Raw genomic sequence first — 72,089 nt, forward strand, 5'->3', positions numbered from 1 at the left:
AAGGAGGTAAGAAAATCTTTAAATGTTGGACTTGTGATGAATATGGTCATTATGCATATGTGTCCTAAAAGAGAGAAAAGGTATAAGGAAAATTACAAGCCTCAAAAAGATAGAGAGTGTTTTTATGCAAATGAAGATAATGATTCAGATGAACAAGCATTAAGTGCTAGTGATGATGAAATTGGATTTATGGCAATTAAAGAAGGAAGTTCAGAAATGGTAGCTTTGGTGTCATAGGTTGAGAAAAAATCTAATTGGATAACTGAAAGTGGTTGTTCACATTATATGAATGGTGACATGAACAAGTTTGTTGACTTCAAAAGTTAGGATGGAGGAATTGTCAGAGTTGGAAACAATGCAACATGACAAGTTAAAGGTATTGGATCTATAACTCTTGATGGTAAAAATAAAGCTGAGCAAGTATACTTTGTTAATGGTTTAAAGCATAATCTTTTGAGTGTCTGACAACTAGTAGAAAAAGTTTATTAGTTGTAGTTCACAGAAATGACATGTATGATCAAAGATAAAGATGGAAAGGTAATTGGAATAGTGAAATGTCCCTTTTCTAATTTTACATGATATTTCAAGCCTCTAATCAGATCTTTAAGATCAAACAACCAATCTTTCAAAGATCCACCAATTCCTCAAGAAACCCCAAATCAGGTATGCTGAAAATAGTGCCAAAAGCTTCACAACTTCACAAATTATTAATAAATCTGAAAATGGACATTTTTACAGAAATTTTAGCAGCATAACAGCCTAAAAAATGACATTTCTAGATCCATATAGCCTTTACACAACATTTCACAAATGTAGGACAAAAATTATGCTCATCGGGCTCCCGAAATTAACAAAAAAATGCTCGAAAACACCACAAAAACACTAATAATCTATCTCATAAGTTTAATCGCGTCCCAATACATATATTCAGCTCTATTTTAACACCTTAAAGTCTGAAATACAGCAGCAACCAAAAATGATATGAAATACTCAACTGAAAACACCAAACTCATACAAAAAAACACACCCAAAAACCCACAAATCTGCACTGTTCAGCACAAAGGCAAACTCTGTATGAGCATGCACATGGAATGGCTTCAAACTCCCATCCTTAGCCTTCCTGGAAACCTGCAAAATCCCATTCTTGGGTCTCCCTAGAAACTTGCAAACTCCCGTTCTTGGGTCTCCTTCTGCATAGGTTTGGCAGCCTCTGAAAAATAACAAAGAATGAGCAAAAATCAAGTTCTAGAATCAGCCCAAAATGCCTCCAAACCCCTTAAAAGAGGGCATAACCATAACTCACATCCAAGAGAGGTTAATGAAACATATTTTAATAATAATTTTCATTTATTAGTCCAACGGTTTCCAAAGATTAACCCCCTTTTTCCGAAACTTCACTTTCTTGGGCCTGCCTGCCTTAGCAAAGATTATTATTTTTTAATTATTTGAAAAGGGGACATGAAAATTCCTCCCTTCCCAAAAATTTCTTGTCCTCAAGCAATGGGTGAACAATAAACCAATCAATCCACCTGGATCCCAAATGTAGTTATGAACTATACTACTACCAATTAACACAGGCTCCTCCAATATCCTCTGCAATATGACCAAGAGGAATCCATAATCAAACTGACAATTATAGCTCAACCAAACTCCAAAATCACCACTACCATAGTCAAAAACCCATAAGACACAAACTCTTAGAACATCAGAACCCAAGTAAAGTGGACAAATCAAACTACCAACACAGTAATTACCATCAATGCATCCCACTGGCCTATACGAAATGTACAATCCAACTCTGCAACAATGGTGAACGCTCTCGAATGAAACTATACCAAGTATGGAGAACCACACACTGTACAACTCCTACAGTCAACAAAACTCTACAAATCACTAACCACTATCTCATAACCATAACTCCCATGCACTGCTGATGGTGAAAAGACATTACAAGATAAAGAGTAAGAAATGGAATCCAAACCAAATTTTCCTGCCATCAACTCCTCAAAACAAGGATCAAATGCTAACTGATGTACATACCCTGCAATATAATATTGATTAAAAAAACCAACCTCAGTCAACAGCTCACCATGAACAAGTGATACAACCCATTGTGACTGATCACTAGCTAAGTCAGGAGATGTCATAGCCAAAGGAGTAGAATCAATAACAACACCCACTGAAGCATCACTCCCAAACTCTTGCTCTAAGTCACATATTATCAAGCTGTCAACTACAGAACCTATCACCATGTCATGCCCATCACAACTCTCATCTTGAGGCATCAAACTGTCCCATAACTGATGATAAGCACTAGGAACCAAAGTACATCTCTGTATCATCATCTCATCAACATGGTCATCAAAGGTAAATTGATGAGCGTACCTAGATGAAACTAACTGCAATTGATCATTAACCATGTTGGAACTGACTATTGCCTCCGAAGATATCACGAAGGGAGTAGTATTACTAGCAGGAACCATGCCAACTGTCGACTCACCAACATCACACATGATCTTTGATACATCTCTAGTCTCCGTGCCATCATTACTAGAGGCCACCACCATGTCAAGAATACAACAATCTGCTACAACACCCAACTCAACTAAACCTGACTCTAGTGGGAATGAACCTGATATGCCAATGTTAGTATCAAGGATGGATGCATCCCCATCTCCACTGTCTCTGACAATCTCGGCCATGGACATCCTCGGATCACCAAACACCACAGCTTGTGACTGTATAGAATCAGGTAAAGACTATAGTCGCTCTAACTCCATGGTCACCTAAGCCAAATGAAACTGTGACTCCTTGAAAGCCAACTGTGTACTCTCAAGAATCTCAGAAGTCACCTCAAGCTGCTCAGTAAGCTCACTCACCTCATCTTCCTTGGCCAACAATGCATCATATGCTGTACTGCCCCACTCCATAAGATAATCTCTGTCGGCTACCAACTGCATATAATTCTGTCTCAAAATTCGAATAGCATCCCATAAAGAGTGGAACTCTGTCAAGGAAAGATAATTGCCTCCCTGCTCATCACTAGTAGGAGAACCCCATCCATAAACTGCTAACAACTAATGAGCAGCATTGAAATGCTGGCAAGGGATAGCAATGTCTCGGTCACTAACTCTCAACTGATTAGACACATGATGGCACTGGCTTGACTGTCTCCTACAAACCTCCTCTGATGCACTATCTAAAGGAGTATCCTCAAAGTTACTAGTCTCTAGAGTATTACCATCCATATCCTGTGAATCAAATCTAAAGCTCATATCAACATACGGAGTATCAAAAAAATTAGCATTGCTGTCCAAATCCTCTATACCCAAGGAAGCTAAGTCTTCAAAATTGCCCACTACATCCTCCTGGATGTCATCAATGCCAATATGATCCTGGGACTCATCTATACACACTGCCAAATATGAAATATCATCAACACATTCTAGCAAGTATGGTCGACTGGATATATGAACAAAGCCCAACATCGGTGTATAAAAACTAATACCAACATTAGACAAGATACTAGCACAAGAAAAGACAACATCGTGTAATATGCTAATCAAATCCATGATAGCACCCAAACAAACACTGCTACCAAAAAGTGTTAAAGATCTCCAATCAACTGAATCCCAAATGCCAATATAACAATCTCGAGTCCATATCCGTAAACTAGAATCAACTGGTAACTCAAGCAAACTCCTCACCTGAGTAATATGACCAATACCAACTAACTCCACATACCTGTCATGATGAGATAATGAAGTCACAATACTATCTTTGTTCACCTTCAGCTGGCTGGACAAATCATGTGAAGTACTACCAGCCTCAACCTCATGTGATGAAGCATCTAACTGTGCCTGGTACTCTTTCTCAGCAAAGTCATGAATGCTCAATGTCTGCTCATCTCTACCAGGTATCTCACCATCCTGCACAACAACATCCTCATAATCATCATCTGAACCCACTACACTGTTGATGGAGGGCCACACCACCCTACCAACTCATAACCAAGAGTGCAACAATATGAAGACAAAGAGAAATAAAAAAAATGCTTCAGAAGCAATTTTATTGTACTTGAAAATTCTTACAACACCCACAAGATGATATCATAGATATGACTTCTTCAAAAAGAAGTTTACAAATTATTCAACATAAGAGAAATCCCAAATAAGAGTCTTCACACCAAGCTTCACCAAGAATTTCTACTTGAAGAGTTATACCTTTAAAGCTTTCACACCTTGAAGTCTTCATGCCTTCTAGCTTCTACTTCTCAAACTTGATTAGAAATGCTCATATCCCTTGCTTAAATAGACACTTACCACCCAATGCATGACTTATCCACAACCTTCTAGAATTCCACCTACACAATATCCACAACCTTCTACAACTTCCATAACCTTCTACAATATCCACAACTTTCTACAATATTCATAACTTTCTAGAATTCTACCCACACTCCTCGATAAATGGAATGACAACCATTTATTTTATTTTATTTTCTATTATGCCACCTATGCACCTCGAAAATAGAAATCACCTTTTCCCTTTTTTCCTGTTTTCTATTTTTAATTATTTTTCTTCCTATTTTCGTCACTTTCTCTCTCCTCCACAAATTTTTTTTTTTTTTTTTAAATTTTTAATTTTTAATTTTACATTCAACATGTCTCCCCTTTAGTTAAGATGCTCTTGCATCAGACTCCCCAGGTCCAAAAAGATGTTCTAATAGCTAGAAGAACATCTTTCAGGATTCAACACATAAATCCCAAACTGGTTCTTCACATATATGTCCTCCAAATCTTCAACTTGCACACTCTTTCCCTTGTTTTTCTTCTTCTCCTTTACATCCACCACAGGTGTTCCATAGGTCTGCTTCCCATGCTGATTTTCAATCTTCTCAAAATTTTCCAACTCAACTCGACTGCCAACACTCAGGTTTCTCCTACCAAGCACTTCATTCTACAAAGGAATCAAGGAAAACTTCCTACCACCTTTCTCAATAGTAAATACATTCCTAACAAAATCATGCATAGCCTTGCAATCATACTGCCAAGGTCTACCAAGTAACACATGACAACTATTCATATCCACAATACCACACAATACTTGATCTTTATACTGCCCAATCCAAAAATCAACAAGACATTGCTCTCTCACTTCCAAAGCATGCTCACCTTACAACCAGCCAATCCTATAAGGACAAGGATGTCTCAATCTCTTCAAACCAAGTTTTTGAACCATCTCCTCAGCAACAAGGTTATCAGTACTACCACCATCTATAATCACCTTGCAAACTTTCCCACCAGACTTGCAACAAGTTTTGAACAAACTAGTCCTCTGACAAGAATCCAATGTCTTCTTACCCATTAGTACTCGCCGAGCCAACAAAATTTCTCCTTCCTTAGGCTAATTTTCTTGGACTTCAACCTCATTCACAATAGTAGTTGTCCTACCAATAGAACATTCAAAAGATCTATGCCCTTCTTGACCACACTTGAAACAATTACCTCTGAATACACCTCCACTTTTCCTTCTTCTTTGTTCCATAGGTTTTGGTTCGCCTTCTACTTTTGGTTTAGCTTGTACCGAACTATCCTGCTTCTCCTTCCCTCAGGAACTACCTTGATTCTTCCTCTTTAGCTTCTCCTCTGCTCTCAAAGCATACTGATAAGCATCCTCAACTTTGGAAATATTAAGCATACCAACCTCATCTTGAATATTGAATCTCAAACCATTAATGTACCGTGCTACCTTCTCCTTTGACAATTCTCTATGCCTAGACCGAATAGTCAACTTGTAGAACTCCTCAGTGTAATCCTTCATAGTCATATCCTTTTGTTTCAAATTCTGCAACCTCTTAAACAATTCAAGCTCATAATCAGCAGGAATGAACTTTGCCTTTAACTTAGTCACCATCAATTTCCATCTAGTGATCTTCATTTCACCTTCCTCTTCTCTGTCTCTTTGTAGTTCCTTCCACCAAAGAGCAGCATGTCCCTTCAACTTAGTTTGTGCCAACCTTACTCTCAGTGGATCTTCAATACCCTCAAGCTCAAAGTAGTCCTCTAATTCACCAATCCAATAAATTAGGTCTTTAGGATTCAAAGTACCTGAAAAATTAGAAACCTCCATCTTATGCTTCAGCTTCAACTGAGATCTAGGTCGAGAAAACTGACTAGCCCTAATTCCAATAGGTCTCTCCTCATGATCACTTCTATCCTCACTAGCAGCTTCAAAGTCTTCGACAAATTTGTCATATCTATCTTCTGTATCCACATGCCTAGGTACACCACCCAAAGCACTCACAATTTCAGCAATCATGTCACTCTTCATCAATGCAATCTCTGATTTGACCTCTGCTCTTATCTTCTCTAAGATTCTTTCTTCCATCGCTTCACTAAGGTCATCATTTTCCTAAGGGTCCAATCTTCTTGGAGGCATCTTCCAAAAATTTAGCAAACCCTAAACAAATCCACCAATCTAAAAGATCAATCAGCCACAAGATCAATGTTCTTTGCAAATCTTGGTGTAAACTGCCTCACGTTCGGCGATCTGTCCACACACTCAGGAACTCCTGCTCTGATACCACTTGATGGAGGGCCACACCACCCTACCAACTCATAACCAAGAGTGCAACAATATGGAGACGAAGAGAAATAAAAAAAATGCTTTAGAAGCAATTTTATTGTACTTGAAAATTCTTACAACACCCACAAGATGATATCATAGATATGACTTCTTCAAAAAGAAGTTTACAAATTCTTCAACATAAGAGAAATCCCAAATAAGAGTCTTCACACCAAGCTTCACCAAGAATTTCTACTTGGAGAGTTATACCTTTAAAGCTTTCACACCTTGAAGTCTTCATGCCTTCTAGCTTCTACTTCTCAAACTTGATTAGAAATGCTCATATCCCTTGCTTAAATAGACACTTACCACCCAATGCATGACTTATCCACAACCTTCTAGAATTCCACCTACACAATATCCACAACCTTCTACAACTTCCATAACCTTCTACAATATCCACAACTTTCTACAATATTCATAACTTTCTAGAATTCTACCCACACTCCTCGATAAATGGAATGACAACCATTTATTTTATTTTATTTTCTATTATGCCACCTATGCACCTCGAAAATAGAAATCACCTTTTCCCTTTTTTCCTGTTTTCTATTTTTAATTATTTTTCTTCCTATTTTCGTCACTTTCTCTCTCCTCCACAATTTTTTTTTTTAAATTTAAAATTTTAATTTTTAAGTTTACATTCAACATGTCTCCCCTTTATTTAAGATGCTCCTGCATCAACTGTAGTCACTGCCTGTTGTAACTATACCATCTTGAATACCTGTGGCATCACCCTTTGACGACCTGTAAACAATTGTCTCAATTTGAGTATCAAGTTGACCGTTACTATCAATCTGTGTAATATCCTTTCCCACCACCTCCTGTGGCAGAGTAGAATCTGAGACCTCTGCCTGGCTATAAGCTAGTTTCTCAAACTCCTCATGAAAGTTCTTGGTAATTGTGTCACCTGCCCTATGAGAAAATCTGCCAAATAGAAATCCAGTCAACTTATCCACCTTAACTGGGTCGGACAACATGTCATTCATTATACGGTGGTGCTCAACCAACTGTTCAGACATGTCATGGCTTATTTTTATAAGTTTATCTCGAATGTCTAAATAACCATCCTTTCTACTGTTTTGACTCTAGATATCAATTGTCCAAGATCGTGTCCTCTGAGACTCTGTACTATACATGTCCATTCTAGATAAATTAGAGTGTAACCCCAATAGGATATAACTTCTTCAAACACCAAGAAATAACATGAAAATTATTAGAAGTAGCATGCAACCATAAAATTTGACATGCAGCTGATTAGAAGCAACATGAAATCATAAATTATGACATGCAAGATCTGGGTAGTTGTCAAAACTGACATGCAAGATCTGGGTAGTTGTCAAAACTGACATGCAAACTTCTACAACCACCAAATTCACCAAGAAATAACATGCAAATGATTAGAAGTAGCATGCAACCATAAATTTTGACATGCAGCTGATTAGAAGCAACATGCAACCATAAATTATGACATGCAAGATTTGGGTAGTTCTCAAAACTGACATGCAAACTTCTACAAACCCTCAGTCTGGCAAGATCATGGCTCTGATACCACTAGAATGTCCCTTTTTTGATTTTACATGATATTTCAAGCCTCTAATAAGATCTTTAAGATCAAACAACCAATCTTTCAAAGATCCACCAATTTCTCAAGAAACCCCAAATCGGGTATGCTGAAAATAGTGCCAAAAGCTTCACAACTTCACAAATTATTAATAAATCTGAAAATGGAAATTTTTATAGAAATTTTAGTAGCATAACAGCCTACAAAATGACATTTCCAGATCCGTATAGCCTTTACACAACAGTTCACAAATGTAAGACAAAAACTATGCTCATCGGGCTCCCAAAATTAACAAAAAAATGCCCAGAAACACCACAAAAACACTAATAATCTATCTCAAAAGTTTAATCACATCCCAATACATATATTCAGATTTATTTTAACACCTTAAATTTTGAAATACAGCAGCAAACCAAACTGATATGAAATACTCAACTGAAAACACCAAACTCATACAAAAAAACACACTCGAAAACCCACAAATCTGCACTATTCAGCACAAAGGCAAACTCTGTATGAGCATGCACATGAAATGGATTCAAACTCCCATCCTTAGCCTTCCTAGAAACTTTCAAAATCCCATTCTTGGGTCTCCCTGAAAACTTGCAAACTCCCGTTCTTGGGTCTCCTTCTCCACAGGTTTGGCAACCTCTGAAGAATAACAAAGAATGAGTAAAAATCAAGTTTTGGAATCAGCCCAAAATGCCTCCAAACCCCTTAAAAGAGGGCATAACCATAACTCAAATCCAAGAGAGGTTAATGAAGCATATTTTAATAATAATTTTCATTTATTAGTCCAACGGTTTCCAAAGATTAACCCCCTTTTTCCGAAACTTCACTTTCTTGGGCTTGCCTGCCTTAGCAAAGATTATTATTTTTTAATTATTTGAAAAGGGGACATGAAAAATAGGAATCAAATCTAGAGGTAATGTATTTCAATTGAAACCTACTAAAATGAAATGTTTGTTTGCAAAGGTAGATGACAGTTGGTTATATCATAAGAGATTTTTTCATATAAAGATTGATAGTATTGTGAGCACTAGTAGAGTGTTTGCAGTTTGAGATTTGTCAAAGATTGTAAAACCTACTAACATAATTTGCAAGGAGTGTGTTTTGGTCAAGCATAACATAACTTCTTTTCCTAGAAAGAAGTTTACCACTATAGAAAAGTTAGATATTGTACACACAGATCTTAGCAGTCCTACAAAGACTAAAGGATTCTATGGTGAAAGGTACTTTATGATTCTAGTTGATGATTTTTCTAGAATGATGTAGGTTGTATTTCTTAAAGAGAAATCTGAGGCATTTGATAAGTTCAAGATATTCAAGAATAGGGTTGAGAATGAATCTAGTATGAAGATTAAATGTTTAAGATTAGATAGAGGAGGAGAATTTACTTCGAATGAGTTTAACATGTTTTGTGAAGAAAAAGGAATTAAAAGACAATTATCAGCTTTGAGAACCCTTGAACATAATGGCATTGTAGAGAGAAGGAACAAGTCAGTCACAAAAGTTGCAAGAGCTATGTTAGCAGAGAATGATGTATCCAAAACATTTTGGAGAGAAGTTGCGAATACAATAGTTTACACTATGAATAGAGTGCAAGTAAGGAAAGACACAAACATGACCCCTTATGAAATCTAGTTTGGTCACTCACCTACAGTTAAGTATTTTAGAATTTTTGGGAGTAAGTGCTATATCAAAAGAGAAGATGATATTGGTAAGTTTGATGCTAGAAGTGATGAAGGTATGTTTCTTGGTTATTCATTGAAAATAATAGATGTTATAATTAGAGAACTAAGACTATTATGGAAAGTGAAAATGTGAGAATTGATGAGAAATTCAGGATACGAGAGAGAATAGTTGATTATAATTTAGATGATGATGCTGTTACTAATCTAAGGAATGATGAGGTATTTCTTGAGAGTAACAATGATTTGTAGAATGAAGGAGAGCTAAGGTAGGAACAAAGCTCAGAACCTTTAGTGGAGCTAAGAGTTGAGATAAGAACCCCTACTTTAGGAAAGAATATAATAAATAATCACCATTTGAGCAGATCATTAGAAGCAAAGGAAAAGGTGTGATGACAAGAAGCAAAATAAATGAAGAACTATGCTTGATATCTCAAGTTGAGCCTAAGAATGCAAATGAAGCATGTAAAGATGATTATTGGAAACAAGCCATGAAAGAGGAATTGGATTAGATAGTAAAAAATGAGACATGGGAATTGGTCCCTAGACCAACAGACAAGAATGTGATAGGAACTAAATGGGTATTCAAAAACAAGATGAATGAACAAGGCGAAGTTGTGAGAAACAAAGCAAGATTGGTATGTAAAGGTTACTCACAACAAGAAGGGATAGATTATGAGGAGACTTATGCTTCACTGGCTACAATAGAATCAGTAAGATTATTATTAACCTATGCAAGACATAAGAAATTCAAAATATATCAGATGAATATCAAGTAAGCATTTTTGAATGAAGAACTTGAAGAAGAGGTATACATGGAGCAGCTTGAAGGATGTCCTTTGACAGATGACAAGGACATAGTATGCAGACTAAGGAAAGCATTGTATGGATTGAAGCAAGCACCCAAAACCTAGTATGCAAGGTTGGACAAACATTTGATAGAACTTGGATATAGCAAAGGTATGGCAGATAATAATTTATATTGGAAAGAAATTGATGATGGTCTGATGATTTTGGTAATATGTGTTAATGATATCATATTTGGAGGAAATGATGAAGAAAGTGAAAATTTTGTAGAGGAGATGAAGAAAGAATTTGAAATGAGTATGATAGGGGAGACAAAATATTTCCTAGGATTGCAAATTGTACAGAATAAAGAAGGAATCTTTATTTCTCAGACTAAGTACTTGAAGGATTTGCTAAAAAGGTTTGGTTTGAAAACATGTAAACCTATTGGAACACCTATGGTAACTGGACACAAGTTATCTAAAAAGGATGATACATCTACTATTGAAGGATTGCAATATCTGACTCACACAAGGCTAGATATAGAAAATACAGTTGGAATTGTTGCAAGATTCCAAGCTGATCCTAGAGAAGCATAGTATGCAACAGTCAAAAGAATATTTAGATACCTAAAAGGAACATATGAGTTTGGATTCTGGTATGACAGATCTAATAATTTCACTCTAAATGCTTATACTGATGTTTATTGGGCAAGCAGTATGGATGACAGAAAGAGCACCAGTGGTGAAGCCTTCTTTCTTAGAAGCATGATTGCACATCACAAAGTACAACAGAAGTAGAATATGTTACAATAGCAAACAATTGTAATGTTTGGATGAAGCAAATGCTGAAGGATATAAGGATAGAAATTAGTGAACTTGTTGTCATACATTGTGACAACACAAGCATAGTAAATATGTTGAATAATCTAATGTTGCATTCAAAAACTAAGCATATTTCTATTAAGTATAACATGCTGAGAGAGAAAGTTGTAGGAAAGGAAATCAAATTGGAGTATTTGAGCACTAAAGAGTAGATTGTAGATATATTCACTAAGCCTCTTACCAAAGAAACTTTTGAGTATTTGCGAGGTATGCTTGGGGTTATGCCCCATCCTATATCAAAGTAGAAGATACAAAAGTGCATCAGTCTAGTGTAACAGAGCACCATTATAGTTTGGACTGAATGTTGTTGCTTCATGTATGGCGGAGCATCTATAATGGATAGAGTCATCTAGGACTCTTGTTGGATATTGTTTTGAACAATGTCTTTTGACACAAGTTAAGAAAGAATTAGTTGTTGCAGAGTTTGATGCAGTAAAGTTGGTTGCTGAAACCTTTGACATTGGTTTCAATGGGGGAAAATATTGTTAGGATAAACCATGGACTTGCTGTTTGGTGGACGTAGCCCATGGATTGGGTGAACCACATTAAATCTTGGTGCCTTGTGTTCACTTCTATGTGATCTATTATTTTTTTGTTATTGGTTATATTTGCATGTAGTTTTTATTTCTGTCCGTGGTTTATCCTAACAAGTGATATCAGAGTGAGGTTGTCTTTCAGTTATCCTTTGCAGGAAAGTCTCACGATTAAGTGGGAGTCTCATGGTTGAGTGGGAGCGATGGCAAATGAGGGTAAGCTAAGGGTTGACATGTTTAATGGGCAGAACTTCCCGTTATGGAAGATGCAAATAAAAGACTATCTATATCAGAAGGATTTATGGAAGCTATTGGAAGGCAAAGCCAAGAATCAGAGAACTATGTCAGAGGCTGAATGGGATCTTTTGGATAGAAAGGCACTCAGAAGCATTCGGTTATGCTTGGCACCATCTGTGGCATTTAATATTACAAAAGCAAAGACAACAAAAGATTTGATGAAAACCCTAGCGATACTATATGAAAAGCCCTCCGCTTCAAACAAGGTATTTCTCATGAAGCATTTATTTAATATGAAAATGATAGGAGGTGGATCTGTTGCAGATCATTTAAATGAGTTTAATACTATTACTAGTCAGTTATCTTCTGTGGGTATCAATTTTGATGAAGAAATTAGGGCTCTCTTGATTTTGTGTTCTTTTCCTGAAAGCTGGAATGGCTTGGTAATGACGGTGAGTAATTCTATTCCTAGATCTAGTACCCTAAAATATGATGATGTGATCGGTGTTGTTTTGAGTGAGGAAACTTGTAAGAAATCCTCAAGTGGATCTACATCAGGAAGTTCTTTGAATGCATAAAGTAGGGGTAGAACGACTGAGAGAGGAAGTAACTCTAGAAATCGTGGGAAATCAAGAGGAAATTCAAAGGGGAGGAGGTCTCAATCGAGAGGACCAAATGATTGTTGGTACTGTGGGAAACCAAGGCACAAAAAGAAAGATTGTTGGAATCGAAAGAAAAATGAAGGAGATAAATTAGATGGAGACAAGGAGGCAAATGTGATAAGTAACGAATCCGAAGAGGATGCTTTGCTTCTATCTTTAGAAAGTGTAGATGATTCATGGGTTTTAGATTCTGGTGCTTCATTTCATGCTACACCTCATAGAGGTTATTTCATTGATTATATCCAAGGGGATTTTGGGCTTGTTTAATTGGGGGATAATGAACCCTGTCAGATTGTTGGAAAGGGAATAATTAAGATTAAGTTGCATAATGGGAATCATTGGCTACTACATGAGGTAAGACATGTTCCAAGGCTGAGTAGGAATTTAATTTCAGTAGGGCAACTCAGTGATGAGGGTTTTGTAGTTACTTTTAATGATAAAAATTGGAAGGTTTCAAAAGGTTCCCTTGTAGTAGCAAAAGGTGTGAAAGTAGGCACCCTATATCTTTGTACAGGTCATATTGTTCCTTCTACTTTGATTATTTCAGAGAAAAATGAATGTTCAAGAACAATTGCTGCAGTTGAGCAGGGAGAACAAATAGCTGCTGTAGATTTTGATACAGTGCTATGGCACAACAAACTTGGGCACATAAGTGAGAAAGGTATGAAAGTACTTCATTCAAAGAAAGTTTTACCAGGTCTGATATGTTTTAATATGGATTTTTGTGAAAGTTGTGTGTATGGAAAACAAAAGAGAGTGAGTTTTGTAAAGACTGGGAAGGAAATAAAAAAGGAGAAATTAGAGCTTGTGTATACAGATGTATGGGGACCAGCTCATGTATCTTCCCTTGGTGGCTCTCATTATTATTTTACATTTATTGATGATGCAACTAGAAAAGTATGGGTTTATTTCCTTAGACATAAATATGATGTATTTCAAACTTTTAAGAAATGGAAATGCTTGGTTGAAAATGAGACTGGTAAGAAATTAAAATATCTTAGATTTGACAATGGTGGTGAATATTGTAATCATGAATTTGAATATTATTGATCCTTTAATGGTATTCATAGACAGAAAATTGTTCCAAGGACTCCACAGGAAAATGGCGTGGCTGAATGCATGAACAGGACTATAATGGAGCACGCAAGGAGCATGAGGTTGCATGTTGGGTTGCCCTTTACACATGTGGGCAGAGGCTGTCAATACTGCATTATATTTGATTAATAGAGATCCCTCTACTCCTTTGGGCTGTGGTATTCTAGAGGAGGCATGGACTGGTAAGAAGGTGAGTTATTCTTTTCTCAAGACCTTCGGTTGTGAAGCTTTTGCTCATATAGACTCTGAAAATAGAACCAAGCTAGAAGAAAAATCAAAGAAATGTGTCTTTTTTGGATATGGCATTAATGAATTTGGTTATAGGCTTTGGAATTTTAAAAATCATAAAATTATTAGAAGTCGAGATGTCATATTCAATGAGAAAGTGTTGTACAAAGATTTGTTGCAGCAACATGAGAAGAAAGAAGATGATTATGTAGTGCTGGATGATATTCCAAAAGCTATTGTTCCAACCATTCCTCATGATGTGCAACAAATGCAACAAAAAATACCACATACACTAGTGAATGTTAGATGGTCAATGAGGAAAATTAGACCTCCAAAAAGATTTTCTCCCTCTTTGTATTCTATTTTACTTACTGATGCTGGTGAACCTGAAAGTTATGATGAAGCTATGCAGGTGAATACTAAGATTCAGTGGGAGTCTGCAATGAAAGATGAAATGGACTCTTTGCTGAAGAATAAGACATGGGATCTATGTAAGTTGCCTGCAGGTAAAACGGCTTTACATAATAAGTGGGTTTATAGGTTGAAAGAAGAGGAAGGAGGTCAAAAAAGATTCAAGGCCAGGTTAGTTGTAAAAGGATTTGCATAGAAAAAGGGAATTGATTTTGATGAGATATTTTCTCCTGTTGTTAAAATGACTTCTATTCGTACTATTTTAAGTCTTGTGGCTACTGAAGATTTGTATTTAGAGCAGTTGGATGTTAAAACAACCTTTCTTCATGGTGATTTAGATGAAGAAATATATATGGCTCAGCCACAAGGTTTTAAGGTCAAATGTAAGGAGAACTTAGTGTGCAAATTGAAGAAAAGTTTATATGGCTTGAAGCAAGCACCTAGAAAATGGTATCTAAAATTTGATATTTTTATGCATGAGCATGGATATAATAGGTGTCATTCAGATTACTGTGTTTATTTTAAGAGGTTGGATGATGATAGCTACATTATTTTATGTTTATATGTTCATGATATGCTTGTAGCTAGGTATAACATGGATCATATTAAGGGGACAAAATGCCAATTAGCACATGCATTTTCTAGGAAGGATTTGGGGGCAGCAAAACAAATCCTTGGTATGAAGATTTGTAGAGATAGGAAGAATAGAATATTAATGTTATCTTAGGCTGATTATGTTGAGAAGGTGTTGCAACATTTCTCTATGGAGAATGCTAAAGCTGTCAGCACACATTTACCTGGTCATTTGAAGTTGACTAAGGAGATGTGTCCTAAGACACAAGAAGAGGAGGATAAGATCTCCAAGGTAACCTATGCTTCAGCTATAGGAAGCTTGATGTATGCTATGGTATGCACTAGGCCATATATTGCACATGCAGTGGGAGTCGTTAGCAGGTATATGAGTCATCCAGGATTTGAGTATTGGAATGCTGTCAAGTGGATTCTCAGATATTTGAGAGGAACATCCAATAAGTGTTTACACTTTGGGGGCTCTACTACTAATTTACAGGGCTATGTTGACTCTGATTTGGCAGGGGATATTGATACATTGTAGCTGACATATTATGGCCGACATATGGACGACATGTTGTAACCCTAAAATGGATAAAATACTTGTATAAAAGGTTTTAGGGTTAGGTATTTTCATTATGTTGTGATGCAAAATTGCTTCTTGAGGCGGTATTGAGCTGTAAGGGATTACAGACTATAATCAGGTTGTAATCAATGGATTGTAATAAGATTGGACTTGATGTTTGGTGGACGTAGCCTAGGGATTGGGTGAACCATGTTAAATCTTGGTGCCTTGTGTTCATTTCTGTGTGATCTATTATTTTTCTGTTATTGGTTATATTTGCATGTAGTTTTTATTTCTATCCGTGGTTTATCCTAACAAATATTGCATGAAAAACATTGTGCTGACAAAGAAGTTTGGTATGAAAAATAGTATGGAAATGTTTGACATAAGTTCAACATGGAATGATAGTTTGGCAAAAATCACATCGAGGGGGTATATCAATGGGGGAGAATGATTGATGAAGAAAATTTGAAAATATGAACAATATTTTGTTGGTATTCTTGGAAATATATATATTTATCTATGTTGCCATCAATGCCAAAGGGGGAGATTATTGCAAGCATGAATGTTGATGATATTCCTATGGGGGATTATTGTAGATATGTTACTAAGATGATATGTTACATTCATGATTGATTTTGTCATTGATGTCAACATAGCAATTTTTGGTGGTATCAGACAAAAGAACAATGGAAAGATCAAGTTGGTACAGATGATTAGTTGAGTATTCTAACTATCTAATGTTATGAGAGATACTTCTAAGTATCTGGTATATGCAATTAACATCAAAGGTCAAAAGGATAAGTCTAGAAGAAATTATGTAAGTTTTGGTGATGTTTGTTCTGAGATAGAGTTTATAGAGGCATATTCTGGTAAACTTGTTATATCTCTTAGCAGAGATGTTATTACAAGAATTGAGGTTGAAGATGTAAAGAAGACATGTTGGTGATGATGAAGCTAAGTTCGCTCATCATAATATTGTGTGTATGAAAAGTTATTCAAGTTGCAAGGTAGAAGATTTATGTTATCACTAAGTGTAATGTGTTCTTAATGTGGTCCTTTAATAATTAATTGAGAAGGTCTAACAACTGACTCAAGGAATTATTTTGAGGACTCGGTATAAAGGAAGGAAATTTTTCATTATCATGGTAATTGAATAATATGGTTTTTTGAATTGATGATAACCAACAAAGAGTGCAGAATGAAAAGTTGAGCAGAGCAGTGTAGAAGTGAAGGAAACTTCATTGCCAAGGTTTTGATGAGTGATCTGAGGTTTAATATATGGATCCAAGGTTTGTGACCTGGTCTACAAGGTCTGAAAATGATTGATTTAGTTGACAAAATAAAGGAAAGAAGAATATAACAGTAAATTACATGTTTGGACATTGAGCTCTTCTTGTAGTTGAAAATGCATGTTTGGGTAGTGGGCCCATCTTGCATACATTGTACTACAACTCCTAATAGGGTTGGAATCTCCTAATAGGGATTCCATGTACTAAATGTTGTAATAGATTCCTAACAGGGTCTATCCTCTAACAAGGAATATTTATATTAGTAGATCATCTTGTGGGCATCATTCCCACCAGGGTTTTCCCTCTAGTCAAGGGTTTCCCTAGTCAACATATCTGGTGTAATTGTCTATGTGTATTTTATTATGGTTGCTTTTTACTTTTGTTGAATGGTTAAGTTAGTTTAAATAAGATAAATTTTTTAATTATCAGATAACTGATTCACCCCCCACCCCCACTCAGTTATCTTGGTGGACTATTGTTTCTAAAAATTTCAACTTAAGATTCATCCTTATCACCAAAATATCATAATTCAATCTGTAAGTCAACTAAAAAACACTTTATCTAGTAGTTTGTGCCAATACAAATTACTATGAAAAACTATGTTACTCAGCAACTAAAGTCCCTGGTGCTCGACACATATTGACTTCAATACTATCACTCGGCATATAAATGACTCAACATGCACTGCTTGCTTGACTCTCAAATCACTCAACACATACTGTCTACTTGGCACTTGAGTGACTCAGCAAATGAGTGGCTTGAAACTCACTATTTACTCGACATTCTCTAACTTATATGTTGTGCTCAACATATGTTACTTTTTTGACATGAACTAAGTAAATGACTTTAGTGTATAGACACTCACTAGTCAAAACCATTTTGAGATCAACAATCTCCCTCTTTGACATGAGTATCAAAAACACTTGGTCATTTATTAATACTCTTATTCTTATGAGCATAACATAACCGACTATTTGGCTTCTATACAAAATATCAAAATATCAAAATTTTGCAACAACTTATACCTAAAAAATCTCATAACTCCCCCTGAGTTGTTTGATTTGTTCTATTTTGTATTATATATCAAAATCTCTCTTGCTGAGTATATTTGCCTCAATTGATACTCTTTCACTTTCTTTCTACTCTTACTCTCTTTCTACTCTTACTCCCCATTTTCTCTTACTCTCTCATTTTCTTTCTCTCTCTGCTCCCCCATAGCTCTTACTCCCCCTTTTGACACTGATGTCAATGGGTCATACATTGATATTGTATTTTCCCAAAAAGGATTGATGGATCTCAAGAATAATCTTAAGAGTGACATCCCAATTGTCACAAGCTACCTACAAAGACTTAATTTGGATGGCCAGCTCAACAACAAGGTGTACTAGGCCATATAATGTAGAAAGATTGGGGTCTTTCTTCATAAATGTTTTGGCATAACCTAGCTCCTTGTGTAAAATATCAATGTGAGGAGTCAATGTAGTCTGGATGCTGATCAGTTTAGCCCTTATGTTGGCTTCATTTTCTTGTAGTGTTGCTAACTAACTTTGGGTTTGCAATAGGGTCCTGAAGTGTTTCTCACTTTGAGTTGGAGTCATGGGAAATTTTGCACTTGATGAGTTCATTTGACTTTCTAAGCTCAAAATGTGATTCCTTGTCTCTTGTGTGAAGAGTATAGGATTACACAATTTGGTATACAGAAAGGAAATATTCTCTAGTGTCTTCTTCACACTATCTATCTTAGTTGCTAATCAAACTTGTGTAAGTGCTATTTCACTAGATATCTTTTCATTTACTTTGAAATTTCTTCTCAAAAATTTGGCATTGGTATCTAGGTCTGTATCACTTATTCTTTCCACTATGTTGGTGAATTGTTCAATGATTAACTTTGTTTCATCTGGAGTAGGCAGACTGAATGCATCTAAGAAGACACCTTTGATATCAAGCAAATTTTTCTTCTGCCCATGCTCCCCTATGCTCCCTTTTGAGTAATTCTTGATGTTTCTTTCTTGCTAGGGCTTCTTGAAGTATACCCATCTACTCAATTGTTATTGCTGCAAGATCAAACTTGGGCAATATAATTTCTTCATCTAGGATAACATCTCCATAGGTTAATACCTCTTCTACCTTGGATGAACTAGGACTCGAAATTGAGAATTGCAAAGGTGTTACATCTGTGCTTGGCCTCTGAAGAGTTTGACTGGAAGGAGTGGTAGATTTTGGTAAAGTTACTAGTGCTTGAATTGATACCAACTCCTTCAACTTGGGTATCAAATCAATCTCTTCAGGCTTGTCCTTTTCTACCTCATTGATTTGAATTACACCTTGTTCTTGTACTAGAGGTGCAGGTGAATCTACTTGACCTGTTTAACTCTGTGTCTCATTAGTAACTGGTGTTTCCACCTTATCCTCTCCAATTATCTCAACCTTATCTATTTCAACTTCTGGTACATTTTTTGAGATTGGAGTGCCATCTGTGTGTGTATTGACAGTGCATTCTGCTATCTCCTTCCTCTGATATACAACCAAGGGTTGTGAAGGTTGTACACTAGTGACTTGAGGAGTGATTATAGGTAGGTCTTGTGTTTTCACCTCCTCCCTTGTAGTTATAGTCATTGATTTCTAAATTTTATCTACACTAACCAATATAGGGTTGTCACATAATTTGGCTTGTAGTGTAGATTGGACAATTATCCTTTTCAAATATTCCTCTGTTAGAGGATTAATTTTCTAAGCATTAGGATCAGAAACATCCTTTACTGTAACAATTTTAGTAATTACACTTATTATCTATGGAGGGTTGACACTCAACATTTGTGTTACTTGTGCACTCTGGTCTTGTTGCTTCTCTTCCTTAGCTATTGCCTTCTTATCAACATCCGAATTAGTTCCTCCCTCAACTGTGCCTTCTTCATTGTTATCTTCTTCATCATCTTTGACCTCAATAGGTTCTTGCTCATCATATTTGGCTATGGCTAGTCCATATGTGATTTTCCACATTTGTTTAGACTTGTGAACAACATCCTCAATGTTGTTTTGCAATATGCTAAATGCCCTATACTTAGGAACAAATCTAACATCATATTTCTTTATGGCTTTAGATATTTGTACCTTACTAAGTTTTGGCATAACTTGAGTGAGGGATGTCTCCCTAATTTTCCTCTCTATATCTAAACAATAGTGCCATTTTTTCTCAACTCTTTCATATAGACTTTTGGGTATGGAGTTGGCAATTTCTAGAGGAGCCTTCTTAAAAGTAGCCATCATGGCATATATTGCCTCCTCCACTTGATTCTTCTCAACTTTTCCAAGATTTTCAAAATCAATGTGAGAGAAACTTGATAAATAAACATTGTTTCTAACATTCTCACATAAGTTATCCAGATTTGAAGATGGATTATGACTCACCACTTGGAATTGGCTGTTGTCATCAGATTCAATCCTTTCCTCATTAGATTAGGCCTGAGAAACATATTTTCTTCTAGGTATTTTCTGTGCTTCACCTTCCTACTCTCTAGGCTTGGCTTTCTCTTTAGCCTTCTATGCAATGAGTCATGTACTGGCCCTTGTGGTAGGTGCCATTGGTTTGGATTGGCTCGGTTTAGAAATTTTTTTTAGGTCTTGTCACTACTTGTGCCTTGGCCTTTCTCTTCTTTTGATTAGTAGTAATAGGTGCTTCCTCGACTTCTTCTTCCTTGACACCTTCTATAGTCTCTGTTTGTTCCTCTTGCTGATCCTCACCCTGACCTTGTGTTAATGCCAATGGTGCTTGAATTTGAGTGTTTTCTTCCTCTTCATCCTCTTCCTCTTCTTCTTCCTCCTCGACACCTTCACCAAATTTTTCTTTTAGTTTCTTCACCAGCTAATCCTTCTTCCTAATCACTGAAGTAGTCTTAAACTCCATAGTAATCTTTGATTTTGCCAACTCATAGTTACCAAAAGCTTTGGCATCTTTGTCCACATATTCTGCAAGTAATGCTATGATTGCTGCAGAGGCCTCATCAACATTAATTTCATAACCTAATGGCCTTAGCTATCTCACTCTAGGATTTGCTGCTTGAACAAATGTGTGATAAAGATCAACTAGGAAAAACACATCATCATAATGTTTTTCCACTAATGACACTGGAATCCTTAATCTCTTCTTCATGGATTGTTTGAAATACTCAAAATAACTAGTCATTACTAACTCAAAGTTATCACCTAACTTTTCAATGAAATTTCCTATTTGAATTTCAAACCTATTTGTCTTCCATGCAACATTACCAAATGTAGGAAATGTGTTCTATATATAAAAGAAGATACATACCAAAATAGATCTGAATTTACATTGGGCACTCTTTGATTTCCTTATTGCTCCTAGATTTTCAATCAATTGTTGTAGCTGTAGCTCAACAAGATCATATGCATGATCCTTCTTCACAATCGTGTAACCTATATCCACCATAATGTAGGGTACACTATTCAATATACTTGATTGATAAAACTCATGTGCAATTACCGTCATTGGAAAAGCTATTAGGGGATCTATGATTGTGTCTATAGTAATTCCCGTCTTGTTCCACACCCCCTGTGTTCTTTTCGATAACTCACTTCTCATAATCTTTGGCCAATCTAGGGTTGGATGCCTTGTTACCCTATGAATTATCCTCTTTGTGATTTTTATTGGTCCATTATCTAACCACACTGAGCTATCATGAATTCTACTCAAAAAAATCTTGATCCACTCAATTTTGAAAATGTTATGGAAATCTAGGGTACAAGTTAACCCTTTCTTTTCTACAATCTTGAATTCTTCCCTCAACACACCATTTTCACATAATCTTCCATACTTCTTTCTGATTTCCATGTCACCAATACTCCCAATCTTATAGTTATAACACTTTCTGACATCTTGAATCATTAAAACTTGTAGTGGTATCATAGATAACACACCAGAGGGATCTTGTTTGTATGCTATGTCTGGAATAGCCTTGAAAATAGGTGATTGTATCTCATTTCTAACTAACTAAACATTTAAAACTTCTTTTCCCTCTAGACCTTTCATTTTGGATGAACTAGACACCATTATATAAATCTAGGGTTTACAAAATTAAAAAATGTAGCTTGGTACACGATGCATACCTTGTAAATCCTAATAAAATGATGTTGAACAACTGCTCAAATCTTTTACATACGCTTCAAATGAAATTTCCAGATCACCTTTAGCTCTTCTTGCTCTCTCTCAAATTTGAATGATGTTAAATGAGCAAAAATCAATCAAATAGCCCTTTAAACCACTGCAATTAATGCTAAGTGCTTACACAACTATAAGCTCAACATCAACTGATTTTTGGCTTGTCTTTCCATTTGCTTGACAACCATTATGAGATCAACATCAACTAGCCAATCTATTAGCTCAACATCCACTAGCATTTCACTCGACAACCATATGAAACTTTTCATGTTTGATAGTAACATGAAAAACTGACAAAACTTATAGATTTTTATTTGATTCCTAATAACACTTTGCATATTTATTCATGATTATGTAATCTTTTTAGAACTAAATTCTTGGAATTGATATATGATCCATCATTTTTAAAAATCAGTCCCACACACCTCTTGATTTCTTAGTTTGATGAGGTGTGATCACTTGACCTATTGGGTGAAGTGCTCCCTTCTCCACTTGATGTGTTGTAATCCTCCTTTCTCTTCCATGTCTTGTTCATTTCATATTTGACATTTTCAATATCTACCTTTCCTTTTCCCTTATTGAACTCATAGCTTGGTGCCTTTGACCTTGTTGGGCAATATCAACTAATGTGACTAGTCTTCAAATAGCTAAAACATGTGGTTTGACTCAACCACCTTTTGTAGTCACTCCTAAAGTGTGTTCTAATATAGTTCTCAGGAACATGTCCTTACTCTTGATAGTAGTGACAACTATACCTTGTATTATAATCCCAATAATAAAAGTTGCCATTGTTCTTTGCCTTTATTTGCTTGGTTGATGACCACATTGGGTTGGATTTGCACTCAAAAGCTCTATGTCCATACTTCTGATAGTTATAACAATATCCTTCAAATCTTTGAGTGTGCATGGTCTTGGTTTTTCATTCATGTGCCTGATGACCTTGTTTGTTGCACATATGGTAGTGACCCATACTCTTCTACTTAACATTCTAATTTACAGTCTTGCTCCTGCATTTGTTAGCAGTATATCCTTTATTATTACAATTATAACAAGTAGGTTTGGAATTCTTACCTTTGTTACTCCATTCTTCAACACTTTTGGATGATTCTCCTTCTTCAGTACTTGTGTATCCTAGTCCAAATGTATCATTGTTAGATCTAGGGGATCTCATCAATTGTTTAAAGTACTTGATGACTTCACTAGGTTTATTGAAACTTTCAGTAAACTCATTTTCCCTTCTCAGATCATTGCTCAACTTTTCATTCTACAACTTCAGTTTTGTTATCTCAATGTCCTTGGTATTTAGTTTATGGTTGGCAATCATCATTTGATCCAAAGTTTCCAATTGCATTTTAGCAATCCTAGTTACCTATGATGATCTCTCTTCTAATTTGTTGGTCAAAACTCTTTTTTCATCTTCAATCATGGCTTTTCCTTCCACTACTTTCTTTTTCTATTTGGTCACCTCACATAGTAATATGGCTTGTGATTCTTGCTCTAACTTAAGATTTCTAATTTCTTTAGCTTGAGTTATGTTCTTTTCCATTAAATTTTCAACTATTGCGGCAAATTCATTGGAGTCTCCATTTGCAAATAGCTTAGTAATGTCCATCTCTTTGTATTGTATGTCATTTTTCTCAATAGAAATTTCCTTCCTTCTTCTCAATGATTTCTTTAGATCTTCTCTTGCTTTATTCAAATAATGTAGAATGAGTTGTATTTCAATTTCCTAGTTCTCAATAATCTTTCCCAACTTGTAGACATCAATTTCCAAGATTTTTCCTCAAAGTTGCAAAGCTTCTCTTTCACAGAACAAGGCTCTGATACCAATTGTTGGAATTATAGTAGGAAAGGTTAACTTTTGAAGGGGGGGGGGGGGGTGGGGAGGCATGAATTAGTGCTTTAAAATTTGACCCATAAAATATTCACCACACATCCATCTCATACATTCAACAAATAAACTGAAATACCATGTAAATCATATACATCTAAAGCATGTAAGTAAGTAAGTATTCACACATATATGACACAAGATATGATTACGTAGAAACCCTCCAATGAGAAGGTAAAATTGAGCTGGGGATGACACCCACAAATCTTCACTGCTATAGTAATAAAGTGTATCCAATGAAGATTACAATGTTTGACCATGAAATATGATCTACCCTGTGAAAGGTCTACCTTGTCAAAGGCTTACAAAGACTGTTGAGTCTTACCCTGTTATAGGATTTCAACACCCTATTAGAAGTGTGCCTTGTTAAAGAACTTCAACTCACAATTAAGCACCTTGTTAGAGGATTTCAATACAACCTGTTAGGACATGTTTGACCATGAAATATGATCTACCCTGTGAAAGGTCTACCTTGTCAAAGGCTTACAAAGACTGTTAGGTCTTACCCTGTTATAGGATTTCAACACCCTATTAGAAGTGTGCCTTGTTAAAGGACTTCAACTCACAATTAAGCATCTTGTTAGAGGATTTCAATACAACTTGTTAGGACTACTCTGTTAAGAGATTTAATTGATTCACCTATTAGAAGGTTTCAACATTGATCCTGCAATTAACACTTTGTGGCTTGATGTCAGGTCACCTCTAAACTGATGTATACTTGATCTTTCTTTTATTATATGTCTTTCTACTATTCACTCTTTCCTTCCTCTATTCTCCTTTAACTGATTCTACAATATAATTCAGATCATAATTCCTTGGTCAACATGAATGTCCTAGTTTGTGCATGCAAAACTTTCCTTGATCATTCATTCATTCCCTTTCATGCTCATAGAAAGTTTAGGATTTTTCTTCCTTAAGTATGCCTCAGTGATGTAGGGTTAGGTACAAATCAATAGTTGTGATTCACCCATATTTCCACTCAAACCTTCCTTTTACCTGATTGGGTGCATGTAATGCATAGGAATTCCAACTTAAGATTCATCCTTATCACCAAAATATCATAATTCAATCTGTAAGTCAGCTCAAAAAAAATTACTTAGTTGTTTGTGCCAATACAAATAACTATGACAAAACTGTGTTACTTAGCAACTAAAGTCCCGCTCAACACATACTGACTTCAATACTGTCACTCAACATCTGAATGACTCGGCATGCACTACTTGCTTGACTCCTAAATCATTTGACACATGAGTGACTCGGCACTCATTGTTTACTCAACATGCTCTAATTTGTATGTTGTGCTCAACATATGTTACTTGTTTGGCATGAACTAAGTAAATGACTTAAGTATATAAACATTCACTAGTCAAAACCATTCTGAGATCAACAATCTTGTGATTTTCTCCTTTCCTTTTATAGATTTAACTCCAATCAAATCTCTTTCTATTAGAGCTTTGTATGCCCCTTTAGTCTGGCTTTCACAAACTTGACACTATTAGAATCCTCAATACATTCATAATCAAATTATTCTTTTAACTCATTGATCCAATTGATCAATTTAGATATCATCCAATCTTATCTTGTGATTTTCTGCTTCCCTCTTCTATATTTTACTCCAATTGAATCTCTTTCCATCAGATCTTTGTATGCCCCTTTAGTTTGGCTTTTACAAACTTGACCCTATTAGGATCCTCAATAAATTCACACTCAAATTATTCTTCTAAATCATTGATCCAATCAATCAATTCCTTCGGGTTAAGATTTCTAAATTTTTTGAGAACCTCAACTTTAAGTATTTTCCCAATCTTGGAAATGGCCCTGAAAAGCCTTTCTTCCTCTAAGTTCAAAACTTCCTCTTCTCCTTCCTAATCAACATTTCCTTCTCCTTCTATTTTATCTTCACTATCATCTCTTATGGGAAGATTCATCCCTCTAAAAATTTGTTCTTCCAATGCTCTCATTTGTATCTAGAGGACTCTAACCTCAAGTGCTACAAATTTGACTCTTCTGCCATGTTCCCTTTGTAGAGGCATTTTCACTCTTATTGCGAAAACCCTAGTGAAAACTACCTCACAATTGGTTATCTTTCTACACTCTTAGCTCAAACCATAGTCCAAGTGTAAACTACCTCACAGTTGATGATCTTTCTACACACTCAGGAATGCTTTCTCTAATACTACTTGATGAAAGGTGATCCCCTTGATATCACAAGAACACAACAAAATTAGATAAATAACCAAATTTTTGCAAGAATAGAAAATGGGCTTCTTATTATCTCCACAAGTACGGAATTGCATATTTTCAAAAATACAATATGCAAGGCCACATGGGCACTTTATTTATAGTATTCTTCAAGACACAGCTGCAAACCACTACCCAAAACTAGTTTAGATAACACTAAGGGCCTTCTTTATATAGATATTTTTCCATCACTCGGGAAGGTTATAGACCTTTATCCCTAACCCTTGAGGTGACCGATCACCAAATAAATATTATGTTCATATTTATTACATAAGGCTAGCTCAAAACAATTACAAATCATACTTTTAGGTAGCCCAACTTTCGAAGGCCATAAGTTTCAAATTAGAGCTTTGACTGGAAACTATATCAATTTTTCAAAAATGATAGCTCCTAATCTATATTGTACAAGTGTCCAACACTTAAGGTTTGACATCATCTCAGATCCATTTTGGCCTTTGAATTTATGCTCAAATATTTTACACCCAAAAAATTTAACAACTTATATACGGATGGTATGACAATGAAGCTCCACTGGCAAAATAATATAACTAAGATGAACCTCCACCTAGAAAATTAGAGCATTTTGAGATTGTATGACAAACTTACTAAACATAGTAAGTTTCCACAAATAGTAACTCTACACTGAAATAGCCCTTTTTGAAAAGATAGAAACATAAATATTTTTGGATGATGCAAGATTACCCTTACACCTAGGATACTCCTGCACTACAAACAACTTAAAGAAACCTTATAGTTGAAACATATTATTATGTACTAGTTCTTAAATCTTGTATTTCAAATCAATATCAATTAACTATATGGAATGTGCATTTTATTAAAATATAAGAACTTAATTGATGTATGCATCTTTGGGATGTATAAGGTGAAATATAATCATATTTTATTTCATAGTAGTCTATGATACATCACACAACTTACTACACATTTTTTTAGAAATTTGGGCTTGATAGAAATATCATTTAAATTTATATATAATGTAGATACATTATTAATGGATGGATTCACATAATCATTAGATTTCTTTAAAAAAAAAATTTTTAGTGGAAGCTTATAAGAGTATGATGGTAGTGTAGGACTATCCAAATTTAGGTAAATTAACTTCAAGAAATTAAAATTATTTTCTACTCACATCCATACATAACTCCATAAGAGGAGCATAGATATTTATACACAAAAATATCATGATAAATATTATTTAGACTCATTTGATCTTTACTTGATATTTTGATAAATTTGATACTATCAACTTTCATCAATGTTAAAAGTTACTTACAAAAGTCTACTTAATTGACTATTGTAAGTAGTTTGATTAAAAATATTTTTATCTAGACATCATCCAAACAAATTACATGAAATGCTCTTAAAAAATTATTATAATTTGTTTATCATTACACATAAAAAAGAAAAGATATACAATACATTATAAATGGAGGACATGTCTAATATCAAGTACATTATGGTTGATATGATTTGTGTGTCCTTTTTTTTACTAAGGTGTAAGTAGAATTCTTTCAAATCATCAGGTCTCTTAAAGATGGTATTCAAGGTTGAAAATTATGAGCAATGATGCGAATGAGAGTGGAGGTGACAATATTAGAAATAACTGCAATAATTTAAGTTTGCTCAAGGATGATATACGAAGGTGGAATAACAATACTAGAGGTAAACAAATGGTGGTAACTAGAAGGCTTGTGCCTTTGGTGAAATGGTGGGGCTTCTTTCCTATAGGGCCTACAACTAGGGTTCAAGTCTCCATAGGGTTGCTCTCTACTATGGTTCTTAATTGAGAGTTGTTTACTTTGACCCTTGGTGAAATAGTGGGGCTTCTTGCTTGTAGTGCTTGCAACCAAGAGTCAATAAAATTTAAGGCTTGTGCCTTTGGTGAAATGGTGGGGCTTCTTTCCTATAGGGCCTACAGTAGGGTTCAAGTCTCCATAGGGTCACTCTCTACTGTGGTTCTTAATTGAGAGTTGTTTACTTTGACCCTTGGTGAAATAGTGGGGCTTCTTGCCTGTAGTGCTTACAATCAAGAGTCAATAAAATTTTACCACAAGTTTAGTGATTTCCTCTTTCATACCTTTGAGCAACTATTTAATCCATAGTCTACTTGATGGATGGTGCTCTAAGTGTTTTTGAATTGGCTAGTTCTCTATTAGGCGGTAAATTGGAAGGGGAAAATCTTGCTGGAGGTACTAATCCTAGTGGGATAGAAGATTGAAATGTGGAAAATATGGCAAACTTTGTAGGATTTACAGATGGTGGTTCCAATAGATGTGGGGTCCAAAAATTCTCTTTGGATTCTTTTCTTGCAAATCACGTGCCTAGACAGGAACTCAAAAATGAGAAGATTCCTTTGGAGAATGTGGAGGAGACTAAAGAGAGGAAAGCAGAAAGCTCATGTAAAGGATTAGGAGATCAAAGGGCATGGTCTTCCCTATTTGGTAGGAAACCTGGTGGAAAATGATCTTTCCCTCCAGTTACATTGAAATCTTGCTGGGAGAAAGGTGAGTTTCAAATCTTTATTCCAGACCCAATTGTTGATTTCTTTGTCTCTTCTATGGAATTTACTCTTGTTGGAAAATTCATGGGGGCTAGACTAGATATAGACACGTTGAAAAATATGATAAAATGGAAATGGGTTATCCATGGTCAAGTTGATATAGCTCCTATGTTGAATGGATTGCTTTCATTTGTTTTTAACTACAAGGAAGATATGAATATGGTCCTTTGTGGAGGACCATGGTCGTTTGGAAAAAGTACTCTCACTATTAAAAATGGGAGCCAAACATGAACTTATCTGATGCCTTCTTCTTAACTATTCTGATCTGGGTTAGACTTCCTGGCCTTCCTTTGGAATTTTGGCATGAGGATATCTTTAAGGGAATAGTTGGTTCCTTTGGAGAACTAATTGCAGTGGATCATGCTACGGCTTTGAAGTCTAAACTTCAGAGTGCAAGATTATATGTGAAAGTGGAAAACTTGAATCACCTCCCTGAAAAGGTGGAACTAATTTCAAAACTTGGAAAAAGAATACAAGAAATTATATATGAAGATCTTCCAAATACCTATTTTTCTTGTAAAAAATAGGGTCATAGGGTGAAAAAATATCCTAACAAAAGCAAGAACTATCCTAAGACTAATAAGGAAGATAAAAAGAAAGAAGAAAAAACCCAGAAGAAAGTTTGGAAACCTAAAGTTACTCTTGAGAAGGGTCTGAAGGATAATTTGAATCTAGAAAATTAGGAAATTGGCATGCTGCCAAATTTTGCTTTGAAGGAAAACTTGAGCAGTGAAAATTAGGAGATTGGGGTGTTGTTAGATTCTGCCTCATGTGAGAAAAATAAAATGAATATGGTTGACATGATGAAACAAGTAGTCATCTACCAGAAGAATGATACAAACTGGGAAGATCTAGTAGAAATGGAGGAAATAGAGGAGGGTGAAATTCTAGTGGATAGAAGTAGATCTATGGTGTTGGAGGAATCCCAGAATTTCAAGTCTATTGAAATCCATAATGTTGTTTCTAAGCCTCTTGAGACACCTTTGTGCAAAGAAATTGTTCCCTTTCAGAATGATTTCAAAGTTGAGGAGAGGAACTTGGAAGGGAAGGATCTGAAATAGAAACAAAGTCAAAGGAAAAAAATGGAAAAGAAAAGTAATACAACTCCTAAAGCAGTAGAGACTAGCAGTAGTAAACTGGAGCAGCAATCTAAGGTGAAACTAAATGTTGGAACTCTAGAGAAACCTAGAAGGAAATCTTCTAGGAAAAATAGAGAAATAGAAAGTTTACAGAATATTGCTGATGGAAGACAAGCAAGTATTTTGGATTTTACCCCCCCAAAAAAAATATGAAAATTATTACTTGGAATATTAGGGGATTGAATAGTAGTCATAAACTTGATGTTATTAGGAATTTTGTTAGGGAGCATAAGACAAATTTTCTTTTGCTACAAGAAATGAAAATGGAGAACGAGAGAGCTGAAAAAATTAAGTCTTTTAAAGATTATTGTTTAAAGGCAAGTAGTTTAGAAGGAGCTTCAGGAGGTACTCTGATGTTATGGAAGAAATCCTACTTCTCAGGAACTGTTTTGAATGCTAGTAAACATTTCATGGTGGTTAGAATTACTAGCATTGACCAAAATAATGAATGGTATATTGTCAACATGTATGCACCTAATATTAAGAATTCTAGAAAAAGGGTATGGGAAACTCTATCTAATATAAAGAGTAAAAACTACTTTGGCAGATGGATCTTCATGGGGGATTTTAATGTTCCTCTTTATGACCATGAAAGAAAGGGGGGTAATGTGAGTCATCTGGATGGAAGAGTGTATCTTATGGATTTCATTAATAAAGAGGGTTTAATGGATCTAGATCTTCATGGTATAGATTTTACTTGGAGTAATAAGAGACCAAGCAATGATTGTATTTAGGCTTGATTGGATAGAGCTCTTATTTGTCTAGATTGGACTAAAGATTTGGTATGCAAGTTAGAGGCATTACAAAAAATTGGGTCCGATCATTTCCCTTTAATTTTTACTACTGAAAAGGTTAATTTCAAAAAAAAACTTTCCTTTTACATTTGAAAAAATGTGGATGCAACACCCATAGTTTGAGTATAGATTGGTTGAATGGTGGAATATAGATGTTGATGGAACTGCTCTTTTTAGAGTGGCTTCAAAATTAAGAAATGTCAAAAAGGAGGTAAAAATCTAGAATAAAAGATGTTTTAGTAATATTTTGAGAGTAAATCAAGTATTAAGGAAGAGCTACAAAATATCCAAGGCAAGATTCAGAAGGAAGGATACACTCTTGACCTTGTTAGAGAAGAAAATGAAAAATTGGTGAAGTATCATGACATTGTTACTAAAGAAGAAATTTATTGGAGGCAAAGCTCTAGATTAGTTTGGCTAAATGAAAGAGATAAAAATACCAAGTTTTTTCATCTCTCTACTTTGAAGCATAGAGCTAAAACTCATATCTAATATCTTAAGAAGGGTAATATGAAGATTACAGAGAAAAAAGACATCTCAGAAGAGATGGTCTACTTTTTTTTCACTCTGATGACATCTAACTCTAATATTGATTCCATTCACCTAGCAAAAATTTTAAAGGTTATTCCATCTCTAATTACTAGAAAAATAAATTGTTAGGTGCTATTTCTAATGAAGAGAAAATTTTAAAGTCAGTTTGTTCCTTAGGAGGGGATAAGTCTCTAGGACTAGATGGTTTTCCTATGTTCTTTTTCTAGAGGGAACGAAAACTGGTTGGAAAAGATGTATAAGATGCTGTTAAAGAATTATTTGGAGCAAAATGTATGCTATAGGATATCAATTCCACTTTCCTCTGCCTTATTCCTAAAAAGATTGGGGCTGATTCTCTAGACCAATTCAAGCCTATTCATTTGTGTAATTCTTTCTATAAGATTATCTCAAAAGTCCTCACTTCTAGGCTGCTTTTGGTGCTTCTGTCTCTTATTGCTATTCAACAAAATGGTTTTGTCCCAGGTAGGAAAATTCTTAACTCTATTATTACTGCTCATAAGAATATTCATTCTTTATCTTGTTCCAATAATCAGGGTTTTATCATGAAAATTGATATTGCAAAAGCCTATGATAGAATGGAATGGGATTTTCCTAAAAAGATTTTATCGGCCTTTGGCTTTAGTCATAGGATAGTGAGGGCAATTATTTAGTTGATTTCTACTACTTCAATTTCTGTTCTGGTGAATGGGTGTACCCTTTGAATTCTTTAGCCCTTCTAGGGGATTGAGACAGGGAGACCCTTTATCCCCTATTCTATTCACTATAATGGTTGATTGTTTGGGGAGGTATATTGGGAAACTAGTTTTGCAAGGGGATATTAGAAGTCTACAACCTTCTTCTCAGCCTCTTACTTGCTCTCATCATCAATTTGCTGATGACACCATTTTCATGGGGAAAGCTGAAGTCAGGGAAGCCAGAAATATTAAAAAAACTCTTAGCTTGTACTCTTCTACTTCAAGCCAGTTGATTAACTGGAATAAGAGCTCTTTGTTTTTTTATTAATACCCTAGTTTTAAGATAGAACAAAATTGCCAAAATTCTAGGGTGCTCAATAGGATCTTTTCCTTGTATTTTCTTGGGTCTCCCTTTGGGACCTAATGCTCGAAATTCTTTTTGGGAGGATCTCATTAAGAAGTTTAATAAGAAGCTTGCTGGCTGGAAGGGTAACCTTTTGAGTCAAGTTGGAAAAATCACCCTCCTTAAAGCTTGTCTCCAAAGCATCCCTACTTATGCTTTGAGTTTCTTTAGAATTCCAACAAAATTTGTAGATACTATTGATAAAATCCAAAGGAATTTTCTCTAGTCTCGCATTGAGGAAAGGAAGAGAATGGCTCTAATAGCTTGGGATCAAATTTGTAAGCCTATCAGGGAAGGTGGTTTGGGAATTAGGTCAGTGCGAAGTATGAATAGAGCTCTTCTAGCCAAACAGGGATGGAGAGTGTATCATGATGATAAAGAATAAAGCACTATATGGAAATATAAATATATTTTTAATGCCCCTTTATCTAATTTTCTATCATCTCCTGATGTTCTATCCCCTTCTGCTATTTGGGGGGCTATGTAGGGAGCTAAGAACATCTTAAGTGAAGGATATTCATGGAAAGTTGGAATAGGCAGAAGGTCAAATTCTGGGAAGATGTTTAGATCCTGGATCATCCTTTGATTGAGGAATTTGAGGATAGAACTCAGATTGATAAATGTAAGCAATTTTATGGAACTCTTGTGGGACATTACTAGTCTAATAACAAGTGGGTTAGCCTTGTTGATGTTAATTAGGATTTTCATAATATCGAGATTATGTTTAATGCCTTTTCTTTGTATCCCTACAAGGAAGATAAAATGATATGGAGTGTTGATGTAAGTGGCCATTTCAAAGTTTCCTCTGTATTCAAATATGAGGAGAAATGTAATTTCCTTTTGTAGACTAGAGCTTGGATAAAAGGTCTTACTCCAAAAATAAATATCTTTTATTGGATCTTGCTTCAGAATAAAATTCTTACTCAAGACAACTTGCAAAAGAGAGGCATTAATGTAGTTAATAGGTGTAGCCTATGTAAAGAAGGTTATGAAGATAGAGATCACTTGTCCTTAAACTATACTTATAGTCAAAAAGTATGGAGTTCTATTCTCAAGTTTTGGAATATTACTTGGCTCCACCAAAGTAATATAGAACACTATTTTAAGAGCTAGACTTGTCCATCTAAGGATAATGATGTTGGTTTCCTGTGAAAAATTACTCTTCCCCATCTCTGGTGGAGAATTTGGAAAGAAAGAAATAACATAATCTTTAGAAACAAAGAAATGCCTGAGTGGGTGCTTGGCCAAAACATTGTCAGAGCAATAAAGGAAAACTTCAATTCCCAAAGAAAGTGAAATGAAGATTTCCAATTGGCAATCCAATGAATTCTAAACGTTCTAATATGAAGAAATAAGATCAAAGACTAAATAATAAGGGGAAGGCTCCTCTTATGGGATGGATTAAAGGGAATTTTGATGGTGCTGCTAAAGGAAACCTTGGCAAAGTGGGCTGTGGAGGGGTTTTGAGGGATCACACTGGTAATATTATAGATGCTATTGCTATACCTATTGGTACTTCTAATAGCCATAAAAATGAGGCTACTACAACTCTGTATACAATGAGGTTAGCAGTGGAAACTGGTTTCTGGTACCTTTGGATGGAAGGAGATTCCTTGAACATTATAAATATGCTTAATGAAAAAAGTTTGATCACATGGTCTATTGAAGCTAGTGTAATGGAAATTAAATCCTTAATGAATAAATTTGATAAAGTCTTTATATCTCATTCCATCCATGAAGGAAATGCTGTGGCTGATTGGATTGCTAACCAGGCTGTCCAATAGGAATGTAAGATGACATGGCACGATGACCTAAGCATTAGCATGGATTTGAAAGCTCTAATTAATTATGATAGAACTCATGTAATGGAAGGAAAGAGCTTCTAAGATTAGCAATTTAATGATAAATGGAAGTGGGGTTACAAAGGACTGTGTTATATTCCTGAGAAAGTACATAAATGTGATTATTATCCTGGCTTGGCATGTAAGTGTTTTAATGAGTGCCTTGGTCATTTTAATGAACACCTTAGATTTTTTCAAATCTTTATGTCTACTTGTTTGTTCAACTTTGGCATTTCACAGTGAAACAAAGTTTTAAAAAATGGGTGGGGAACTGAGAAAATAAGAACCAAAGAACTATAAAGCATGGAAGGCCAACACCTCTGTTTGGTAGATTTAGGAGAAGGGTAATGTCACTACTTACTTGGAGTGCCTTCATGGCTACAAACCACATGTCACAGAGGCATTCTTCAAAAATTGGATCGAGGATAGGGTTTCCATGCATGGGGTAATGGTTCATTTGTTTGAGGATTTCATTGTTGAGGTTACGGGGCTACCTAAGGAGGGCATAAAATTCAGCAAAGAAACTAGTATCTCCAATGCTACATTTAGGAAATTTCCAAAGATAGAAGAGGAGGAAAAGAATCTGGAGAAGAATGATGACTTTTACGAGCTAAGTCAAATAAAAGTTATTTGGCAAGACATTCTCTCTTGCATTCGTGAGTACTTCATTTTAGATGGTAGGGCAAAATGAGTTCATAAATTTTATTTTGTGTTCTTGAATCATTTTTGATATAAGGATATGATCTCATTTCCTTTTTATCTAAGATTCTCTTCACTTCAAAGTCTTCAAGCCCATAGGAAAAAAGATTCCTGTTCAATTTTACATGAAGGGATAATCCTTTTAATTGAGAATTACTATAAGAATAAGGCTATTGTATCTTCCCCACCCTCTGAGAAAAAGAGGGGCTCTGTTAGTGAAACCTACTCTAGGAAGAGTAAGGGGTTAGTGTGAGAAAGAGGAGTTTGAAGCAAGACACGCCTCAGAAAAATGTAGAGGAAATTACCGAGTCTTAGAATTCAGACAATAATGATGAAAAGAATATGGAGAATGAGGAGAATACGAATATGGGAGACTTTAGTTCAAATTTGGAGGGTTACCCTGGCAGCAAAGGTGAGAATGGTAAGGATGAGGCTGAGGAAAGTAATGATAAAAATATAGGGTCAAAAAATGTTGGAGAAGAGGATAAAAACCAGAGTGAGCAAACCCAGAAAGTGAGGGAGGAAAATTTGGAGGAAGAAATGGCAAAGGAGAAGGATGACCTCACCAGTAAGGGTGCTATGAATGTAGAGGAAGATACGGGGAAGGAGAAGGATGATTGTACTGGTAAGGAGAAAATACTTTCTTTCCTTCACATTGCTAAGCTCAACACAAACTCCTCTCTCCAAGGTGACTGCTGGATGTACAATGAGTTAATGAATCTGAGAATAAGAATGGGAAAGATGTAGTAGGATCAGGAAGCTGACTGAGCTAAGATCATTTAGCTAGAAGTTTAGGTTAGTAATATTCGAGAGAAGCTAAAGGAATATGAACATAAAATTTGTCTTTTGATCAAAGAGATGTTAGAATTCTTTAGAATAACTGAGAGGGGGGGGGGGGGGGGGGGGTGAATCAGTTATTCAATGTCCAAATGCCCTATTAATACCTTTAATATTTTTTTTTTTGTAAAAATGAATCCATACCCTTTTCATCTGTTCAAACTTAAATTAGTCATATAAGCAAATTACTATAAATCAACATGCAAAGATAAAACATTCAAGATCAACACATGACACAATGATTTACGTAGAAACCCAATTTGGGAAAAACCACCAGTAACATGCTACTTGATTCTCACTCTTCTAAAGTGATGCCCTATTAAAAGCCTGCCCTGTTAAAGGCTTACAACACACTGTTAAATGTGACCTTGTTAGAGGATTTCACCAAACTGTTAGGAATGGGCCTGGTTAAAGGTCTTTTAGAAAATTCACTTGGAATGTCACCCTGTTAAAGGATTTATCTAATGGCTGTTAAACCAACCTAAGTCCATAGGATTTATCTTACTGTTACAATTGCTAGAAAGTAACGATAATGGTCTTTTGATCTGACATAACTTACAACATACTTTGCAGATTTCAGATCACTCTTTCAATTCAATCCTTATGCTTGGCTTCAATCACTTCAGCTCTGACTGCTTGTTTCCCTCTCAAGCTTTGTCTCCTTGAGTCTTCTTACTCATTCTGCCAATGCAATCATCCTTGTGGTTTTCAATCCAAACAGAGTTCCTTTGTTATCTTCTCCTTAGCACATTCTTCAGCATTTCATGCTTTTATGCTTGACCACGACTCTCTCTCTCACTAACCCCTCTATTTCGCTATATTTCTTCATTAACTTATGTCTTCTTATATAGAAGTTTGATTTGCCTTTGCCGCTCAATTCTCCCTCTCCAATTTTGGGTTTCAAAATGGATTAGGCAGGATATAATGTATCTACCCCATATCTTGTTCTCTTCTTGAAACTTCGCCAGTTGTATCTTAAAAATGTTCTACCTAGTGTTCTGTACCACCAACTCATCATTCTTATCTTCCTTTTAATTCACAAATTTCTAGATAACAACTTTGTCGGCTTAGATCTGATGAATCTTCAATTTCCTAAATAATGCAGCAACTCGGCATTATTTATTTACTGGTGCTTGGCACCTTTGTGTTACTCAGCACCTATACCTGCTTGGCACTTGGTTATGCTCGGCACTTGATTCTGCTCGGCACTTGAACTTGCTCAGCACTTGAACTTGCTCGGCACTTGAACTTGCTCGACACTTAACTAGGAATTTTCTCGGCTCTTACTAGCTTGCTCAGCACTTACTAGCTTGCTCGACACTTGAACTTAGTTTGAGCTTTACAAAAGACTTAGCTAAAACCTTAGATCTTTGATATGTTTCAGTGTGCTCATTTTTTGTATCTTTTGGTATGTCATCCAATACACTTTTTCATCAATGGCTTAGCTGATCCTTGTACTTCATTACAACATCATAACTTCAACCTTTCTCTAGGTGTTCTAGTTACATCTTATTGATTGCCTGCACCTTGACAATCAACTAATTGATAGTATTTGGATCACTAAAGCAATTGTCATCCCTACAAGTAGCAAGTTTGACATCAATGACAAAACAATGATTGAGGACATTTTTTACCAGTTCCATATATTATTCTAACAATTGTTCTTATGATCATTTCAATCATTTTCAACAATCTCCCTCTTTGGCATTGATGGCAAACCAAACTGATCAAGTAATCAATTCAGTTACCACCAAGATTGTATACGTTAGCTTACTGCATTTTCACTACTGATCTCATATATCTCCCTCTTTCATATATATCTCCCTCTTTCTTTGAATTGGTCAATTTTTTGCATATTTCTTCCTCTTTGACATAAATGCCAAAGATGTAGCATCTTTATCATGCAAAATATAAGCTTTGGCTTCTTGTTGTTTTTCTCCCTCTGTCACCATGCTTGTGACTCATTTGGAGTTTCTGTTCCTGCTGTCATCCTTTGCATCTACCTGTTAATATTTCAATGATTTATTCTTGTTGATGCAAGGCAACTTCCTTGTCGCTTTAAACTGCTTGACTTAGGGGTATAACCCCCAACTTGCCTCTAAGATATTCATAGGCATCCTTAGGCAATGGTTTGGTGAAGATATCTGCAGTTTGTTCCTTTGTGTGAATGTATTCCAACTTCACTTTTTGTCTTCTACCAATTCTCTGACATAATGATACTTGATTGCAATATGCTTGGTTTTTGCATGCATCACTAGATTTTTGGATATGTTTATAGAACTTGTATTATCACAATACAATATCACCGATTTTGTTACTTCTTCTTTCATTCCATTCAATAGATGTGTGAGCCATACAATGTTTGTACAATTGACTGCAGCTACCACATATTCTGATTCTGCAATGGACTGAGATATACATGTTTGTTTCTTGCTAGTCCAGGTAACCAACCTATTGCCTAGAAATAATGCACCTCCACTTGTGCTTTTTCTGTCATCTATGTTTCCTCTCCAGTCGGCATCTGTATATGCATTGAGTTTAAATTTTCCATTCTTTTTGTAGTATAGACCAAAGTCATCAGTCCCTTTGAGATATCTCATTATTCTTTTTACTGCTATTAGATGATTTTCTTTAAGATTAGTAGAGAATCTAGCCACTATTCCAACTACTAATGCTATGTTTGGTCTACTATGTACAACATATTGTAGTTTTCCAATCATGGATCTGTACATTGTTTGATTGACTTCAGCTGACTCATCATTTTTGGATAGCTTATTTCCTGTGGCCATTGGTGTGCTGACTGGTTTGGATTCCTCCAATCCAAATGTTTTAAGAATTTCTTTGATGTATTTTGATTGTGTAATAAATATTTCATGTTTGAGTTTATGTACTTGCAATCCAACAAAAAATTTGATTTCTCCAAACATAGACATCTCAAATTCATGTTTCATTTTGTCAGCAAAGCCTTTGCAAAGTACTTCCTTACCACCAAACACTATGTCATCCACAAAAATTTTAGATACAATAATGTCTTTACCTTCTTCAGCTTTGATGTACATGTTGCCATTATCATCAGTTCTTTCAAATCCAATTTGCACTAGATACTTGTGAAGTCTCTCATACCATGCTCTAGGTGCTTGTTTCAAACCATAGAGTGCTTTATATAACTTACGCACCATATCCCTGTTGTTTTCATCAACAAATCCTTCTAGTTGTTCAATGTAGACTTCTTCTTCTAGTATACCATTTAAGAAGGTGGATTTTACATCCATCTAATAGACTTTGAAATCTTTGTAGGCAGCATATGCAAGTAAAGTTCTTACTCCTTCCATTCTAGCAACATGAGCGAATGTTTCACCATAGTATATTCCTTCTTCTTGAGCATAACCCTTGCATACTAATCTGGCTTTGTTTCTGGTAATCTCACCATTCTCATCTAGTTTGTTTCTGAATACCCATTTGGTGCCAATCACATTCTTGTCATTTGGTCTGGGAACCAAACTCCAGTTTTTATTTTTTCTTATTTGATCAATTTCTTCTTCCATAGCTTTATACCAGTCATCATCTTGTAATGCACCATGTACTGTCTTGGGTTCAGATTGGCTAATCAGACATGATTCATGTCTTAGTCTATTCCTTGTCATTGGTCTTTCATCTTTGTCACCAATTATTTGTTCAGCAGGGTGATGTCTTTTTACATATTTGGATAATCTTGGCTCTGTTCTTGTTTCCATGTTTGATCTTTCGGATTCAGGATCACTATGCACTTCATTGTCAGGTTGTTCTTCATCATGTATGTTGTCATCAAAATCGGATTGTGCATTTTCTTCATTCTATAATTCGGCTTCTGAATGCAACTCGGCATTCACTGGTTGTGAATCAGTTGAAACTGACACTTGTTGTTGATTTTCAATTTGATTGACATCATCCTCATCAGCAATCATTCCTTCGTAAGAATATACAAAGGTTTTGTATTCTTCCATTTTCTTTGGTATTTCAACTTGGACTTCTGTGTGCTCATCAAAATTTACATTTGCACTTTTCACAATTTTGTTAGTGTTGATATTCAAACACTTATATGCCTTACTTCTAGTGGAGTAACCAAGAAATATACCTTCATCACTTTTTGCATCAAATTTCCCATTTCTAACATCTTTAAGGATAAAACATTTGCAACCAAACACTTTGAAATGTTTTACATTTGGTGAGTAACCATACCATAATTCAAAAGGTGTTGTATTTTTACCTTTCTTGACTTGTACTCGGTTCAGTGTATGAACAGCTATGCTTATAGCTTCTCTCCATTATTTTAGAGCAACATTCTTTTCCATCATTAATGTTCTGGCACAATCAATTATAGATCTGTTTCTTCTTTCAGCAATTCCATTCTGTGGGGGAGTTCTAGGAGCTGACGTTTGTCTTTTGATTCCATTGTTATTACAGAATATCTCGAATTCATTTGATGTAAATTCACCACCTCTATCTGATCTTAGACATTTCAAGCTTTTTCTAGTTTCCTTTTCAACTTTGGCCACATACCACTTAAACATTTGAAAAGCATCAGATTTTTGTTTTAAGAACATAAGAGTCATCATCCTGGAATAGTCATCAACAAATAACATTATTTATTTATCTCTTTTATAGCTTTGTATTTCCATTGGACCACATAAGTCAGTGTGAACTAACTCAAGTATCTCTTTAGATGTATAGTTTTTGCTTTTGAAACTTGACTTTGTCATCTTTCCTAGCTGACATTGTTTACACATGATATTATCAGGTTTCTTCAATTTTGGTAGACCTCTAACTTTCTTCATTTTACTGATTTTGACTAGATTGTCAAAGTTGACATGACATAATCTTCTATGCCATAACCATTCATCATTAAATTTTGCAAGTAGACAAAAAATATCATCCATATCAAGGTAAAACAAATTACTCTTTGTTTGATCTCCTTTTCCTATCAGTTTACCATCATTGTCATAGATTTTTGCAGTTTTGTTTTCAAATTCCACTTTGCAACCTATATTGCCTAATTGTGAGACACTCAGTAAATTGTAGTTTAATCCTTCAACATAGTATGCATTGTCACATGAAATTTGGTCTGTGAGCTTAATGGAACCTTTTCCTTTGATTTGACATGGAGCATCATTACCAAATCTAACATTATTTCCATCATACTAAGTAAGGTTAACAAACTTACTTTTATCTCCTGTCATGTGATGTGAGCATCCACTATCTATGATCCATCTATCATTCTTGTTTATACATGTCACCAGTGCTGTGGCTTCTTCTTCATCAGATTGGTCCTTCATAGCTACATAAACAACTTCATCATCATTGTCATCAGAATTTTCTTCAACAATATAACACTTCTTACCTTTTTCTTTGTAATCTCTCTTGTCATCATCTCTTTTGTTCTTGTATTTGTTGCCTTCCTTGGAATCCTTTTTCTGTGGACATCTTGCAGCAATATGACCTACTTCATTGCAATTTGACCTACTTCATTGCAATTGAAACAAATGATAGGCATCTTACCTTTGAATTTTCCTTTGCCCCTGTGAAATCTTCTAGCGAGCAATGCTTCCAATTGTTCCACATCTTCCTCATCAGTGCTACTGTCACTAGATACATACTTCATTTTTCTTCCTTTCCTTGATTTCACCTGTTCAACATCTTTCAGTGATAACTTGGCCTTAAAAGTAGATTCAACATTTTCAGGTTTGTAGTTGTCAAAGTTAGATAACTCAAATGCAGTGAGTCTACCTATTATACCTTCAAAGATTAGATTATTTTCTGGTATACATCTTAGCTCTTGTATTGCTAATACTCTAATAGCATAGATAGGGAGAAAGGTCCTTAAGAACTTACTATTAATAGTGTCTTCATCCAGTTGATCATTCAAGCATCTTATTGCACTTACCACTTCCTTTATTCTTGCACCATACTGAGCAACATTCTCATTTTCTTCCATTTTCATGTCATCAAATTTTCCTCTGAGACTTTCTCTTTTTTCTCTTTGTACATTCTGATCTCCTCCATAGATGTCTAATAGGGCTTTCCACATTTTGAATGCAGTGTCACATCCTTTGATATCATCAAATTCAACATAGCTGAGTGCAGAGGCATTTTCTAGCATTGTCTGGTTGTGTTCTTGCTTGTTTTTCATGTCTTCGGCAGTAGGGGCACCTGTTGGATCTACATGTTCAGTGACAATTGAATTTTGGGCATAATCTCCTATGGATCCAAGACGTAGCTTCATCAAACTTTTCCATGCAACAAAGTTGTCTTTGTTGAGCTTGGGAACTTCTCTCTTTGGCATTTTGATCTTTTCTGCTAGTAGTCCCTTTAAATTGAATCAACAGTTTGGCTCTGATACCAATTGTTAGAATTCTTTAGAATAACTGAGAGGGGGGGGGGGGGGGGGTGAATCAGTTATTCAAGGTCCAAATGCCCTATTAATACCTTTAATAGTTAAAAAAAAAAAAAAAATGAATCCATACCCTTTTCATCTGTTCAAACTTAATCAGTCATATAAGCAAATTACTATAAATCAACATGCAAAGATAAAACATTCAAGATCAACACATGACACAATGATTTACGTGGAAACCCAATTTGGGAAAAACCACCAATAACATGCTACTTGATTCTCACTCTTTTGAAGTGATGCCTTGTTAAAAACCTTCCTTGTTAAAGGCTTACAACACACTGTTAAATGTGACCTTGTTAGAGGATTTCACCAAACTGTTAGGAATGGGCCTGGTTAAAGGTCTTTTAGAAAATTCACTTGGAATGTCACCCTGTTAAAGGATTTATCTAATGGCTGTTAAACCAACGTAAGTCCATAGGATTTATCTTACTGTTACAATTGTTAGAAAGTAACGATAATGGTCTTTTGATCTGACATAACTTACAACATACTTTGTAGATTTCAGATCACTCTTTCAGTTCAATCCTTATGCTTGGCTTCAATCACTTCAGCTTTGACTACTTGTTTCCCTCTCAAGCTTTGTCTCCTTGAGTCTTCTTACTCATTCTGCCAATGCAATCATCCTTGTGGTTGTCAATCCAAACAGAGTTCCTGTGTTATCTTCTCCTTAGCACATTCTTCAGCATTTCATGCTTTTATGCTTGACCATGGTTCTCTCTCTCACTAACCCCTCTATTTTGCTATATTTCTTCATTAACTTATGTCTTCTTATATAGAAGTCTGATTTGCCTTTGCCGCTCAATTCTCCCTCTCCAATTTTGGGTTTCAAAATGGATTAGGCAGGATACAATGTATCTACCCCATATCTTGTTCTCTTCTTGAAACTTCGCTAGTTGTATCTTAAAAAAGTTCTACGTGGTGTTCAGTGCCACCAACTCATCATTCTTATCTTCCTTTTAATTCACAAATTTCTAGATAACAACTTTGTGGGCTTAGATATGATGAATCTTTGATTTCCTAAATAATGCAGCAACTCGGCATTATTGATTTACTAGTGCTTGGCACCTCTGTGTTAGTCGGCACCTATACCTGCTCGGCACTTGGTTCTGCTTGGCATTTGATTCTGCTCAACACTTGAACTTGCTTGGCACTTGAACTTGCTCGACACTTGAACTTACTCGGCACTTGAACTTGCTCGGCACTTAACTAGGAATTTTCTCGGCTCTTACTAGCTTGCTCGGCACTTACTAGCTTGCTCGACACTTGAACTTAGTTTGAGCTTTACAAAAGACTTAGCTAAAACCTTAGATCTTTGATATGTTTCAGTGTGCTCATTTTTCGTATCTTTTGGTATGTCATCCAATACACTTTTTCATCAATGGCTTAGCTGATCCTTGTACTTCATTACAACATCATAACTTCAACCTTTCTCTAGGTGTTCTACTTACATCTTATTGATTGCCTCCACCTTGACAATCAACTAATTGATAGTATTTGGATCACTAAAGTAATTGTCATCCCTGCAAGTAGCAAGTTTGACATCAATGACAAAACAATGATTGAGGACATTTTTTTTACCAATTCCATATATTATTCTAACAATTGTTCTTATGATCATTTCAATCATTTCCAACAAGAGAGTGGCAACAAGATAGAACAAGTCACTTTAAGCATTTGTGCAACTGGTGCTAGCTTAGGGAAGAGAAATAATGAGGAAATCATGTCTCCTGGCGGACCAAGCAAAAGAACAAGCCAGAGTTCAAGGAAGAAGGTGGCTGAGGTAACTGGGGGATCTGCTACTGACACCATCCAAAACACTGCAGAGGCAGGCAAGGAGGTGGTGAAAATGATCAAGGAGCTGCAATAGTTGCTGGTGGTGGTTTTGGTAACTAGTCTCTGTTCTAGTGGTGGTTCTAGTAACTAGTCTCTGGTCTAGGATTTTTATTTGGTTTTTGTTCCTTTTGTTCAAACATTAGGTTCCAGGTCCTTGTAAAACTTGGTTTTGTTATTTGGTCTTATTTTGTGGTTTTAGGTCCTTGTAAAACCTGATTTTGTAACTATTATACTACAGGTTTTAGGTCCTTGTAAAACTTCGTTGTGCTTACTTGAATTTCTTTTTCTTTTTTGTTAAGGGTTTCGGGTCCCTTCAAAACTTGTTTTTACCTTAATCTAAAACTAGAATATGAGAAGTCAAAACAATAGGAAGCTTAGAAGTGGTGGTAGTTATGGAATATAGATGGGAGGTCAAGATGAAATGGGAAAAGAGGCAACACAATAAGTCTTGTCAAGAAAAAGAGGAGAAATTAATCTTCTAATTAATTTGCAAAGTTCATCCTTCGACATATATTTCTTTTATATATTCATTTCGTAAGACTTAGTCGTTGACAAGTCAATGAACTTTAATTAAACTCTTTTTGTTGAAATAGATAGAATTGGATGTAAATATGACTTTGATAATAATGTTCCTTACTAGTTGATAGCTACTATAATAATGTGAAATGATGAATAAAAGCACATCTTTAAAAAAATCTAATAATATTTAAGAGTTCTAATTCAAATCAGTATTGTAAATACTCATGCCAAAGATTTTATGCTCAAATTTAATACTAATAATAATATTTTAAAATACACAATAATTATTTAAAAATTACAACAATTATGAGATTTAAGATCACATCAAATTCAAAATCATTGGAATAAATAAAATTAATATTAATAATTTCAATCAATTTATATAGTATCCTAATTTAAATTAAATAGTAAGATCACACGATTATCAACTACACTAATATGAGTAGAAGAGGAATTATGAGCTACCAAAAAGCATTAGGAAGTTTTAGTTTTTTCCAAAGGACAACAATGATAGCCGTGCCTCTTTATCTCATCTGCAACTTTAGAATAAAATAGTACATAAAACATTTATTGATTTCACTTACTTTTATGTGAGTGTCCAATTTATTAACATGAAAGGATAACTATTCAAAGAGTTGTGGGGAGCTTCTCCATTGGGTATGTTGTGAAAAGAGAGACAATATTAGAAAGAAAAAGAACAAAAATATTCATATTTTCTTTTGTGTAGTTTTCTTTTTCATGTATGAATTAGTTAGCTTTTCTTCCTTTAGACATGTTGTGGGATAGAATTCATTCAATTGTTCATTTGGAAAAATTGTGAGGTCAGAATCTAGTGAATACAATTGATATGATTATAGTTCAATTTCCATCTTTTCTTTGATTAATTAGAATTAAAGTGTGCAAATTTGGTTTACATTATTTGATACTTTTGTTTTGTAATTTGTAAATCTCATGGACAATAAAGTGACTTTTACAAAGTTGCGTAATTTATGGAGTATAACATTATAAAATTGATGAGATAGATATAAATTTAGATAAATAAATAAATAATTATATGAATTATAAAAATTAAAAATTATTAGAATATTAAATGAGGAGAAAAATAATTGTGTAATAAATTATGACTCTTATATTTTATTATAAAAAATATAATATAGAGGAGAAGAATGTAGTCAAACTTTTTTCCCCTATAAATATGAATAAAAATGATAATGATTTTTTGTTTGGATTGATAAAAAGGTCCAAGGTCAAGATCTATAGTTATTGATTATAATTCTCAGCTCACAACTAGCATTGATAGGAAAGAGCTAAGAGAAGAAAACCTCCAACCTTACTCTAAGAATATAAGATTCACCATTTAGAGTTCATTATACAAAGGGATCATAGATCCTTGAATTAATTAACAAATCTTTGTTCATCTTTATCCTTATGGCCTTCTATGATCCTTCAGAGCTTTTTAATTGTTTATGACAATATCTTGATAAAATCCATTTTTAGTATTATCAAAGAAGAATAACAGATTGCATGTTTATTTAATCTATTTATATTGATTACTTAGCCTTTTTTGACATGATATGTCCAATTTTAAAGTTATCTCAAACATTTTGTATGAGTTATAATTATTATCGGTAGATGAATCATGAAGTAAAATGATAAATTATCAAAATCAATCCTTTATCTCAAAGAGGAGAAGAATTTTACCTCTTCTTTTATAATGAACAACAAAAACTATCATTCAACCCTCCTATATATGTTTCTATGGTAAGGTAGTATAGAGGCATTCTTTTTCTTACTTCGAATCCTTTCTAAATGTTTTGGAAATATATATTCATCTTCTTTGATGTAATCTACTCAAAGATCAAAGGGAATTGAAAAATTATAGACCCATTTTTAGTATTATCAAAGAAGAATAAGAGATTGTATGTTTATTTTAATCCATTTATATTGATTACTTAGCCTTTTTTGACATGGTATGTCGAGTTTTTTTGTTATCTCAAACATTTTGTAGGAATTATAATTATTATCAATAGATGAATCATGAAGTAAAATGATTAATTATAGAAACCGATCCTTTATCTTAAAGCGGAGAAGTGTTTTACCTTTTCTTTTATAATGAATAGTAAAAACTATCATTCAACCCTCCTGTATATGTTTATGTGGTAAGGTAGAATAGAGGCATTATTTTTCTTACTTAGAATCCTTTCTGAATATTTTGAAATACATATTCATCTTATTTGGTGTAATCTACTCAAAGATCAGAGGGACTTGAAATACCAATCCTCTCCAGATAGTCAAGGAAGTCCATATATACTTATATTCCATTTATCAAGACAAGGAGATAGAGGAGAATTGATATTAAGAAAGATGAGCACCAAAAAACCTAAGAAACCAAAAGAAGGGATCAAGAGGGAGATACCAAGTCGGGTATACAAAGGGAGAGATATCAAAAGAAAAAGAAAGAACCAATTAGATTCAGAAGGGTGGGACAAGAAGAACAACGAAGAAGAACAAAGAGAAGAAATCAAAATGCCCAAAAGTGGCCAACATAGAGGAGGAAACTCATGAAAAGAAACCCAAGTAGAAAATAACCCAAACACAACTAAAGGAGAAGAGGGAAATTTGTTTGTTGAAGTCCTCACAAATGTATGGAATTTAAGAGAGGAAACAAAAATCTCAAGGAAACAAGAAGGAAACAAAAAATGGAATATCGTCCACTCAATAAGAGAGGAAACTAGGAAGAACCAAAAAAGAAGAGGGAATCACCTGCAAGAGAAAAAGAAGCAAAGGAGGAAAAAATTAGAGAAATGTCCATGTCCACTCTAATTCTCAAGTTAGGAATTGAATTAACCAAAATAAAGGAAGGAAAAAATGTAATGGAGAATAAGGAGAACAAGGAAAGCTACAAAAAACATAAAAAAAGAAAATAAACAAAATACAAGGCCAAAGACACAAAGACTAAGAAGAGAAGAAGAGAGCTCAACCCAATAACAAAACCAAAGGGACAAAGGAAAAAAGAAAAGAAACAAAACTTATGAATGAGAACAAAGGGACCCAAATACGAGAATAAAAATAGACAAAGAGGAAACATGAAATCTAAAAAGAAAAGGAGCAACCCTAAAAACTTCAACTGAGATCTAGGGAATGGAAGAAATTGATCAAGGCACATAGAGGAACAATAAAGAGACCAAACAATACCATACAAGAGCCAACCACCACCAAAAGAGGGAAACACAAATCTTGAGAATGGACGAATCCCTAATACTATTGTGTCCTTAAAAACTAGTGAACTCTAAGGATACAATAATAAAAGGGGATACTTCCCCAACCCAAGAGGGCCAAGGAGAAAGAAGAAAGCTAAGAAAAGAATCCCAGAGATGCCCTCCTTGAATGGAGGCAACCTTGAACTTTACTTGTTTGAGGTTACCTCAATAAAAGGAGGTCATTGAAAGAAAAAAGATCCAAACATAATTAGAGACTAAAGACAAATGAAACAATAGGAAGGGAACTCAACATAAATAGAAGAGATATTAGTTTGTGGTGACTGATCAGGGAAGTACTATACATACTTCATAAATTCTTTGAATTTTTTTTGGTCTACTATTTGCCAATGGCTAATACTCACCAATTGGCTATTGCTTATATTTGCCAATTTATGGCCAACATGTTGTAACTAGTTTTTACCCTAAAGCAACAAAAATACTTGTATAAAAGGGCTTAGGGTTAGGGATTGTCTCATAAGGTGTGATGCAAAAAATAGTTCTTGTGGTAGTATTGAGCTATAAGGGATTACAGATTGTAATCAGGTTGTAATCACTGGATCGTAATAATATTGGACATGCTATTTGGTGGACGTAGTCTAGGGATTGGGTGAACCACATTAAATCTTGGTGTCTTGTATTCTTTTCTATGTGATCTATTATTTTTTGATATTTTTTATATTTGCATGTAATTGTTATTTTTGTTTGTAGTTAAATCCTAACAAGTGGTATCATAGGGAGGTCATTTTTTCAGTTATCCTCTGTAGGAAAGTCTCACGGTTGAGTAGGAGTCTCATGGTTGAGTGGGAGCAATGAAAGATGAGGGAAAGCTAAGGGTTGACAAGTTTAATGGGCAGAACTTTCAGTTATGGAAGATGCAAATGGAGACTATCTTTATCAGAAGGATTTATGGAAGTTGTTGGAAGGGAAAACCAAGAATCAGGGATCTATGATAAATAACGATTGGGATCTTTTAGACAGAAAGACACTTGGAAGCATTCAATTATGCCTAGCACCATAAATGACATTTAATATTACAAAAGTGAAGATGGTGAAAGAGTTGATGGAAACCCTAAAGAAATTGTATGAAAAGCCCTTTGCTTCAAACAAGGTATTTATCATGAAGTGTTTATTTAATATGAAAATAATAGAAGGTGGATCTATTGCAGATCATTTAAATGAGTTTAATACTATTACTAGTCAGTTATCTTCTATGGGTATAATTTTGAAGAAGAAATTAGGGCTCTCTTGATTTTGTGTTCTTTGCTTGAAAGTTGGAATGACTTGGTAATGGTTGTGAGTAATTCTATTTCTGGATTTAATACTCTAAAATATGATTATGTGATGAGTATAATTTTGAGTGAGGAAACTCATAGGAAAACCTTAGGTGGATCTACATCAGGGAGTGCTTTGAATGCACAAAGTAGAGGCAAAATGACTGAGAGAGAGGAAGTAATTCTAGAAATCTTGGGAAATCAAGAGGAAAGTCAAAGGGGAAGAGGTCTTAATCGAGAGGATCAAATGACTGCTAGTATTGTGGTAAAATAGGGCATAAAAAAAAAATTGTTGGACTCAAAAGAAAAATGAAGGGGAAAAGAAAGATGGAGACAAGGAGGCAAATGTGGTAAGTAACAAATACAAAGAGGATGCTTTGCTTCTATCTTTAGAAAGTGTTGATGATTCATGGGTTTTAGATTTTGGTGCTTCATTTCATGCTACACCTCATAGAGGCTACTATTTGCCAATGGATAATATTCACCAATTTATGGCTGACATTTGTAACTAGTTTTTACCCTAAAGCAACAAAAATACTTGTATAAATGGGCTTAGGGTTAGGGGTTGTCTCATAAGGTGTGATGGGAAAATTGGTTCTTGCGGCCATATTGAGTTGTAAGGGATTGTAGATTGTAATTAGGTTGTAATCACTAGATCATAATAATATTGGACTTTCTGTTTGGTGGACGTAGCCCAGGGATTTGGTGAACCATGTTAAATCGTGGTGTATTGTGTTCTTTTCTGTGTGATCTATTATTTTTTGATATTGTTTATATTTACATGTAATTGTTATTTCTGTCTGTGGTTAAATCCTAACAAGAGACATAATCAACCACATGAGATAAGAAACAACTTTATGAAAGGTTGTAAAAGATAGACTCCAAAAGAGGAAAATGACAGAGAATGAAATAGAGAAGGGCCACAAAGACACAAAAATAAAGCCACAATAAAAGGAAGAAGTGAATATAGGAAGGAGTAAATTCCAAAGAGAAGGAAAGAAAGGAAAAGGGAACATAAAGAAAACCAAAAGGAAAAGGGAACATAAAGAAAACCAAAACACAAAGAGAGGAAAAACCACAAAAACTAAAAGGAAGTAGAGAATCTAAAGGAGACATAATAAACTATAAACATAGGCATCTTAAGATCTATAACAATACATACCCATGAAGACCAAATAATAAACCCCTTTGAATATAATTACTTATTTGTTTAGCTGTCAAAGCTTTTGATCAAAACACTTCCCATTTAATTTTCATGTTTTCAAATATAAATAAGTTATATTGAATAATATACGTTTAAAAGTATATCCCACATGTTACATATGACCAAAAATAATTTCTCACAAAGAACATCCAAAATTAATAAAACTGAAACATTTTATCCTCATAAAACATTAATACCATGATATTAATAAAAATTGATCAAAGTTATAGAATGGAAAAATTGTTTTTGATATATCTTAGGATAGTATTTTGATCAAATAATTTCTCTGAGTGCTAAAGCTTTATAATGATTAAGCCTTTTATTTCCACACCAAACCTTATTGAATATTTAATAAGAGTCTTATTAAGTCCTTCAAGAAATTTGTGAGATCTTACTACTACCATAACACATGAACTAACTGCTTGTAAAGTATGGAGTGATTCATGATGGAGAAGATAACATAGTTATAATGATACATTGGTATAAAAGATAAGAAAATATATGGCTTATTATTCTCTTGTAAACATTATTTTTTAGTTTCATCCAAGGAATCTACTTTATATGGTTTCCTTTAAATCTAGTCTCATGACCTAAGATTAAACCATTTCCTTAGGAGAGTTGGAGGTCAAAGGTTTTTAAACTATAGGAGAGATCAAATGACATATCACTCCTACTAATCTTTATAATATATGTTGGGAGAGCTATACTTGTTTGATATTTTATCTATTAGAATTTATTTGACGCAATCTCCATCCATGCCTTTATTGGCCAAAGTTGTTGACATTTCAGTCATGTTTGTTTTTAGTGACATAAATCTATTCAAATTGTAAGTATCAACCAAGCATTTAAGTTGCTACTAAGCTCTACAGTTGCTACCGAGTCCCTTGAACAGTTTTTAGTTTATGCTGAGCAATTACTACAAAATTGTTGATCGGTAGTGTAAACTGAGCATCTTAGTGTATGCAGAGTTTATCAGTGCAAACTGAGTTGTGCAATGCTTACCGAGTTCATAATTGATGTGATGTTTGAGTCTAGTGTTAATTGAGCTACTCAGTGTTAACCAAGTGACTCAGTTTATACCAATCTCATAGTGATAGAATTGACTGAGCTAAGCAATATGAATTGAGTGATTCAATTTATATGCTGAGTTCCATAGTATTCACTAAGCCACTAGTGTAGACCAAGTTCAAGACTAATTGAAAGTGATTAGTATGGACTGAGCTTCTATGTCTACCAAGTGCATGATGATGCTGAGCATTGACAATGGATGCCGAGTATTAGAACCTCACCGAGTTAGTCTTCAGAACTTGAGTTTCTTCATTTGGGCTAACTTTGTGTATTTTGTGTAAACTTGTATTGTGGCCAACTTTGTAATTTGTAAATTGGATTGGTATATATGTAATGAATTGTATCACATCCAATGAATGAGATAGAATTATGAAATAAGAAGAGAAGAGAGAAGAGTGAATTACAAAGGCTACAATAGTATAAGGAGCAACAAAGATTTATCTATCATAGAAAGGTGATTTATACACTCAGAGGAATCTTATTCAACAAACCAAGTTGTAGATTAGAGATCTGCTACTACTTCATCCTAATATGTGGATCAGATAAATCCTTTAACAAGGTAGACCTAACAGTCTTTTGTAAATCTCTTTATCGAGTACATACTTCACTGTATGTGTGTAAATCCTTTTGCAAGGTGGACCTAGCAGTACTTATTGCTCCTAATAGGGTAGATAATCATAAGTGATCATTGTAAGCCTTAATAGGCCAAATTTATACTATAGTACTAAAGCTTGTGGGTATCATCCCCACCCCAGTTTTACTTTCTATTTGGAAGGCTTCTGGGTTAGCAAATTGTGTGTTAGAAGTGTTATGTATGCTTTAATGTTTGTAGTCTCTCATGCATGCAATTAGATCAAAATACAGATGAAGGAATAATTGCTAAATAAGGATTAAGTTTTATTAGTTACTGATTCACCCCTCCCCTCTTAGTAACTTAGCCTATCATAGTATTTCCAACAATTGGTATCAGAGCTTTGTAGTTCTTAGAGAAATATTTAACAACTTTAGCAAAGATAAAAGGAAATGGAGGTATTTAGACTTAACAAGGCTATTGATAATGAGAAGTTAGATTTGGAATTGGCTATTGGACAACTCAAGAAAGCAAAAGTGAAACTCTCTCAATCCCTAAAAAGAAGGAAAGATCTTGCAATCCAGATGAATGATCAACTCTACATTGAAGACATCCATGCAAGCAATTCAGATGAAGCTAATGAAGCAATCAAAGAACTATTTTAAAAGAATAGTACTCTTCAAGAAGAAGTAAAAAAATTGAAAAGAGAGCAATAAATTTAGTTACTAAGATTGTGTGAAGTCATGGAAGAGAAAAAGAATATGATAAAAGGAGAGATAGAAGAAAAGAACAATGAAATTCAACACCTATCCCTTCAACAAATAGAATTTATTGATCAGCTCACCAATGCAAATGAAGAAATCATGAATCTAAGATTAGAGAATGAAAGATTATAGAATGATCTCAACATTGAAAGGCAAGCCAATGAGAGGATGATGAAATCTCAAGCAGACATGAATCAGTTGAATGAGGAAAGTCATTACAAACAAAAAAGGAAAAACATGAATTGGATATATAGAAGAAGGTGAATCATCCAAGCAAGGAGCTCTAAAGAATCAAAGACCTACTTGCAGTCACTGTGGTAAGATAGGTCATAAATAAAACAAATGTTGGAGCAATGGGAAAACAAAATTCAATGGAAAGTACTACAATTGCAATCAGCATGGACATAGGGCAAATGAATGCAAAGAGAAACCTAAATTTGAAGGAAAATGTCACAAATGTAAGAAGCATGGGCACAAATAATCAAAATGAAAAACTAAGCTTTTGAACCTAGTACAACAAATTGTAAAAGCTATATTTGGTTGGGACTATAAAGATTGGTCCAGATGTTATTACTATGGAGAATTTGGACACATTGGAATGAATAGTGTAAAACATCATATGAGGACAAGAGATACTACCATAAGATGTTTCATTTGTACAAAACTTGGTCATCTTGCCAAGAACTGTATGAATAATATAAGAATTGAAGATGAAAAGAAGGCAAAAGCTGATAACATCAGAAGGTAGATGGGACAAAAATGGGTTCCAAAATCTTTTGAGAATACAAGTCTGAGCACTAATAAAGATGTCACTCAAGAGTTGGGTGACTCCACCATTTCAACTTGATCTCTCATAGGAGAATTGGAACTAGGATTCTCAAGATATCTCTCATTAGTTCTAGTTAGTAGAATGAAATATCCAAATCAGCATTCAAGATGCAAAAGGATCACTGAGTAAAAGATGTCAGTATTTACCAAGCAAGGTTAGGTTGCAGACTTCACTGAGCAAGGTCGGGAGTAACTAAAGTTCTATTTGGTTACTGAGTCATGAAAGACTCTACTGAGCATTCAATGCAAGTGAAGTGGATGATAGTCTATGTTTTGAAAGAACAATTGTACCAGGCATTTATGGCAAAATTTGATGAAAAAGGGTGAAATTGAAGTCATTTCTCACCGCAAATTTTTGAGAGCTATCTGTACAAGACAATTCAAGCAATTTGGGAAAATTGTTATTGAAGATTTTTCATATTCTTTTAAACCCTACCAAGTGAAGATGGCATCCACTAGCAACAAATCAAAGAAAGGTTCAAACATGTTAGTTCAAGGCATGGAATGGAAGGCACTAGACTTTAAGTTGAATCCTGCCATTGTAGAAACCTTAGATCCAAGTAGAGCTCAATCACAAATCCCACCAAAGGTATTGTTAGCCAATGATATTCATTCACATTTTAAATATTCTATTCAAGACATTGGAACACTGGAGATGGATGAATCATTGAAAGAGTTATGTGTTAATGGTGTGTTGAAACCAGAACATCAACATCTTGAAACAAAAGGTTTAATTCATATTCCACATATGCCACAGGATTTTCAAATAAAATGGATAAGATATATTCTTAGTCATGTGCACAATGGTTAGATGTGGTTGGAACAACATGTTTTGATAACTAAGAAGATGATCCATAGGATCATTGGTCTTCCCATGTTGACAAAAGAAAAAATGACAAAAACCCTAAGTCGGGTTGAACTAGAGAAGAAAACCCTTGCCGAGTGGGATGGAAAGGGAATGAAAATCAGTTGTGTTATTGACATGGAACTCAAGTTTGGGATACATGTCATCACCCACAAGATATACAATTCAAGCAGATTAAATAGCATATCATGTGAAGTAATGGATTTGGCATACAAGGTGGTCAAGAATAATTTGTCACTTGACCTTATCGAGTTGATGCTGAACTAGTTCAACAAAAACATGGAGAGTATAAGAACTTCCAAGAACAATCCTTGTATGTTCGATTCACTTTTGACTTGTCTATCTTTATATGTTCAAAATTTTTTCCCATCTAAAGGTACAGTAGTCTGGAGGAAAGATGTACCTATTTCGTATAAGATTAATGAGTATATTGCTAAAATGGGAGAGAACTATGCAAGTATTATGGATAACTACTTTGATGCATTCAAAGAGAAGATGAATAATAGATTTAGGATTCCATGAAAGCTAGTTGATGATTACAAAGATGATGTTTGTTTCATGGTTGATAGTGACATAGTATACATTCAGGCAGTTAGACCGAGGATAGTATGGGTAAAACCTCTTGGTTATGAGGTAAACATTGTTGAAACCAAAGACATAATTGAGGCATTGATTAATGAGCTTGTTGACCCTAAAGCTACATACTTTAGCACTTACAATGAGGTGAAGGCTAGAATTGAATTAGAAATTAAACTCCCTTAAGCAGTCAACAAGAGCAAGAAGAGAATTGTCAAACTAAAAACCAACACCACTCTTCTATTGATCGAAGGCAAAGGAGAAGATGAAGAAGTAGAAGATAAAGAGAAATCTGAGGATGAAGAACCATTAAAGAAGAAAGATAAGGTAATTATTACCAAGCCTACCAAGACATCTACTACTGTGTTTACTAGAAGATCATCTAGGAAGAAAGAAGATAAAGAAAGAGGAGATGTAATCTTTAAGAGGCCTCCACCTACTTTTGAGGAAAGGATGAAAGAATTAGAATCAGAATTTGGCATAAAAAATTTCAAGGCACTAAAGTATGAGTCCAGGACTACAAAAGAGCAAAAACAAATAAAATATATGTTAATAACTAAAATGTGTAAGTGGAAGTATTCCCCAGACCAAATTGCTTAGCAGATTCCAAATGTTCTAATGGAGAAAGTCAAGCCAAGATGGAAGAATTCCATGAAAATTGCAAAAGACATATATGAACAAACCTTGAGGCAACTCATGCCGAATTTGGATGAAAAGGAGGTAAAGGAATCTCTAAAGAAAAATAAAGAAAATCTTACTTTGAGATTCAACACTTGTGTTGTACTACTGAAAGACATTGAGCATGTGGTGAAGAATGCTACAAACACATGGAAGAATGTTTATCTTCTTCACAAGCTGGGTGATTTTGTAGTTAGTGTCAGTGACAAGGATGATGATGATGATGAACTAGAAAAGGATGAAGAAATTGATGCTAAAGAAGTAACACATTTTGATAATGTAGATGATGAGGAAGAGGAACATGGATAAGAAGCTATTGAGGAAGATTTACCTAATGTACAGGATACTAAGGAGACCAACCCAATGAAAACTACTAAAGCAATCATAGCCTCACTTCCTTATTCTCCAAGAAAAGTTTTGAAAACATCAAGCCCAAAGAAAGCTTCAACAAGATTAATTGTGACAAACATAGTGAGCACAAGCACTCAATCAATTTATACACACATCCAACTTAGCACCACATTGACTGAAGTGACAAGCACTTCATCTACCAAGTAGCCAACACTTCCCTCTACATCAATTTTGGTAACTCTAGGTATTTCTTCTACTAGTATTTCAATAATGAGTCTAGTATCCACTTTTTTAGTGAGTCCTACCATTTCTACAATTGTGTCCATTATTAGCTTGCAATTAATAAGTGCAAGGATAGTTGAGACCAAGCCTCAACCGAGCACAAGATTTTTGGGTAAAGGAAAAGAGATTATCATTCCTAATTGGGACATCTCAAATCTTAATCCTAATCAAATGCATATTTTTGGAGAAATCCTTCAGAAGAAAGCTAAGAAATAGAGGCTTAGAGAAGAAAGAAATAAGGAATTCTAGATAATTGAGGATGTAAAGAATATCCTTGTAGAGGCTCTAAACATAGAGGTTGATACTTCTCAACCAATTTTGAATCAATTAGTAGAGGTAGTCCTGTCACAGTGCAAGGTAGGAAAATCCCCAAAGGAGATGTCCTAGCCCCCAGCTATATAACCAAACAATAGAAACACAATGGCAAGAAGAAATAATGCAAGATCTCATACCAAGTTACAATAATATATTCATAAAATACAACTGATTATATACAATGTGCTAGGTTGTAAGGCCTTCTCGGTTATGACCAAATACAAAGAAAGTAATAGTTCTGCAAGATCCCTTAAGATACCAATCAAACCCTAGCTAGTCTAGACCCACATGCTAGGAGAAACCCCCAAGGAAGATTTTAACTTGTGCTCGCAAGCCCACCAAGCAATCTCCATATTTTCCAAGCCGCAACTACTAGCTCTTCTCCAAATTCGCTCCTCTACCACCTCCTCTTCTCCATGATGGATGAATAATGATTAAAGACTTCCCCACAACCCCTAATTATAAAAATTTAAGCCACAAGTTGACCTAGAACACTAATTAAATACTCATACATAAATTAAATACCAAAGTCAGCCTCCAGCAACAATTAAATACCCAAAAATTGATACGTGAGTAAAATTGCAATATCTCCTAGCTTCGATTGAATTACAACTCATGCTTCAAACCATAATTGGTAATTTAGGCTCTCTTCAATCCCTGATATTTGAATCCTCTAACTAATTGTGGAAAATTGGTTATACAACCTACAAAAGAAACCAAAAAAAATATCTCTAGAAGCAAGGTAACCAGACCATGCCGAGCAACCAAAGACCATGTCGAGTTCCCAGACCATGCCGAGAAACCAAAGATCATGCCAAGTTCCCAAGAATGCTAAGCACTAATCCTTCTTCAACTAAGTATCAGTCCAAGCACCCTCCAATGCAACTATCGAGCCTCCTCCCATGAACTCCAAAGTAGTCACCAAGTGAACCCAAGATGCTCCTGCATCAAGTCCAAAAATTCAATGATGATTTGAATGGACAAGACAAATTGTTGCAGAGAGTTGAAAAGAAATTTGAAAAGAAATTTTTAGAACTTATTGCTCAAAAAATTGCTATCCATCAAGTAGAATTATTTACTATTCTAGGCTCACTGGAGACCTCCTGTAGTAATGTATCTTCTCTATTTGGTAGACTCTATGATATATCAATTTTCACTAAGGAAATAAAAGATAAATTGTTAAAAATTGATGAGGATTTGAAGGCAAATGCACATCATTTGCAACTTGACCTGAGCTACAACTCTGCCCATTACAAAAAAATCAGATTCCTAACAAATATTTAGGCAGAATTGATGAGAGAAGAGGCCGAAATAAGATCAACATTGATAGATATATAAGGCATGATTCTCCCAATCATGGATGCATTGTAGAAATACATTGCACATGTAAAAATGCTCATCCATGACAACAAATTCTCCATTGTAGACCATATGATAGTACTATCAGTAGAAGTGCAGATTGCATTGCACAAATGCAAAGTGTTGCAAGAAAGTTGGGACAAGACTTTGACACTTATCTTAATAGGTACATTTAGATTTCTTGTCACATTTTGGCATTACTATATAGTATATATTACATAAATCTTTGGCATTAATGTCAAAAAGGGGGAGAATATTAAAGATTATAGAAAAGATGTACATTGTATAAAGGGGGAGAAGATGTATTGTGGAAAGGAGATGTACAGAAAAGAGGAGAAAATGTATATATCAGATGTGAAAAGATGTAAAGTATATTTTATATTATGTATGGAGGAGCATTATCATGTTATTAATGTACACAAATACATCTCTTACAAAACCAATTTTGAAAAATCTCCAAAATAGTATACTCTACCGAGTTGGAGACATAAGGTGTGTTGACATTCTAGTCATGTTTGTTATTAGTGACATACACTTATTTAGATTATGAGTTCATACCAAGCATATTGTATAGTTAACAATGTTAACTAAGCATTTTAGTTCTTACCAAGTTCTACAGTTGCTACTGAGTCCTATGGATAGATTTCAGTTTGCAGCGAGCAGTTACTACAGAGGTGATGATCAACAATGTAAACCGAGCATCTCAATGTATGTTGAGTTTACTAGTGCAGACTGATATGTGTAGTACTTACCGAGTTCACAGTTGATGTGATGTGAGTCTAGTTTTAACCAAGCTACTCAATGTTAAACAAGAAACTCAGTTTTTACCAAGCTCGACATGATAGTGTTGACCGAGCTATATATTAAGAATAAAGTGATTCAGTTTATATGCCAAGTTTTACAATATTCATTGAGTCACTAGTGCAGATCGAGTTCAAGACTACTTGGAAATGATTAATATGAATTGAGCTTCTACATCTACTGAGTGCATGATGATGCCAAGCATTGACGGTGGATGCCAAGTATCAAAACCTCATTAAGTCAGTCTTTAGAGCCTGAGTTTCTATACTTTGGACAACTTTGTAATATTTGTGTAAGCTTGTATTGTAGCTGACTTTGTAATTGTGTAATTGGATTGATATATATGTAATGTATTGTATCACATCCAAATCATCAAAGAAAAGGAATGTAATAATCAGAGAAGAGCATAAGAGTGAATTACAAAGGCTACAATAGTATAAGGAGTAGAAAAGATTCATCTATCACAACAAGGTGATTTGTACACTCAGAGGAATCACATTTAGCAGACCAAGTTGTAGATCAGAGATTAGCTACTGCTTCATCCTAACAGGTGGATCAGTCAAAACCTTGAACAAGGTAGACTTAATAGTCTTGTGTAAATCTCTTTTCCGAGTGCATACTTCATTGTATGTTTGTAAATCCTTTTTCAAGGTAGACCTAATAGTCCTAATTGCTCCTAACAGGGCAGATCATCAAAAGTGATCATTGTAAGCCTTAACAGGCCAAATTTATATTGCAGTACTAAAGCTTTTGGGTACCATCCCCACCCCAATTTTACTTTCTATTTGTAAGGTTTCTGGGTCACCAAATCTTGTGTTAAAGTGTTGTGTATGCTTTCATGTTTTTAGTTTCTCATGCATGTAGTTTTATCAAAATTCATATAAAGGATTAATTGCTAATTGGGATAAAAGTTTTAGAAGTTATCGATTCACCCCTCCCCTCTTAGTGACTTGGCTTTTCATAATATTTCCAATAAAGGTGATGAATAAAGGTGTTCTTGAACATTTTGAATTCAATTTTGACTGATAAGTGTTTTTGTCACTAATGCCAAAGGGAGAGATTGTTGATGTTTCAATCATATTTTTTATTAGTGACATACACTTATTCAAATTGTAAGTATCAACCAAGCATTTCAGTTGCTACCAAGCTCTACAGTTGCTACCGATTCCCTTAGACAGTTTTCAATTTGCGCCAAGCAGTTACTACAAAGTTGTTGATCAGTAGTGTAAATCGAGCAGCTTAGTGTATGTTGAGTTTATCAGTGCAAACCGAGTTGTACAATGCTTATAGAGTTTGAAATTGATGTGATGTGAGTCTAATGTTAACCAAGTGACTTAGTTTATACTGAGCTTATATGATAGCATTGATTGAGCTAAGCAGTGTGAATCGAGTGATTTAGTTTATATGCCAAGTTTCACAGTATTCATCGAGTCACTAGTGCAGACCGAGTTCAAGACTACTTGAAAGTGATAAGTATGGTCTGAGATTATATGTCTACCAAGTGCATGATGATGCTGAGCATTGACAATAGATGCTGAGTATCAGAACCTCACCAAGTCAGTCTTCAGAACCTGAGTTTCTTCATTTGGGCCAACTTTGTGTAAACTTGTATTGTGGCTAACTTTGAAATTTGTAAATTGGATTGGTATATATGTAATGAATTGTATCACATCCAATGAATGTCATAGAAGTATGAAATAAGTAGAGAAGAGAGAAGAGCAAATTATAAAGGCTACAATACTATAAGGAGCAACAAAGATTTATCCATCACACCAAGGTGATTTCTACACTTAGAGGAATCTCATTCAACAAACCAAGTTATAGATCAGAGATCAGCTACTACTTCATCCTAACAGGTGGACCGGTCAAATCCTTTAACAAGGTAGACCTAACATTCTTTTGTAAATCTCTTTATAGAGTACATACTTCATTATGTGTTTGTAAATCCTTTCACAAGGTGGACCTAGCAGTCCTTATTGCTCCTAATAGGGTAGATCATCATAAGTGATCATTGTAAGCCTTAACAAACCAACTTTATACTGCAGTACTAAAGCTTGTGGCTATCATCCCCACCCTAGTTTTACTTTCTATTTGGAAGATTTCTGGGTCATAAAATTGTGTGCTAAAAGTTTTATGTATGCTTAATGTTTTCAGTCTCTCATGCATGAAATTAGATCATAATACAAATGAAGGAATAATTTCTAAATAAGAATTAAGTTTTATTGGTTACTGATTCACTCCTCCCCTCTCAGTAACTTAGCCTATCATAATATTCCAACAAAATTATCACCCTCCCTCTTTCATTCTATATATATATATATATATATGCTTGATATTTGTATTTTAAAATTCATCGATAAATTAGGGCTTTGTTGGTGTACACAATTGTTGGTTGACTTCGTATGATTTTGCCTACTTGATGCTGGAAAACTCAACACAGTTTTGGTCAATGAAGAAGGATGAATCTTTGTTTGTTCAACCTCTACAAGACCTATGTGGTTGTACCTTTGATTTAATGAAGAGAACAATGAATAGAATGCATACTTAATGATGCTCTTGAGTTGGCAAAAGTTCTCAAGGAGAAATCAAATATAATAGTGAATGTTTGTAAAGTATAAAGTAGTAACTTTAAATGAAATGTGTAAATTCATAGTATAGGACATGAAAGTGGGATGATATTGATTTTTTTACCTTCGACAAAGTCATTCTCAAATTTTAAATTAAAAATATTATCAGTGCCTTCCTAATTGGAGAAGAGAGTCAAATTTGATAAAATTACTTAATATATCTTAGTTTTAGAGACATATGCACCACCGCCAACTAATAAAAAAGAAAATTGAGAATAATCCACAAACCCTAGATAATTGAATTTAACTTCAAAATGAAGACCAATTATACAAAAGATACATAAGAATATGAGTTTTTTCTTCAAAGATTTGCCCAAATTTTGCCATGTAAATAGTGTGAATCCAATGAAGACATGAGTTCAGTAAAATCAATGAACAATTCCCTATCTTTTGAAGAAAAACATGTTATATTTTATTAATTTAGAAAAAGATTACAACTGGGTTGTAACAAATTGCAGTATCTACACCTCTATACATGCCTATATCTGTAATTTTTTTGAGTATCTTTCTTTTATGTATATGTATATAATTCTCTATATCTATAAGGCCTTGGTACCCTTTCTTATAAAACATGAGAGGGTGCAAAAAAACTTCAGGCCCTTTCATCCTAACTAACTAAAAACTAATTGCAACTTGTTACGAATTGATTACGATACAAAAAATAAAAAATAATAACAATTCTCGAATTATGTTGAGAATTTCTCTAGGTGCAAGGAAAATTCTTCATCTAGAACTCCAACCAGTACGTTCAAGGCTTCCCCTTTTTATTCCTCCATCATAATTTCATGGAAGTCACTTTAATATTAGACATATGTTGTATGCAAATCCCACACAACTATGTACATGACATTGATGATGTCAAATTGATCCTCTTGGGCTAGTGTTAATCCAGGTTGCATGACTGGGTATGCCACTTCATTTTCATTGTGTGATTGCACTAGCAACCCCATAGCTTTTGTCCTACAAAAAAAACATAGAAAAATGCACAAGGATATTTTTTGAAAAATAAGAAACCCACCAAATGAAATTATTGTTGACATTATAGCTAAAGTTTGTTTATTAGTTACACACATTTTTTCAAACAGTCAATAGTTACCGAGCTTCATGTATAGTTAATAGTTTTAACCAAGTAACTTAGGCTCTACTGAGTTCTATAGTTGCTACCGAGTTTCAGGAATAGTATTAAGTTTGCACCAAGTTCATAGTGCAAATTGAGTTCTACAGTGGTTACCAAGTTCATAGTTTCAGTGATGTGAATCCAGTGTTGATCAAGCTATGCAATGTTAACCAAGTGATTCAATTTATACCAAGCTTGCAGTGATAGTGTTGATTGAGCTATGCGGTGTTAACCAAGTGATTCAATTTATATGCCGAGTTTCACAATGTTTACCAAGTCACCAGTGCAGACTGAGTTCAAACTACTTGGAAGTGATCAATATGAGCTGAGCTTCTATATCTACCGAGTGAATGATGATGCTGAACATTGACAATAGTTGCCAAGTATCAGAATCTCACCTAGTTTATCTTCAGAACTCGAATACCTATAGTTGGGCCAACTTTGTGTATTTTTTTGAAACTTGTATTAGAGCTGACTTTGTTGAATCATAAATTGCATTGGTACATATGTAACATATTGTATCACATCCAAATATGTATAAAAAAAGTAGTAAGAAGAAGTGTGAAATATAAGGCTACAAGTAGTATAAGGAGAAACAAAGATTTATCTATCACACCAAGGTGATCATTACACTCAAAGGGTACCTCATTCAAAAAATCATAGTTGTAGATCAGAGATCAGCCATTGGTTCATCCTAACAGGTGGAATAGTTAAATCCTTTCACAAGGTAGACTTAATAGTCTTTTGTAAATCTCTTTACCAAGTGCATACTTCATTGTATGTTTGTAAATCCTTTTACAAGGTGGACCTAGTAGTCCTTATTGCTCCTAACAAGGTAGATCATCAGAAGTGATCATTATAAGCCTTAACAGGCCAACATTATACTGCATTACTAAAGCTTGTGGGTATCATCTCCACCCAAATTTTACTTTCTATTTGGAAGGTTTATAGGTCACCATATTGTGTGTCAAAGTGTTATGAATGTTTTAATGCTTTTAGTTTTTCATGTATGCAAGTAAATCAAAATAAACATGAAGGATTAATTAGTAAATAATGATTAAGTTTCATAAGTTACTAATTCACCCCTTCCCTCTAAGTAACTTAGTCTATCATTTATTTCCAACACTTATAACCATGAGCTAGGTGAAGTGCACTAAATGATCATATTTTCTTCAAATATTTAGCACCTACCACCTTAAATTCAATGTCATATTGAAATAATATGGGTGAATAGAATAAATCCTTCACATAACATTTTTTGCCACTCAATTAATGCTTCTTAATTATTTTTGAAGTTATGGATTGTCAAAGAACTAGCAACATCAAAATTTAAAAATTGATCATCAAGAATGTCTCCTTTCCTAAAGTCACAAAATCAGATTACAACTCTGAACCTAGTCCCAAAATTACAAAATAGGAGATGAATGATTTCCCGTATTCTGTAATTGTGAAATTGAAACCTTGCTCAATGCCATGTTTTAGAATTATGAAATTCAATGAAAACACTCAAATTTTGAAGTTCCATCAATGGTTCTATCTGGGGACACATATTCCTCTGTGATATGGAAAAAATCCAAATATCTTTAGAACAAAAGCACAAAAAGAAAAAATAGACAACATAAAATGTTAGCCCTACTCTAACAATAATAAATAATAACTACATAATTATTTAAAAGAAAAAGGGTTTAAGGTATTGTCCATGAATAATAAATTCTAATATGTGTCCATCTATCTCTTGAAGAAGAAAGGAATGCTCTTTAGCTTTATTAGATATAATATAAGGCCCTAACCATAAAGGATCAAATTTACCATACTTCCCTTTGTCTTGATCCTTAACATTCCATTTGAACACCCAGTCTCCCACATTAAAAATTCTCCCAGTGGCCTTTTTGTCATAAAAATATTTCACAACTTTTTAAATTTCAATGTTGTACTCCAATGTTGATCTTCTCTTCTCATCCAATTTTGCAAGAGCAGTGATTCTTTCATCCATAAAATCAATATCCCCAAGTTTCTTAGCTCTGATGAATCTATACACTGGCAATAAATTATTTTCAGGAAATCTCGCTTCTTGACCATATACTAGTTGAAAAGGTGAGAATCTAGTCGACTTTTTTCTTATTATCCTATCTACCTATACAACCAAGTACAAATTTGAATCCCAAACTCTCTTGTTGTTATCCAAAATCCTTCTTATAATTGTAAGTATACTTTTATTACTTGACTCAGCTTGACCATTTCTCTTTGGATGGTAAGGGGATGAATATGGCATTGTTATCCCATACTTCTGCAAACGTTTGTGAAATCCACTGATCTAAAAAACATCCAATTGTCAATGATAATATTTTTAGGGACTCCAAATCTTGTCAATATGCTATTCATCAAAAAATATGTAAGAACAATAGTAGTGGATTGCCTAGTTGGGATGGTTCAACCCATTTGATGAAATAATCCGTAGCAACCATAATCCAACTAAATCTATTGCTTGCCTTATTGGTGATTTCACATATGAATTCTAATCCCCAGATCTAAAATCATTCTTTTGTTTGTAATTTTCTAAGAGGAAAAGCTCCACCATACTTCAATTTACCCGAAAACCTTTAACATGCTTCACAATTTCTCACATAATTGCAATAATCTCTGAAGAGATGAGGCCAATAATACCCTACCCTTATAATTTTGTTTGCAATAGTCTAGGCACATAAATCTCCTCTACAAAATCCTACAATATCCCAGTCTCCCACATTAAAAATTCTCCCAGTGGCCTTTTTGTCATAAAAATATTTCACAACTTTTTAAATTTTGATGTTGTACTCCAATGTTGATCTTCTCTTCTCATCCAATTTTGCAAGAGCAGTGATTCTTTCATCCAGAAAATCAATATCCCCAAGTTTCTCATCTCTGATGAATCTATACACTGGCAATAAATTATTTTCAGGAAATCTCGCTTCTTGACCATATACTAGTTGAAAAGGTGAGAATCTAGTTGACTTTTTTCTTGTTATCCTATCTACCTATACAACTAAGTACAAATTTGAATCCCAAACTCTCTTGTTGTTATCCAAAATCCTTTTTATAATTTTAAGTATACTTTTATTACTTGACTCAGCTTGACCATTTCTCTTTGGATGGTAAGGGGATGAATATGACATTGTTATCCCATACTTCTGCAAACGTTTGTGAAATCCACTGATCTAAAACACATCCAATTGTCAATGATAATATTTTTAGGGACACCAAATCTTGTCAATATGCTATTCATCAAAAAATATGTAAGAACAATAGTAGTGGATTGCCTAGTTGGGATGGTTTCAACCCATTTGATGAAATAATCCGTAGCAACCATAATCCAACTAAATCTATTGCTTGCCTTATTGGTGATTTCACATATGAATTCTACTCCCCACATCTAAAATCATTCTTTTGTTTGCAATGTTCTAAGAGGAAAAGCTCCACCATACTTCAATTTACCTGAAAACCTTTAACATGCTTCACAATTTCTCACATAATTGCAATAATCTCTGAAGAGATGAGACCAATAATACCCTACCCTTATAATTTTTTTTGCAATAGTCCAGGCACATAAATCTCCTCTACAAAATCCTTCAATATGCAATTGTTTTAGAATGATGACTGCCTGATGAGTGTCAAGACAAAATTTTAATATGTCATCTCTATTTTTCCAATATAAATCTACTTTGATAAGAACATGTTTTGCTGCATGCAATTTAACTGTCCTTTTTTGGTTTTCAATCCAACTGTCACTACATTTCATGGTTCTTAAATAGTAGACAATATTTGTATACCAAGGGAAATTCTTTATACTCACTTTAGCATAATCTTCTTCCACTTGATTAATTTGTGATGCCTCCATACTAGCATGTACCATGAGCTTTTTCAATCTTTAACCTTTAACCAATTTATTTATTTGAATATAAATGTTGAATTCTTAGATTCGATTGATCCATCTGCATCTTATTCCAGTAGTTTTAGATTGTCTGAATATATCCTTGACTACTACATTGGGAGCATAAGCTACAATAATAGCACCTACCAAATATGAATGGAAGGCCTTCAAAACTTTAACTAGAGCATAAGCTTGCTTCTAATTTATATCATAATTCAACTTACAATTTTTCAAGCTCATGCTAAAGAAAGAAATAGGTTGTTCATGTCCTTCTTCATTCTTTTGGAGCATAACAACAACAATCATATGATAAGATGCAAAGAAAAAAACTTGAAAATGTTTACTGAAATCTAGGGCTTTAAGCACAGGTGCTTCTTTTACAACTCTTTTTATGTCCGTAAAGGCTTGCAATGCCTCATCATCCCAAACTAGATCGTCTCCCTTTTTGAGCATTATGGATATAGGCTTAATGGTTTCAACAAAATTAGATACAAATCTCATAACAAAGTTAATGTGACCAAATAAAGATTGAATTTCTTTGACTGTCTTTAGAATTTTTATATTGTCAATAGCCTTCACTATATCAAGGTCTATTCTAACCCCTTCCTTAGAGACTATGTGACCCAATAATTTTCCTTTTGTTACTCCAAATTAACACTTCTCTGGGTTGAGAGATATTATGTATTCAAGAGCTCTTTTAACATTTTTTCTAAGGGATTACAATGATTTTTTTCCTTCTTTGAATAAAATGTCAAATCATCCTAATAAATAACCAAAATGTGATAAATCAGACCATCAAATTCAACATTCATGGCCATCTGGAAGGTTTCTTTTGCATTTGTTAGGCCAAAAGGCATCTTGGCATACACATGCATACCCCATGGAGTAGTAAATGTTTTCTTGTACCACTTAGTCTCTTTAAGTTTTACCTGAATATAACCAAAAAGAACATCCATCATAGATAAGAATTCATTTCTTGTAACCTTTTCTAATAAAACTTCCATATTTGGAAATGCATGATTATCTTTTAATGAAGACATATTTAAGTACCTAAAATCAACACATAATCTTATATCATCATTCATTTTTCTAATTGCAACCAAGTTTGAGACCCATGCAAAGTATCTAATCAATTTTATTATGCCAACATACATCATTTTAATTAGTTCTTCTTTCATTTTAGGTGCTAGCATTGGATTTATTGGACACTGCTTTTGTCTGAATGGTTTTGCATCTATCTTTAGAATAATTTCATTCTAAAAGAGATCCTCTCTTTATTCTTTAAGATCATCATATGACTAGGTAAAAATATGTCTATATTTTCTTAGTAAGGAAATCAAACTTGATCTAATTTTCATATCTAACTTCTTACCAATAAACACTTCTCTTGGTGAACATTCATTTCCCAAGTTAATCTTCTCAACTTTCTCTTCCATTATGGCAGGACTACGTGTCTTGAGAATTTCATGTTCTTTGAAGACTCTTTCTAATATGACTAATCCTTTAGGTATTTTTTGGACTTAAATTGAACTATTTCTTCACCCGAAATGGTGTCTTTTCCATCCCGAATTTCCATTAACCCATTCCAGTCAATCTCAATATCTTGATAGTTCTCCTGATATGTTAAAAAATTGAACAAGTCCATGTCATCTTCAAAAAATTTCCAATTACAAATATTGTCTAGTACAAATGACCTCTTCTTTATTTCCACCTAAACTATATCTTGTAATGGTGTGTAAATTTGTCTCACAACTATGTTAGCCATCAAACAAGCAATAGAATTATCATTCCTATCTATCCAAGTGAGTTATAAAAAGGCATCAGAATATTCAACTAAATCCCATACATAATTATTATATATTTTTAGTCTAGAATATTTAGTTGCAAACTTATTTCTTATTTGGTATACAGTTAATTTAGAATCACCAAACATTGATAGAAATATGATTTTTATAATGTTTATGATGGAGCATCATCACATAGCTTAAATATGGGTTTGGTATTCTCTAAAGACCCCAACCCCATTTGAAAGCTCATGTGAAACTCAACATCCCTTCCTATAGACAAGGAAATTTAATCATGCTTGATACATATCTTGTGGATGAAAATGCATCATCGCACTCTTACATGTAGCCTAAGTAAGCACTCAAGACATGGGTGAAGCATCATTATTACATTTTTGTTGTGTTTGCCCCATTCATTTATTAAGTTATCAAGTCATATCATTTGACATATGGGAAATTGTCCTTCCCCTTTCCATAATGATGTACCTTGTTGCACTATCTCTCCTATTTGGATATCTTCGTTAGCTAGAGTTTTGCAATTATATCTTACATTTTTGTGAAATTTTGATTCATAGTTATTACATTTGGAGGTGTTTTCCTTCCTTCTTAGGGGATGTTGCCCCCTTTTTATTTCTTTATGTATTCTATTTCATATTCATATAATATCTTGGGCCCTTGCCTATGGTTTTGATACTATCTCTTAGGGGGTAAATTTCTTACTAACATTTGTGTGGCTATGCTTTTGGATGTCACCTTGGAGGGTATATGACTATCTTGGTACTTTATATAAATCTTATTAGGATATTAAGAGTTGCACACCAATTTCACTACCCATGTTGGGGAAAACATTATTTACTAACAAATACTATATGTATCATGTTTCCTTATACAATATCCTTTATTAGTTATTATTGATTTATTACTTCTTATATGTTAATTTTCTATAATTATAATGTTATATGCTTATAAATTTACAAGATTAGAAGTTTCAATATTTAGATCATATTTACTTTCTTTATACTATATCCCTTATTGAGATTCCTTGTAATCCTATCAATAATATTCTTCTATTTAGATATGCATATATATGTAAGTTTGTGTGTGTATGTATGCATGCATGAATTTATGTATGTATCTATTTGTAAGTGTGTATGTATACGTGTCTTGCATAAATACACACATACAATATATGTATGTGTATGTATGTATGTATGCATGTATGTAAATCATGTATTTATGCATACATACTCACATACATATGCATACACATGCACATATATACATACATGCTTATACATACTACATATACATATACATATACATATACATATACATATACATATATAGATATATATACTACATAACATATATAGGGCTGCATGCATGCGTATAAATTAATAAATAGATTCATGATCATAATCTCACAACGTTCATTAGTTTATATGAGTCTTATGGCGATATTCTTTGTACCAATGTATTTGTTTTACATGCATATCTGGTAATGCTTCATACGTTGAGATACTTGATCATTCTTGAGTTTGCAAGCACCTCAAAGTAGGGACAAAATGTAAAAGTAAAATTCTCAAACCCATGTCATTTCTATGTAGTTTTGTGTTTATATTTATTGAGATATGTATTATAAGAAAATTGAAAATTTATGAACATTTAGGCTTCCTCTATATCATCCATCAACCCTATTAGATAACTTGATATACATGCTAATTCATTACACTACACTAAACACTTATTTATTGCTCTAATTCTCACACTTATTTTGATGCATATGTTACTTTTTGAGCTCCCTTTCTATCTTGGGATTACTTTACAATCGTAGAATTCTCTCCATAGTCATGAAGTCATATTTCCTTAATTCAAAGTGGTATGACTTCATACATTTAATCTTCTCATCCAAGTTCTTCTAAACATATTTTTGTGTGATATGTTGCTAGGTCCTTTTATTTAAAAACATCTAATGCAATCACTCCAATCATCACCGAATCTTCTCCCTTAATTTGAAAATTAGAACTAAATCATTGTTGATGGCACTAACTAGTTTTGTGTTATTTTTTGGTAGTTCCTTTTATTTAAAAACATCTAATGCATTAGCTCCTATCATTAATGAATCGTCTCCCTTAATTTGGAGATTATAACTAAATCATTGTTCAGGGCATTAACTAATAACACATTTTCGGCACATTTTAAAACATAAGACTTTACATCTTATGTACTTGCTTCTTGTTTTCAACATTCCTCAATTTCAATGGATTGATTGAGGTACATTTTCCCAACAAGTTAATTGTACCTACAATGCATTTATTAATACTTTCAACCCCTAAATTTCTATAAAACATCTAGTAATGAATAGGATATGAAGCAAAAGTGTACAACAAAACGCCACAAATTTCTTAGATGAATATAGAGAATAAGTATAGATCTATAATTAGTTGTCAGTCGTAACACACATTCATTTTCTAAGAAGAAACAAAATCAATACAATACATTATTGCATTAACAAAGCATTAACAAAGAAACATGGTTATTTGACATTTATCTATTACTATGTTAAATAATTTTATTTTTTTCCTATTTGCATTTGCATACTTTAATAATTAAATGTTTTCAATTGCAACCTTCTACCTTATAAGATAGCTGTATTTGTATACGTTGTATCTAATAAAGGGCCCTCAACTAATTCTAGTTGTTTCCATGTGAACACCATACTCTTTTTTAGGTGTTTTCTATCCTTAATCAATTAGAGTATGTAAAGATATATTTAATAAATGTATGCAATAAATTCATTATATTGAATAGTCATATCGGCTTGCGTATGAGGAAGGTCCAGAAAATGAATACACCATGTGCGCGCACATGTATTTGATCCCTTGGAGAAAGATGAGTCATACCAAACATTATTATAACAACTGAAATTTCTCTCTTTATGAATGGTCCACTATTGTGTTGAATCATTTCCACATTTGACCATTCCACTTTTTAGAGTGTAATAATCTACTATGACGTAAAATATTCTATAAAGTGTTACATACTCGAATTAGTTCTTCAATATTCTACATTTATCCCTTCCTTTATAAGCTTCCATGTTACATTCAATTTTGTTCCATCATTCCTTCGTTTATAGACATGGATAGTGCATTCAAGTTTTTAGTATTTTTGTTCTCCCTTTTCTTGGTGGGAATGATCCCAAGGTGCTAGTTGGCATAAAACATATTGTTTATCTTATTACAACTTTATAGCATTTAGTATCAAAAAGCACGAGTAATTATATGAATTTATTGTATATATAGTTGCCTACGCGGGGTAAAATTTATATAGTGGTATTTTGTATAATTTATTTTTATTATTTGTATCATTATATATTTTGATATGCATATATCTCAATTAACTTAATCTCTATCTTTATCATATCTTGACAAATTTATTTTTTCCTAAACATTTATTAGTCATTTATACTAGTTGTATGTGTTGTCGTGGGTGTCAATTTGATATTTGACTATATGTTTTGTCAATAAGATGATTAATGTGTATGTGGTGGTCATTGATATATTAAGTGTGTGTAAATGTCTCTGATGTGTTTGGTGATACATACTAGGGAAGTTATTTGAGTACAATTATGCAATTTATTAGAGATGAAGAAGAGAGTTGAGAGAATCATTTGATGACATTATTTTGGTCCAAAATTAGATGAAAG

This window comes from Cupressus sempervirens, chromosome 10, assembly GCF_028749045.1.
Source record: "Cupressus sempervirens isolate cs-2001-9-10 chromosome 10, ASM2874904v1, whole genome shotgun sequence".
Taxonomy (NCBI): domain Eukaryota; kingdom Viridiplantae; phylum Streptophyta; class Pinopsida; order Cupressales; family Cupressaceae; genus Cupressus; species Cupressus sempervirens.